The 65,190-nt window shown below is 42.9% G+C and overlaps 2 protein-coding genes and 2 long non-coding RNA genes across 13 annotated transcripts; 2 read left to right on the plus strand and 2 right to left on the minus strand.

The window, feature by feature from the left end:
- Positions 7,484-23,408, minus strand: LOC8068865 (probable LRR receptor-like serine/threonine-protein kinase At1g05700). The gene is made up of 13 exons (XM_021446421.1): positions 23,123-23,408; positions 22,585-23,009; positions 11,463-11,653; positions 10,865-11,385; positions 10,600-10,738; positions 10,414-10,485; positions 10,139-10,210; positions 9,981-10,061; positions 9,602-9,765; positions 9,263-9,498; positions 9,061-9,187; positions 8,627-8,695; positions 7,484-8,390 (listed from the first exon to the last, which is right to left on the minus strand). The coding sequence occupies exons 1-13, from the start codon at positions 23,229-23,231 to the stop codon at positions 7,699-7,701; spliced, it is 2,898 nt and encodes a 965-aa protein (XP_021302096.1). The 5' UTR covers positions 23,232-23,408; the 3' UTR covers positions 7,484-7,698.
- LOC110429799 lies at positions 18,333-20,378 on the plus strand. Of its 6 annotated transcripts, none has more exons than XR_002446955.1 (4): positions 18,337-18,483; positions 18,761-18,843; positions 18,960-19,244; positions 20,035-20,378. It is a non-coding gene; the product is annotated as an uncharacterized LOC110429799 (long non-coding RNA). The 6 variants fall into 6 exon arrangements; XR_002446958.1 differs by having other exon boundaries at positions 18,339-18,483; positions 19,069-19,244; XR_002446954.1 differs by lacking the exon at positions 18,761-18,843 and having other exon boundaries at positions 18,333-18,483; positions 19,069-19,244.
- LOC8068867 (probable LRR receptor-like serine/threonine-protein kinase At1g05700) lies at positions 36,675-42,458 on the plus strand. The gene is made up of 11 exons (XM_021466234.1): positions 36,675-37,460; positions 38,605-39,095; positions 39,360-39,498; positions 39,664-39,735; positions 39,892-39,963; positions 40,039-40,119; positions 40,313-40,479; positions 40,556-40,788; positions 40,863-40,989; positions 41,322-41,390; positions 41,600-42,458. The coding sequence occupies exons 1-11, from the start codon at positions 36,724-36,726 to the stop codon at positions 42,283-42,285; spliced, it is 2,874 nt and encodes a 957-aa protein (XP_021321909.1). The 5' UTR covers positions 36,675-36,723; the 3' UTR covers positions 42,286-42,458.
- On the minus strand, positions 39,064-43,845 carry LOC110437669. Of its 5 annotated transcripts, none has more exons than XR_002455581.1 (8): positions 43,571-43,845; positions 41,285-41,410; positions 40,560-40,631; positions 40,355-40,463; positions 39,841-40,195; positions 39,579-39,733; positions 39,337-39,479; positions 39,064-39,235 (listed from the first exon to the last, which is right to left on the minus strand). It is a non-coding gene; the product is annotated as an uncharacterized LOC110437669 (long non-coding RNA). The 5 variants fall into 5 exon arrangements; XR_002455584.1 differs by lacking the exon at positions 40,560-40,631 and adding an exon at positions 41,144-41,173; XR_002455583.1 differs by lacking the exon at positions 40,560-40,631.

Genomic DNA, 65,190 nt, shown 5'->3' on the forward strand with positions numbered 1-65,190 from the left:
TTGAGAAAGGGGGAGAGGAAGATTGGTGGGCGCCTGCTGGGCCGAAAAGGAGAGAAGGAAAAGAGTTGGGGCCCAAGAGAAGAAGATTTCCTATTTGCTAAAATGATTGGGAGGGAAAGGGAAAAGGAATTCTTTCACTTAGAGAGATTGGGGCGTTGATTAGAGATGAGACCGATTAGGGAGGAGGTTTGAGAAGGGAATTTCGAGAAGAACTCGGAAAGGATCCAAGGAGCTTGAGACGTACTCTAACGAAAAAATTGAGAAGAGATTCGCTTCGCCTTTGAGATAGGCTCAACGGAGATTCGGGAAGACTTTGCTACGGATTTGTGCACTCCAAAAGAAACTCAAAACCCTAAACAAGACTAAACTCCAAACCGACTCACGAACAAAAGCACTCGCCTACAAACAAATCTACATGTATGCCACGATCTGTTAGCGGTAAGGATCGAGTTAAACCTAAAAACTATATGATTCACATAATTACAGGAAAAATTTTAAAAAGTTCGTATTTTTGGTTTTCGTAAAAATCCGGGATGTTACACTAATTTCAACCACACATGGCCAGTGGTCAGAAGTTTCCATGACAAGAGTCTTTACCAGAGTATTTGGGAAATTTGCAGTCCAGGAGCTAGAGGTGAAGAACCAATCTAATCTCTCAAGCAGGGGCTCAAATTGTTTGTTGGACCATGTGTACTTAGATCCATGAAGGGGCAGCTCAGTAAGCCCAAGCCTGTTGATTGCCTCATTGAAGAGGAACATTTCATTAACATCAGCACCTTCTTTGTTTCTATCCTGGGGTCTTCTGATGAGGTTAAAATCTCCCACAATCAGCCAGACAATATCTTGTGCCATTTGAATGTCTCTGAACCAATTTAGGAATAGCCTTTTCCCAGAGTGAGTGCAGGGGGCATAGATAGAAGTGAGGACCCATTTGTGATTGTTCTGCATGGAGGTAAGTTCTATTGAGATGGCAAATTCATTACTGAAACTCAGCTAACCATAGAAGGTAGCACTCTTCCAAGCAACTAAAATTCCTCCCGAAGCACCCACAGAGGGGAGGAACTGAAAAGAATCGAAGGCATAAGGGCAAAATTTTCTTATGAATTGCAAGTCAAAATCTTGTCTCTTGGTCTCTTGGATGCAGATGATGTCACTGCCACTTTCAATAATCTTGTCTCTGACCGAGTTCCATTTTTTATCAGAGTTAATCCCCCTGATGTTCCAGCAAAGAACCTTCCACTGTCTGGTGTTACTCATGATAAAAAACCAAAAAAATCAGGTGCAAAACTGATTGTGAGACAGATCACAACCCAAAACCAAGCAGGAAAAGCAAAAGAAAAAGAAACAGGGAGCAACCACAAATAAGGTAATAAGAAGTTCTGATTAACCAAAGAGGGTTCTGGGGTTTTAGCAAATAACATAAAAGAGATACAAGGCCATATCAGGGCCTGAGGAAAGCAGAAAAAAGGGATGGAGCTCTTCATCTTGGGGTTACTTGCTTCCGTCATCTTCACCATCACTTCCTTCATTGTTGCCTTTTCCTTCATCATTCTTGCTATCCTCTTTATTCTTCTTCTTATGCTTCTTCCCAATAGGCTCAGTTGACTTCTTCTGCAGCAGCACATGTTCCTCAAGGTCCTCAGGGCTAATCTGACAGAAAGATGCTCCGATGCTCTTCAGACTGGCAGGAGAAAGGATAGGGGGTGGAGAAGCACAACCCAGGCAGTTCTTGATCTTGCAGCCATCAGCCTTGAAACCATTGTTAAGGGCTCTGAGCCTGCTACTTCTTCTAACTGCAGATTCAACAATGGGAGTTTCAGCACTGTGCTTTCTGCCTCTCTTCTTGCTAGGAGGAGTTTCTTCAGGAGCCTGCTCAGTGATGCTATCTTCAAGGTTTTTCACATAAGAACTTTCTTCCAATAGGAAGGAGCAGGTGTCAGAGCTAGAGGCTGGCAGGGGAATAGCCTTCAGAGTTTCAGAGCTGCTTTGCACCAGAGAGGAGGGAAAGCTGGATTCAAGTAGCTTTTTGACCCAGGTTTGGTGGGCTGGAGCATTAAGAAGGGCCTGGAAAAAGCCCACCCAGGTCTCAGGGACCTCCAGGAAAGTCTTACAGCCTGGAAGTGGGCTTTTAGGAGGAAGCAGCCCAAAAAGATTCAAATGCATGTCAGGCTGCTGAAAAAAGGTATGAACCATCCCCAGTTGGATATTCTGCTGCACTAGAGCATTTTCAGGGAGGACTTCAACATTTGCATTAAGCTCATCCTAGAACTCAGCCATCTCAGCATCATTCATAAGATCCTCTGCAGTGATTTCAAGGTGCAGAAAGTCATCTTGTGGCAGCAGGATAGGGAGCTGAAGATTTTCAGCCACTGCATCAGCAAACAAATTGGCCATAGGGGGCTCTGGTTGAGGAATAAGCTCAAGGACTTCAGCATCTGCCATGTCAGGACCAGGGTGAGGGTGAATCAGCATTTCTTGGGGGTCAAACACAAGAGGTTCATTGAGGTCTTGGACAGCTTGAGGAGCCTCATTCAGATTCAGCTGCTGACCACCCAGAGGAACTTGAAGTTGATTTGCAGCAGGGAGCTCATCAGGCCAGTTCAGCCACTCTTCTACAGGCTGTTCCTGATTTTCAACAGGCTGGTCATTGTTGACTTGGTTGAGGTCATTCTCTTGCCCTTGCTGCTGAGCATCAATTGCAGCTGGACCAAGGATCTGCTGTCCAAAGCCAAAAAATCAAATTGCGGTGGGCCATCACCTTCAGCTTGTACTGGGATAGGGTCTTCTGGAGGGCCCTCCCCCAGGTGCTCATGCTGCATGATTTCAACCTGAATAGTCCACTTGTCCCCGGCATACCCTTCTGCATCAGTGAATACAATAAAGTGGGGCACCGAAGCCAAGTCCACCACTCTAGCTTTAACAATCAGATACGTGAGCTTGTTTTTATCTCCCCTCCAGGTAACAACTCTGCCGAAAGGGCTCAAAGCTGAATCTACATGTTCCCTTGCCCAATAATCATTAGGAAACCCAAGCAACAGAAGCCAGCAATCCTGGTTAAAGTTCACCCGCCTCCAGTTTCTCCCTTGGTTGTGCCGCACAAAAGTAAAATGGACTCCCTGGTAAGGAATAGGACCCTCAAGGACGACTCTGTCTCTATCTATTTCATGCTCAAACCTTACAAAAGCCTACCCCAAATGACAAGGTTGCACCTCCCTAACAGGAATACCCATATGATCCTCAAGAAGCTCTCTAACAACTTCTTCCACGGTAGGGAAGTGCAGGAGATTACCGGGTAACGGGGAGATGGTGACGATCGCCAAATCCTCATTCCTCTGCCGCTGGCCTCTGCCTGCCATAGCTCGCACCATCAGTGGACGATTAGCCACTTCTTCAAAATGCATACCGTGAGGCCTGAAAGGCCCTGGGTGGGCGCGCTGAAATGCCATTTGGTCGCTCGGATTAACTTGGAGCTCAGAGGGAGGATCACTGGAATGGCCTTCCGGTTGGGGTTTTCTTAGCTCCGAGCAAGGCGCACCGTTTGCCGCGGCGTTGGTGCAGTTAATTCGGGAAGACAAAGCGATCGACTGCCCAAACACAACATTGCCGAGGGAGAGGTCAGTAGCTGGAAAGTGGGCCTGAGAAGAGTTGACCCCACTCGTCAGGGAGTTGGGTTTGATGATCCACTCGATGATCTTGGGTTGCATCTGAGAGGAGCGCCAGCCAGGTGACTGAGAGGAGGCGGCCCAAGCGGAGAAAGACTCGAAGATTGGTGGGCTTGGCCCAACCGTCTTAGCAGGTTCCAAGACATTTCGGCTGGGCTGCTCAAGAATCCCTTTACCATTAAATGGAGCAGTAACACTTGGATTCTTACCAATCACCGAGCTCTGACTCCGGCAGTTGGCAGAGATATGCCCCCCACGCTTGCATGCATAGCATCTAATGGGGGATTTGCAAGCCCATGTGCTGTGGCCTTCCGACAGACATCTTGAGCAAAACCCGGATTTGCGACTCGACCCCGAGGATTGCCCCTCTTCCCTTTGACCTTGATTTGAAAACCGGTCAAAATTCTACGACTTTGACTTTGCCAGCTTGGCGAAATCTGGATGGTCATGAGTGCCATCCGGAGCTTTTTCTTTTCCTTTTGAGACAAATGAATTATATGCAGCCGGAAAAACCATACGATCAAAAACACTTGTTCTTTGGCTTGCATCTCTGATGGGAGTGGCATTAGCCCCAGTAAGAGGATTGGCTTTCACTGCATCGGCAAAGGATCGGTGCTGCTTGATAAACCCTGATGAAGCTCTAGCATTGCTCTGGACCTTTGACCAAGACTGCTCTTCTTCTTCACAAAAAGCTTGCCATTCAGATTTCCAGCGGGGACCTCCATTGCTCCAAAGGTGGAAGAAGACTTGGTAGGAAGCACAGCTAAAGGAGCGAAGCTTGAACACATGAAAGCCAACAGAAAAGCGAAAAACCCTGTCCGAAAGGGGGACAACATCAAAAGAGTCCGCAACTCCGCCAATGGAGGCTTGGAGAAGGAGGGCGACATTGCTCGGGGAGAGCTTGAACTTGCAACGACCAAAAGTGGCAACCAAGAAGAAAGCAGCCGAAGAGGAAACCGGCGAAACGGTGGAGCCAAACTTACGAAAAACAGTTCCTTGCACCCCTTCACCAGGGCGAAAGCTGAGTCCCTGGAGCTCCATGAAGCCGGGAGGCGGAAGAAGGAGAACGGAGGTCTTCAAGGCTTGCAGCTAGGGAGCAAGGAGCACCCATGGTGAGGAGGGGGGGACGGGGACGCAGAGGGCAGGAGGAGGGCGGGAGGGGAGCTCATGGCTTCGGATTACTGATGACTCCCCATCCAGCATCATGATTTCTCTTGTTGACAGTCAGTCAGTGATAGACTAGCTAGGGATTCGTTGTGACGTCACGGTCACCATTTAACAGTATTGGTTTGCACTTTGCAGCTGCAGAAGTGAAGATGGTGTAATGGCTTCTATAGGAAGCATGTTGATATGCCCCCTTAGACCATGTATGTCTTCAAAATTAAAACCAACGAACTTAAATGAAGGCCCCCTGAGGGGGGAAAATGTTATACTAGCAAATGATGAAGGCCTATGGCTGAACTGTTTTATTGAGCTGCTGGAATGAATTTCCTCTGAACACAATTTTTCGATTGAACCACAATTTAGCGATTTGTCAGAAATGTGTGTTTTGCACATATCATAGCAAATCTGTACAGTTAGCAACCTGATCGATCCTGGGGTCCCGTCTAACCAATAAAGCTTGACCAACTAATTTTGTGCACAAACTGCATGCTTGTAGTGTTTTCCTTTTGTCAATGGTGGGGTGTATTCATCAGAAGTTTCTGCAGTGGCTACCTGCCTGATCTGCATTTTTAGTTTAGGTGAATATAACACTATTATGCTATGGAGTATGGACATAGAGGAATTGAAAATTGCTAATGCACAAACTGCATGTTTGCTTCAGGTAGCTGTTGATGAAGTTCCTCATTGACATAGTGTTCAGAATAGTATTCTGTATTACCAATTTCTTTGTACAAGGGCTGTATTAAGACATGGGTTGTGCTCTGTTCCAAATATTTGATAGGATACTTCATACTTGTATGTATTTCTTCTTATCCTTGCTGATTTTTGAGTCCCTTTGTTTTCTTATCTACACCAAACTTTCATGCCCAGTTTGAGCGGCTGTTGATTGAGTTATTGATCCCGGATGATCACTTGGTTGAGCAATGAGCATCAATATGCAAGTCAACACTTGCTGCACTGAGGTCGAGTGTGCTGCTCGGGGCTCAGCTGTAGTAGTCCATTGCATAGGACGCCTACAGCTCCAAGCTCTTCTTGAGCCCAGCCACAATGTCCATCATCATCGGTCGCTCTCTTGATGGCTGTTTCAGACACTTAATTTCCAACTCTGCAACTTTCTAGACAAAGTTTCTCAGCCACAATGGTTGCGATATCGCCCTCCAAGAGCTTCTCACAAACCCAGTGTGGATGCTCTCAGTGTCACTTATGGAAACTGCTGGTGGATGGCTTGTGAGAAGGCAGCGACGGCGATCCCAGATGTGCAGGACCCCGTGCTCTATCACCACGTGCGAGCCATTCTCATCCAGTTGTCCTAAACTAATGATGGAGTTCCTCAGCACGGGGATGTAGTAGATGTCGGTGCTCGCCGGTCTTGGTAGTTAGGGCCATTCTCATCCAGTTGTCCAAGTCGTTGAAGTACTCCCGGCGCCCGGTCATGTGGTGGGTGGCGCCGGTGTCAAGGTACCAGCCATCGATCTTGTCGTTGCTGGACCCGTTGCCAAGGAAGACGTGGGAGTGCTGCTTGTCAAGGTGGAGGAGCATGGCGGTGGCTGGCGCGGGAGAAGAGTGCAGCTCAATATCCGGTTCATCACCCTCTTGCGCTTGCACGATGTGTGCCAGACCGCTGCACTTCGCCTGCCGGCAGTCCTTGGCCTAGTGGTCGGTCCTGCCACAGTTCTTGCAGGTGTCATTGTGAGTAGCCTTGCGCTCGCGTCTGGTGCCATCAGGAGTGCCACCTTGTCTCGCTTGCACGGCCAACACTTGTGGCTGCTCGACGAACCTAAAGCCTTCCCTTCTTCCGCTCCCGCTGGTGGATGAGCCACTACTCCTTGATGAAGACAAGCTCGTCACCGAGACGGTGACCGGCTCTGAGGGTAGCCGCTCACGGTGGTCAACGGCCTTGAGGCGGCCTGTCACCTCCTCGATCGTCAACTCGGAGAAGTTCAGTAGCGTCTCGATCAACAGAGCCAGCTGTGTGTCCTTCTTGGTGACGATGTGTCGATGCCATACCGTACCAACTGCTGCATCACGGTGATGAGACAGAGAGCAAAGTCATCGACGTCCTCACTCGACTTGAAAGCCAGATGTTCCCACTCCTGACGCTGTTGAATATGTTCCAAATTCAGTTGCACATTATAAAGGCCGACTTCTGACGGAGCGAAGCAGAGACAGAAGTGGCCCATTGGTGTCGCCCTCGTTGTCACTCGGAGGGTGCGGGGGCTGGCTCCCCGCAGTACGGTACATATACCCAAATTAGGGTTCCACTGAATATATGATCTTGTAAGCCGTCGCACGGCGTTGTAACCCAACTTTTGATAACAGTGAGTGTTTGCTGGCTGGCGCCCATGGTTTTTCCCCTTCGCATTGGAGGGGTTTTCTACGTTAAATCTTGTGTCTCCGCTGTGTTTTGATCTTGTGTTCTTCGTCGTTTACCGCCGTCATTCACAACAGACGCAACTTCTGCAGCGTGGCTCTGCGGGCGTGATTGCTCCCGGTGCGCGAGTCAATGATGGAGTTCTAGGAATCCTTAGCGGTTGTCTGCAAGGGAGGACCGCATCTTCAGTGGAACCATAGCAAGAAGGGCCTCCAGTGCCCGCTGATCCTCGGTGTAGCCGACGTCCTAATATATAAGGTGTAACCATTTTTTTATTCAAGTCCTATAATATAAGACGTGCTCTCTCTAGAAGTGCGTACATCTATACAGTAGTACTAGTGTTGAGAGACATAATTAAATGTGTTATCGATCTTTGAACTAGAGGTGGTTATGTCTTATATACTATATAAGACAATGGAGTATTTGATAACTAAAAAAATTACAACACCTAATCATGATGCATCCAATACACGGCTTCTTAAAACATGCGAACGGTTGGTTTCATCTTGGTGCAGGACCTATACGAGTTGCTGATTCAACAATATCTACCTGTTGCAACTCTAGGTCAGCTTTTTGCCCCGGATGATCACTTGGTTTTTCATTGCTATGCATATCAACACTTGTTGTGCTGAGATTCATTGTGCTGGTCGAGACTGAACTGTAGTAGCCCATTGCATAGGACACCTCCAGCTCCAAGCTCTCCTTGAGCTCTGCCACAATGTCGGTCATTGCCGGTCTCTCCCTTGATGGTTGTTCTTTGCACTTCAGTGCCAACTCTGCAACTTTCCAGAGAGAGTTGACATCATACATCCCTCCCATCCTTGGGTCAGCAATGCTTGCAATGTCACCCTCGGAGAGCTTCTGGCGCACCCATAGCGCGACATGGATGCTCTCAGTGTCACTTACAGGAACTGCTGGTGGCTGGCCTGTGATAAGCTCCAATAGCACAACACCAAAGCTGTATACATCACTCTTCTCACTGAGCTGGGACGTGTTGTAGTATTCAGGGTCAAGATATCCTAGGGTGCCTGCTGGTTGTGTGGTGACATGGGTCCTGAACTCATCAGAGAATGCTTTCATGAGCCCAAAGTCAGCTATCTTCGCCTCAAGATCAGCTGATAGAAGAATGTTCTTTGTCTTCACATCCCTGTGGATCAGTGGTGGCTGGCATGATTTATGCAGATACTCCAGTCCTGTACCCAAGTGAGGAACCAGTAATTACTTTGCAATTTATCTAGTGTTAGATCTTTTTCGAAAAAAAAATCTAGTGTTAGATGGATTGTTAAGAGCTAGACATGGTAACGAGACCAAAAATTTCTTCAGATCTAGTTAGTATATGAAGCAGAGTAAGATACAGGTTGGTAATTAAACCCTGCAAGAACTATATGATACAGGCTTCTCTTACTACTGTATGTTCAGCCTTACAAACCTTGGGCAGAGTTGAGAGCAATCTTGAGACGTTGATGCCAAGTGAGGGGTGTAGCAGCAGAGGCCTCTCCTGTGATTGATGGTCAGAACAAATTTATTATAGCAACGTTTATGTAAAATGATGAAATACTAGTTGGCTTGTCAAATTAGGTCATAATATTCATGTCATGTCAAAAGTGTATGATGGCACAAAAATCAGGGCCCTTAATTTTGCTATGATTATGTTAGACACAGAAGACAATAAACATCCTGGCACCTTACACTTTAATGTATTCAAACTTTCACCCAACAAATATCCCCATGCTAAGATGAATTTTTCCTGCATCTATGCTGCCAATGTGTTTGACAAAGCTAACATAGAAATGTGAAATTTTGTCATTAGTAGAAAAGTATGTTTTTTTTCCTTTATGAGGGTGCAGGCAGGTGGTAAGTTACCTCTTAGACAGTCCTCTAGGTTCCCCCCCTGCATGTATTCATAGACAAGGGCCATATGTTTCTTGTCCTTGCAATATCCAATCAAGGAAACCAGATTTTTGTGATGAACCCTAGACAAATGCTGAGCCTGAATATGTAATAACAACATTTTCTTTCAGTTTTCAAATGCACATGGAAGATAAAGCACAAAAGAATAGCCTACCTCAGCTAAAAACTCTTTGCCCCCTTGAGAGGATGTTTTTGAACGCATCTTGACGGCAACTGGACTTCCATTCTCCAAATATCCTAGGAAGACAGAACCAAACCCTCCTCGCCCTATTTCTTCTTTGAAGTTAGCTGTCATGAGCTTCAGCTCCTTGTAGGTGAACTTTCTGTTCTCAAATATTGGTGAACTGGATTGAGGGCTAATAAACCTTGAGTTGTTTGGCATCCATGTATCTAGATTGAATCATGCATTGTATGAAAATATTCAATTAATACACATCAAATTATTTCCTCAATAGAATATTTGATTGAAGCAAATTCCTTGAAGAAATGTTACCTTGTCTGTTTCTCATTCTATGAAGGATAAGTAATCCTGCAACAAACAGTAGAGTTGCTACTGCTATTGGAACAACTGTTGCAATGATAAGTGTTCTGTTTCTTTTCTTCTTCTTTGGCTCACATGTAGAAGGACCATCACACAAATTTACGTTGTTATGAATCCTAACATTTAGTCAACATTATCTGGTTAATTAAATATATAAAGAAAAAATGTCGTGATGTACTTGTTTGATTCAAATAGCAGAGTTAAGTTATTATGTGTTTCTAACTTATCCTTGAGTAGTGATTCGTTATGAAAAAAATTCATGGTCCATCTCTAGAGAACCTCAAGGATGAAAATGAACTTTTGAAATATAAATTGGCTACATGATGCAGACCTCAATACCAGTGATCCATTTTGTATCTTTTGTAGCAGAGCTGCAGGTACTGATCCACTGAGCATGTTGCTTGACAAATCACTGCAGAAACTAAGTTCATGTTAAATATGGTGATGCAGGTATTGCAAAATTGATTTTGCGCTAACAGAAGTACTTACAGGAATGACAGTGATGACATTTGTGCCAGAAAATCTGGCACTGGACCAGATAGGCTATTATTTGACAGATCTCTGGAATTACAGAAAGTTCTTGTGAGAAAAATACTAGAATGGTCATCATAACTCTGCTTATTAAAACAATGTTGAATGCTGTGCTACTTCAGGTTTCCGAAAAATTATTAAGTGAATGTTGCACGTATGGAGGTGAGAACAACAAAGAGTTATAAAGTTCACAATGTAATTAAGCACAACATTTTATATGGTGGGTCACTTACAGCCGTTGGAGGGATTTTAGATCTCCAAAAGAGGAGTTAACTGTACCAGTCAACCCACTCGATGATAAGTTCCTGGAGCAGATCATATTGTAGAGTAGGGAAACAAATAAACAATACATTCTTCTTTAGTCATTTACTATCTATGTAAATCTTTAATGGTAGAATGCCTTGAAATGTACTACTTACAGAGCTGTTATCTGTGCAGGACCAGATGATGGATAGCTGCAGTTCAAACCATCCCATGCAAATGCTTTTGGTGCACAAGGATCACCCTTCCAGTTTTTCTTCAGTGCATACCTTTCTCGAATTGCCATCATAGCTTTAGCTGTTCATCATATGGAGAAAAGAAAACAAAAAAAGGTAACTTAAATTTATGCTTTTATATATGACATCCAGACCATTTAGAAATGGACTAGTAAAATGTAAATTCTAACTGAGCTTAAGATGATACCGTCTAAACCATTAGTCGCCATCTCAGTCATTGGCTTGACTGAATATATCTCAAATGCATTCAGGATGGGGGCAAGCGTGGCCGCCGGTGTGGCGACAAGCGAGACGCTATGCTGGCCAGACCCCTGCACCATCCTCTTCACGACCTCCGCGGAGAGGTACTTGGGGGTGAAGCCCTGGCTGCTGCTGCCATCATTCCCTGTAGCGTTGTCGACGAGGATGTCAAACTGTCTCAGCCCATTGCTTGGCACCCTCTGAAGCTCCGCGAAGTAGAGGAACAAAAGGTAAGTTGTTGTTGAGTTATCGTCGTCGTTGTGCTCCAAGGAGGGATCTGAGCTCCATGAGATGTCCATCCGGGTAGTTCCGTTCACCGGAGTGGCGGCGTTCTGCAGTATCCCCGATGGCTTGTCGAAGCTGCTAGTGACATTAGAGACGTCGACTTCTTTGGTGGTGTTTATGTTGGTCCATGCGGCGTTGCCGCCATACCTTTGCCACAGTCGGTCATACGAATCATCGGGGTACCTGTTGTTTTCAGTTTCAGAAACCAATTCCATTTCCATGTGAGACTACTGATAGGGAGCCTTGACGACCACACTCACCTGAATGGCGGAACAGAATAATCTGGATTGAATTGGTATCGATTGAAATCGAATCTGGCTGATGGGCGGGACAGGCTGAGCAAAAACAGAGACTGATTGACAGTAGCCTCCTGGTACATGGTCGCACTGAGCGGCCTGAGCTCTAGCCCAGAGATGAATGGTGTACCCAACCCTATATTGACCAAGCACACCTGCAAATGCAATCGTTATGTTTAGGCCTTGTTTAGATGTGAAAACTTTTTGGATTTTGCTACTGTAGCATTTTTGTTTGTTTGTGGTAAAATATTGTCCAATCATAGACTAACTAGAGTCAAAAGATTCGTCTCGCGATTTACAGGCAAACTGTGTAATTAGTTTTTATTTTTGTCTATATTTAATGTTTCATACATGTCTCGTAAGATTCGATGTGACGGAGAATCTTGAAAACTTTTTGGTTTTCGGAGTGAACTAAACAAGGCCTAGATGCAATTTTTTTTAGATTTTGCTACTGTGCACTTTCGTTTATTTGTGACAAATATTATCCAATCAAAGACTAAAGGCCTGTTTAGATTAAAAAATTTTTGGCCTAAAGAGGAAAAACATTATGGAATTGGGGCCTGGGAACTAAACGGGGCCAAAAAATTTTGGGGCACAAATTTTGGGCTGCAACTGTGCACGCACTCCCATGTAAGCCCACCAATGACAACTGCAAATGCATACAGCCCAAGTTGTGTCAGAAAAAAATTTGTCAAACTAAACACCTAAAATTTTTCGCGTGTTCTGACCACAAAAATTTTTACCACTTTGGCCAAAAAATTTCAAATCTAAACAGGGCCTAACTAGGGTCAAAAGATTCGTCTCGCGATTTACAGACAAACTGTGTAATTAGTTTTTGTTTTCGTCTATATTTAATACTTTATGCATGTGCCGCAAGATTCGATGTGACGGGAAATCTTGAAAACTTTTTGATTTTTGGGGTGAACTAAACAAGGCCTTAATTATATGAAGAATTCATTCATTTAACAAGAAAACAATATGCATATTTTGACGGAAAATGTACTGGGAAATAGAGATTACTTTTGGTAGGAAGTATTAAAGGAGGCAACACAGGGAGACAAGATTGTGAAATCTATGATAAATGATACCATGTATTATGAAAAAATTGCTGATATCATGGTCATGAAAAGAATGTTAAATTGCTGATATCATCATTATGAAAAAAATCATTCATAAATACACTGTTATTACAAAATGATCATGGCACCGAGCTCTGGGCACGTCAGTGCCACATCACTAGCCACGCCAACCCTTATCTCCAACCTCAGCACCATGACCTATGACGCTGAGATGTATTACCTTTGTGTCAAGTCTAGGGTCTAAAGACGGGTTTGTGATGCCCAAATGAATAAATGTGATTTTTGACAGAAAAGGATTAAATTAAATCGAAATAAAAATCAAGTGATGCAACCGACACCTATTCTTACGCTCGTTTCCACTTTTCTCCCCTCTTCTCTCTCTTCTGCATAGGTTTTTTGCGGTTGGTTTTACTATAAAATAAGTTAGGGAGAGTCAGACACCTTTTGCCAAGTTTAAAAACAAAAACATCCTACAAGCGTGGAATTATAACAATGAAATGTTCGTGCTAAGTCTGTTAGGATCTATCCTTGAGTAAAAAGAACTTACTATCTTTGGGATCTGATACTACACCGCTGCTTAATCCCTTAGTGGATCGGCTTTATTACATAAGCGGATTCCAAAATTTTGTCCCATATCATGGTATAATGAAGCAGTTTTTTTAGTTGTATCGACCCAGTCGCTCACTAATTGATCTTTAAGGTGTTTTCTCTATCAATTTCAGCTTTATCCATAGAATAGTAGTATAGGCTCTACTTTCTTCCTATTTTGATTCTCGTGAAGTTTCCTTCCTTCCTACAACTGATAGGGTAAAATCGTTGTTTTGACGATCCCTATGTAGAAAGCCCTCTTTTCTAGTATTCACTAGAAAATTTCCTCCTTTCTTTTTTTTCTTCTTTCTATAGTGGAGATAGTCGCACGTAATGACAGATTACGGCCATATTATTAAAAGCTTGCGGTAAGAAGGGGTTTCGTTCTAGCGCCTCGAAATAATATTCCAAAGCCTTTGTATGCTCTCCATTGCTTGTGCCGGGCCATGCTATTCCATGATATTGGAATAATGGCATCCTAACTATTTATTATCATCGTCTTAAAAGCTGGGCGCCTTTTGAATATGAGTGGGGCTCCTAGTCTAGGCAGCGCCTTCGTGGAGCCAAACCGAAGGAAGAGGATAAAAAGGTGCTGTCATCTATCTCGACCTGTTTCCCGAGGCGTTGGAACGGCCCTATTGTTCCGATGGAGAGAAGAACTTATAATTAGCTTTTCGGTAAATTTCCAAATGAACAATTTCAATGAAATCTTTCAATTTCTTATTTTATTATGTTCAACTTTACGTATTCCTCTGTCCGCCAACGGTTTTGCAATTGAGGTTTGCATTTGACTAATTTGCCGAAAAGCTCAAATTGAGGTATCCAATGGTTTTGCATTTGAGTTTTGCATTTTGGCAAAGTTGGCAAATGAGGGAGGAAACTTAACATTTTTGCCAAACCTCGGACGACTTGGCAAAGGCCGATCGGTCTCTCATCCTGCGCGGTTTCCGGTCTCCCGCGCATCTCTGACTCCTCTTCGCGCCATATAGGGGAAACTTCCATCGCGATATATGGCGACACAAAGTCCCGATCGGCCTCCGACTCCTCTTCACGACACAAAGTCTCACCACGCGCCGCCGTCCGCATCGTGAAAAAACCCCTCCACACGCGCCACCGCCCCAATTGCGACACAAAGTCAGCACGCGCCGCCGTCCGCCTCGTGACAGAAACACCTCCACACACGCCGCCGTCCGTTGCCGTAGTCGGAGAATCGCGCCGCCTGAGGCCATGAGTTCAAGGCCGCCCTCCGTCCCTCCCACGCCGGCGTTCAACGCGAGTTCAAGGCCACCCAACGTCCATCCCACGTCGGCCTCCAATCAGATCGCGCACGAAGAAGACGGCCTGTGGTACTCAGTCTCCCACTTTTTTCCTTGAAGTGAATGCACCAGCGCGAACTGAAGGAGGCGGCGGCACAACACAACGCGCGGGAGAACGCGCAAGACTTCCTGCGCGACGGAGTGGACGGTGTGAAGAGAAAAAGCGCGTGAAAAAATAACGACGGAGTCCACAATTTGGTTTTGCCAACTTAATTTTGCCAAAATCATTGGAGACGCTCAATTTTGTGACTTGGCATATTGATTTAAGACTTGGCAAACTCTTTGTTTTGCAAAATAAAAATTGCAAAACCGTTGGAGATACTCAACATGTGGTTTGTTACCTCATAAAGTACAAAACTGAGTTTATGAAGCATACATATCATAGTTAGACTTGTTATAGCTTTTACATCATTTTTTGAGGGCAAATATATAGCTTTTACATCTTATTTGGTCCATTTACATGTCTAGGTTCCATTTTAGACTCCTAGCATTGACCAACACCTCTGTGTTTTTTACTTTCCAGGTTAGAAGGAAGAACGTGCAGGACAATGATGCTTTGAAAGCCTCTGACGTTTTCTTTTGTTCGTGAGAGTGAAAGTTTGAGTTCGTGACAAAGGAGAGGGAAGAGAACAATTGTATCTGTAGAGAAGCTTGTGCTATGTTTACAATTATAGCGGTCAGGTGGAGCAGGCGACGTCAGCCGTGCCCACAGCTTATCCAAGGGCTTCCCATCCGCAGCATGAGCGATGGGCCGGGGTCTGACGCTTGTCGATCCACTAGAGACTCAGGCCGCGGGCGCCCACCAACTCGTGGCTCCGGCTCTCTACACCTGATGCCGGTGGCTGGCAGAAGGCGCTGGTGTGCGTGCCTTCGAAAGGTTGCGCCGATCCAAGGTTTGCTCCAATATATGTGCCCGGAGCAGCGTTGGCCGTCTAGGCACACTCTGGAGGAATCAGGGAGGAGCCCCGCGACCATGGCTCTCTTCCGCGGCCGATGTTTTTGATGCCTTACGCGAGACCACAAGGTTGCTTATTGTTGGGATCCGCTTAGGCGCTTCCGCTGCAGATGCAGCGGGCACATGCATGGCACAACCACGACAGTCAATGGCGAACCAAGGTCAATCATCGATGTCCTATCCACGAGCGGCTTAGCTTCGTCGAGTTTCGGCAGCCCAGTGGGGCGTCTGAGCCATCTGGGTCGTCCTCTATTGCGACGCTACTGGTGGACTCGAGAGTTGCAATTGCAATGGCCAACACTTTTCTCGAGCCAGACCCATAGGTAGTGGCGATGTGCCCGATCGAGTGCAGGACTACCCGCATGAGTTGGCTCGATTGACCCAATGCTGGATAAGCTTATTGCCTTCCTCACTATGAGCCGGTCAGTGGGACCACAAGCGTCTGGGTGCCTGACTTCTCAGGCGGCCGCCTCCCTAGAGGCTGAGGCATCGATGGTTGCCGACGTTGCAGATGATTCATTGACGGTGGAGCTCATTGCCTCGCTCTTTGTCACCCATACACTTGCCACCCCTAATGCCCCCAAATCGCCAACCTCACCTGGGTGTACCTATGGGTCATTGCATGCGGTTGTGCGGGTGGCTCTAGATACTTCTGGAGCTAATGGCTATGTGAGCACTATGCAGTCCTTCATCGAGCCTTCAAGTGGCCGCTCGAGCAGCCGTTGATTGCGTCCCTGCTCAGGCTACACATTACCAAGGATCTCAAGTATGCTGATGATAACGACTTCGTCCCCAAACAAAGTGCCCATTTGACTGCTAAAAGTAAGTACAGAGAACCAAAGTCGGACACACCCAAGCAAGGAAGGTGCTCATGAAAAAGCTTGGGTTGAAGTAAAGACGAACACTACTGGAAATCTGTACTTTGCCGAGTGCCTGAGACTTTGCCGAGTGCAAAATCTCGGGGCACTCGGCAAAGTAATATTTTGCCGAGTGCCGCGCTCGGCAAAATAAAGCACTCGGCAAAGCTGTCTTTGCCGAGCGCCAAGCACTCGGCAAAGAAAAGCACACGGCAAAATAGAATTTTGCCGAGTGCCAAGCGCCCGGCAAAGAAAAGCGCTCGGCAAATTTTTTCCCCAATTAACGGTGGTGACTTGCCGTCAAATTTTGCCGAGCGTCTAACGTAAAGAACTCGGCAAATTTTTTTTTTTATTTAATTTTTGCCGAGCGCCAACACCAAAACGCTCGGCAAAATATTTTTGTTAAATTTTCCCAAGCAAACTTTGCCGTGTGCCTCCTCAAAAACGCTCGGCAAAATTTATTTTTTGTTTTTTAAAAAATTCTTGGCCGAGCGCCTTTGTAAACACTCGGCAAATTTTTGTAGAAATTAGCTGCACCAACTCTTTGCCGAGTGCCCCAGTGCCAGGCACTCGGCAAAGTATATTTTGCCTAGTGCCTAGCATCGGCACTCGGCAAAGTTTTTTTCTTTTTTTTTTGATTTTGGACCCAATTTTTTTTGTGGTGCCTTGTGTCAGTATTCTAAGCTTTACTGTAGAGTTTGGTGAAATTTTGACTTTATTTGATATATTTGGTTAATTAATTTTGTTTCTTTGGTTTTCTCGGCATATTTCAAATTTGAACTACATCTACATGGAATAATGAAATTTGATCATCCAAAAATTGATATTCATGATGCTTAGCGTATGTTGAGGCCATATACAAAGTGTCACATGAAATCTCAAGCATCTCCTTGACGCAACATGGCGAGGTACAAGCGGAAAAAGTGAATTTAAATTATATAAAATCCAAATAAAGTCTGAAAATCACGAAACTTGATGAGGCGTCATGCTATCGCATGTGGAGGCTGTGGTAAAAAATTGAGATGATTTTGAGTAAGTTGGAACGTCGGATGTCTAAAACCCAGACACATCTTTTGTGATCACAAGTGATCACATGTATAGATGGTTGGGGTTTTAACCATCCGACGTCACAACTTGCTCAAAACCTTATCAAATTTTTACCATAATCTGTACATGTGATAACACGATGCCTCGTCAAGTTTCGTGATTTTCGGACTTTATTTGGATTTTATATAATTTAAATTCAATTTTTCCGCTTGTACCTCGCATTGTTGCGTCAAGGAGATGCTTGAGATTTCATGTGACTCTATCTATATGGGCTAAACAAACACTAAACATCATGAATATCAATTTTTGGATGATCAAATTTCATTATTCCATGCAGTTGTAGTTCAAATTTGAAATATGCCGAGAAAATCAAAGAAACAAAAATAATTAACCAAATATACCAAATAAACTCAAAATTTCACCAAACTCTAGATTAAAGTTTAAAATACTGCCACAAGGCACCACAAAAAAATTAGGTCCAAAATAAAAATATATATATATTTTGCCGAGTGTCATGCTAAGCATTCAGTAAAATATTCTTTGCCGAGTGTCAGTCTTTGAAAACGCTCGGCAAAGTTTTATAAAAAGTAAAATAAAATAAACTTTGCCGAGGGCCGGCCGGCCCAGCGCTCGGCAAAGAGCCGTGGGTGTATTCGGGCCCCTGCTGGCCGGCCCATGCGATCTATACCACTCCAACCCTAGCTCTATCTCCTTCCCAGTCCCCACGCCTCCCCTCCTCGCCGCCGCCCCTGCCTCGCCCGCCGCCCCGCCCGCGGCGCCCGTTGCCGGCCGCGGCCGCGGCCGCACGCTCTGCCCCGCACGAGCCCCCGCCGGTCCGCCCAGCCGCCGGCACGCGCGCGGTGCCCACGCCCCGCCCGCTGCCCCGCCCGCGGCGCCCGCTGCCGGCCGCGGCCGCGGCCGCACGCTCTTCCCCGCACGAGCCCCCGCCGGTCCGCCCCGCCGCCGGCACGCGCGATGCCCACGCCCCGCCCGCGGCGCCCGCCGCCGCCCGCACGCGCCGGTGCCCGTGCCCGTCGCTGGAGCGCGCGCGGCGACCACGCCCCGCCCCTTCCTACATCGGCGTAACCGGCCGCCGTGGTTTCTTCTCCTTCCGACGACAAGCAGTACGGCCGGCACTATGTAGTACGTAATCCATCTCTCCCCAAGCACTTGGATGATTGGATCTGGCCTCCCCTGATTAGCTACCGTATTAGCTTGTTTCATCTGTACTATTGTACGCACTGCTAGTTTGCTAATACCGAATCTTGCCTGAATGCCTACTATACTAGTACTACTGAATGCTAATACTTCTTGAATGTGTGATTGTCTGAATCTTTGAATCCCCATGTCCTTATGCGTTCACATCAGGTACTTGCGTAGTTACCACCTGATTTGCTTGTGTTCTGTGTATTTACAACAGAGGGGGAGGGGGGAATTTCAGTTCAAGGGAGACAATTTGGTGTCGTTTCTCATCGGCGTGCTGCTGCAGCATCTTCTAGTCTAGTAAATTGCATAGATTGCTTGTTTATTTATCTTCTAGTCTAGGGGGTGCACATATGTATGTGTTTCATTTTGGATATCTGGAGTTATTTTCTGAGTCTTTTCGCAATAATTTACAGGTAAATGCTCGCATCCTGTTCGTTGATCCATCAACAAGAGCATCCTGTAAAGTCAGCTTCTGTAGAAACTAGAAGTGCTATTATTTTATTGAGTATTCTTTCATTTCAGGTGGACGAGATATTGTTCAAGCTATTAAAGATGCAGACCTTTTTGTGATAAAATTTGGCAAGCTTTTGCTGTGTTCTTGCCAGTACAAACAATTGGGATTCAGGGTGATCAAGGAACCCACTCCCATGCTGTTGTTTTAAGGCAATCAGCAGTGAGGATGTTATGAACGCAGATTGGTATGTACTAGTGAAGTTTCAACTCTGTTCCACTTTTTCCCCTAGATAACATTAAGTACATTGTACTAATTTCCCCCCTAAATAAGTTTGGTTGCCTGCTGTTGTTAATCTTTCACTCTTTAGAGTCTAGGAACACATAATTATGGTCTTATTCGTTCATGGTCTAATTGATTATAGTTCTAAGTTTCCTCATGAGTCAGTAAATACCTTGATTTCTTTGGTGATCCTTGTTAAGTTCAACCATTTGGTGTTGCCTTAATCTGAGCCATCTTAGTTTTTTACCATCTGCAAAGCTAATGGGTGCCCTTGCGATGGACTTAGGGTCTATTTGGTTTACCTGTGATCCGTGGAAAAGCCGTTGTGAGCTGTGAGATGTAAAAAACTATTGTGATCTATATGCTGTGAAAAAACTGTAAGCTGTTTGGCTAAAAAAAAACTATAAAACATAACCTCTCTCTATTTACACCAATTTTAAAATGTAGAAAGCAGAAAGTAGCAGGGTCCAAGTCTTTCACCTGTTTGGTTGCATAACATTTTTTCAGAACCTCAACCAAACACAGCTTAGCCATCTGTTATGTACTGTGGACCATGTTCTCAGCAGATGGAGAATAGTATTTTTTTTATTGTGGTAAGCCTTACTTTGTGTAGGGCTGCTCCTAGTTATGTGGTCACCTGCAGTTCTGTTAATTAGATAAGTTATATGTTGGCGACTTGCATGCAAATGCTTGAAGCTTCAAACTCAGAATACTTGCAGCAAATTTGGTAACTGCACCTACATATTCCATTGCAGGTACTCACCCAGGATCAAGGAGATCACGGTAATCAGTCACAGGAAAGTGAGGAGAGCAAAGTTGTACTACCTGAAAGATAAGCTTCCCCGCTTTTCAACCTTCAAGTGAAATAAGATATGATGACAGAACAGCTTCTTCCACCACCATTTCGATTTCTCGTAGCGAACCTTTTTTCACTTCCGCTGTAGGGTTGTATGTCGAATTGTAGTAGGGATGTATCTTGAACTTGCATTAGGGATGGATGTTGGACTCTGTGATGTTGAACTTCTAATAGTAAACCTATGATGTTGAACTTTGATGGATTTTTGTTGGATTTATGAAATCTGTGTGTGCTTGTGATATATAATGCATGTTTGTGATATATATGTGATGAGTCATGTGTATATATATAATATATATGTATTTATATTGGCAAAAAAAAGATCAATTGTCTGGTACTTTGCCGAGTGCCTAGAAAAGAGGCACTCAGCAAAGTAAAAATCGAGTATAATGGAAAGAAATCTTTGCCGAGTGCTTCAGTAGAAAACGCTCGGCAAAGTATAAATAAAATAAAATACAAAAATCTTTGCCGAGTGCTTTTGTGGAAAACGCTCGGCAAAGTATATAAAAAAGATACCGAAAAATTCTTTGCCGAGCGTTTGGCTTAAAAACACTCGGCAAAGTTTTTTTTATAAAATAAAAAATAAATCTTTGCCGAGTGTTTGTCTGGGTAGCGCTCGGCACAAAAAATTGGGGAAAATAAAAAATTGAAACTTTGCCGAGCGTTTTAGAAAACACTCGGCAAAATAAAAGTTAACGGTGGGTGACTTAACGGTAGAATTTTTTTGCCGAGCGCCGGAAGAAACACTCGGCAAAAAAATTAATTATTTTGCCGAGCGGGAGGAAAAAAAACGCTCGGCAAAGTCCCTTTGCCGAGCAGAATTTTGCCGAGTGCACTTTGCCGAGCGCCACGTAAAAAAACGCTCGGCAAAGTCTTTGCCGAGTGTTTTTGGCCCTTTGCCGAGTGTAAAAACACTCGGCAAAGTCCCAGTTTCCAGTAGTGGAAGAAGCTTGATGAGGCGTCCTTCGAAGAATTTCAGCAAGCCTTTGCTCCGCCTTTGTTCCCTTCGACGCGGGAAGCCATGCAAGTGCTTTTCTCTGGGAGGCTTAGGCGTTGTCGGCTGGTGACAGACGTCGAGTAGCACAAGCGGTCGAAATGCTTTACCTTATGTTCCATTTTCTACTGTTGTATAGTCCTTTACATATGTGTTGTAGTTGTAGCAGCTAGGCTCTTGCTCTAGCTTGCATGTCGCCATTTTCTATCTGGTCCTGCACGCTAGTGTCTTGCCAGCGGGTGTGAAACAACCAAATTTTGTCAATATTGTGTAAGTTTGAGAACCTTTTCTGGTCTTTCTTTTGGCCTTTCCTCATAATGAAAAACATGTTAATGATCCAATCGTGAAAAAAATGTTTACAATTATAACTCAGGCTGCGTATGAACTATCCTACTTTAGGTAAAGAAGCTCATGTTATTTAAATTAATTTGTATGATACTTAGTAGCATATTTTTTTTAATTAGTGAGCGTAACTGCATGGTGAAAATTTAGTGTTTCTTTCGGTAGCAACCTGTGTCAAGCAACAGTAGAAATCAAGCCATCCGTCTCGTGTCTTTGGCAAGTGGTATGTCCCAAGTGTGGATTTCCAGATGTCGTGGCCAAACCACTACAGGAAACAGGTGCATTGCCGCACTCGGCAAAGACACTATTGCACTCGGCAAAGAGGCTCTTTGCCAAATATCTGATTTTTAGCACTTGGCAAAGCATATGACACTCGGCAAAGTTCTAGTTTGTTTTCTGTAGTGAAAGAAGCCGTTGGATTTGGGTGCTGTCGTGGGTTTGAGTCCAGGCATGGGTTGGGTGCTGGGACAGAGAACACTTGGTCCACACGCTTTATTTAGTTCCAATTTTTTTACGAAATGAATACAGTAGCACTTTCGTTTGTATTTAATAAATATTATCCAATTATGGATTAACTAAACTCAAAAGTTTCGTCTCACAAATTACAGGTAAACTATGTAAATAATTATTTCTTTTATTTATATTTAATACTTCAGTTATATGCCGTAAAATTCGATATGATGAGAAATCTAAAAATTTGGTAACTAAACAAGACCTCAGTCTTTCACCCATTAGCAGGCTAGAATATATAACCAGCTGGTGTGTGTAGGTCTGTATAGGAGTAGGAGTGTGTACGGCGCTGAGTTGCATTGCTCGGTGGGCACGTCACAAGTCTGATCGGGCGCGGCTCTATCATTGTTTAATAAGCGTGTGCTCAATGCGGATCAAACTTTCCAAGACACGCAAGTACTCTTGGCAGGTTTATAATAAACTCGAGAACTTTTAATCAAACTGCACTGAATTGATATTCGATCAATTAATTCAATGCATGTGTCCATGTATAGGATGAGTATACGTTCATATATGAACGTCTGTCTCTCTAACTGGGTCTTGCAAAAAAAAAAAAACAGAAAACTAGAAGGCTAATAAGCTGGTATATGGAAAAGGACCTACCTGCATGAAGTCGACCGGCGACACGGCCACCGCCTCAAAGAGGTAGATGCCATCGGCGGAGGTGACGTTGACGGTGGCCCAGCGATTGACGCCGAGGTGGAGGTCGAAGGCCGGGAGCCCGTTCTGGCCGTCGTAGTTGCCGTAGTAGAAGCTGGCCCGGACGAGGTTCCTGCTTCCCTGGGTCACCGGCCGGAGCGTGTAGCAGCTGCGCGTCGTCGCGCCGCCGCCGCCGCTAGTGACCATGGGGAAGTAGCGGACGTTGCGGTACCGGTCGGCCAGACCAGTATCGACGTACGGTGGCCGCACGACGCCGTTGAGCCCCTCGCCGGCGTCGACGAAGCCGGCGTCGGAGACGTAGGTGAGCCTGGACACCGAGTCCTGGTAGCGTGAGCCCTCGGCATAGCCGCAGTCGATGCTGATGAAACCTGCAGCACAGATGCATGATCAACCCAAGCATAATCTGAGAGAGGAAACTTCTTGGGAGGGTCGTAGAGGAGACGACGGAGAAGATGGTAGCGTGAGAAATAGCTTGTTTTGCCTGGAGGATCGAGCTGGCCATGGACGGGAGGGAGCTCTAGTGATGCTAATACCAAGCACACCGCGAGGTCGACGGCCAAGAAGATGGCAGCAGTTGATGATGGCGCCATTAGTATGGAATTCTGGATAGCTAAAGCTGGCTACTACTATAGCTAGCAGACGATATGTACCGGATGGTACAGTCGACCGATGGCCGATTCGATTGTTGGCCGGCCGGCAAAGCAAACCAATGAACGCGCGGCACACGTCAACACTTATCTCTCCGTTTGCTTTCGGAGGAGTCAAGCACTTCTAGGTTTAACTAAATATATAATTATATATAATAAGATATTACTTACAACTGCTATTCTACACTTTAGACATCGAACTGTTATACTAAACAAAATTCAAAATTCAGTATCACATTCAGTATTTGTGTTTTAGTACTATTTAGTATTTCGTGATTCTAGATGTAGTACTGCTCAGTTTTGTCTTACGGTGTAGAATGTAAGGTGTAGAATAGCATCGCCGTTACTTATATTATATAATTAATATCATTAGGTATATAGTTGATTTTTTTATAATAATTTATCTGAAGATATAAAATGTTGCTAATGTTTTCTACAAACTTAGTTAAACTTAATAAAATATGATTTTTACGAAACTCATTCCAACACTTATTTTGGCACGCAGGAAGCATGTATGTGTGCATATACGACAGGTCAACGTCGTTTAGCGTAAGCATTGGAATTGTTGATAGTACGGATCGATTGATCGAAAAGGTCAGCAGAAGATGGATCGAAGTCAGCGAGCTAAGCTAGATAAATCTGTTTAATTTGAAGTTGATCACATGAACATGACATGCCGTGAGTTGCCAACCTCGCGAGGATTAAACAACCGCAGGAGATGCAATTAACAATGGTGGACGTCCTTATCCTTGCAGGCCATAGACGCGACTCCCTGTGCGCGTTCACCGGGTATGATGATGATGAGAGAGAGAAAGGTAAGACAGCTGAGATTGTCTATCTGTTGAGTGGGGACTGTGATGTTGCAGCTCCTATATATTATTTCTCTGTTTAGAGCTATAGTTTGTTTTAGCTCATTTGTCATGTACGTAACTCATTGCTTATACATGTGGCAGGGTAATTAGACTCACTAAAAATGGTCATTATACCATAACATATCGAGAGATGAGGAGCATACGGTGGGGGCCATGGTGTGATAACAGAGGAGCAGCGGAATGATCAAATTTAGCAAACTGAGATTTCTCACAAACATATCATCGAGTACCTTGTATGCATGGACTAAAACAGCCCCTGAAAATAAATCCGTCAAACCATAGGCTGTCTAAACCTTCCAACAACAATACACTTGCATCAATTAGGTCACTAATACAACAGCCCCATCATCTTCAACTTCAACTCAACATATCAAAGAACACACAAATCCCAATTCATGGCAACTCATCCATACAAGCAACCACTTCACGTATGAACCAATAGCAAGCAAGATGGTGACTTAATCAACGCATATGAAAAATGAAATACCGAATCAAGAGAGGACACCAAGATTTACGTGAAACTCCTTCCGGGTTAAAACCATGGGCGACAGTAAGGTAGGTTCCACTATGAGATGAAGCAAATACAAGAGGTATGGTGAGAGCTAACAAATGAGGGGAGGCTATCTCCCATGAATATCTCTTTTAGTAGTGGATTTGGTGGATCAAAGCCATCTCTCTCTCAATTTCCCTAATACCAAGCTCTCTCTATTTCTCTATTTCTCTCAAGAACAAAATAGAGCACGCACCTAGTTCTATACGCTAGGGAAGAAGGGGAGCACGACTGCTACTTTGGTTGGTGTTGGTCATTTTGCTAAAGAGTGGTTGGGAATGAAGGATATTACAAGCAGGTCGAACATGCAATTATTGGAGCTGAACATCACAATTCTCCACCTTAGCAACAATTGAGCCATATATCAAATACATCAAGCTTTCTTGATAACAAATGCCCAATCTTCAAATGCTTCAATATTGAGTGGACAAATCAACAAGTAACAAACTCGCCACCACCGAAGCTTCACATGGAGCTAGCTTGGGTCAGAACGAATACCAACCAAGTTCAAGCAATGCTCAAACTTGGCCTTCGGGACCATCTTGGTTAACATATCAGTTGGGTTGTTTTCTATGCCAATTTTCTCAACATATAAATCCTCCTTCTTCACATGAAATAGAATAAAGAAATTGCACAAATCAATGTGTTTGGTTCTTTCATGAAACTTTTTATGTTTTGCAAAGTAAATCGCAATTTGATTATCACAAAAGACAACACGATCAACTTGCTCAATGCCCAAATCACCAAGAAAACCATGTAACCAAATAGCCTCCTTCATTGCCTCTGTTAAAGACATAAACTCAACTTTAGTGGTTGACAAAGCAACTGTCTGTTGCAAGGCCGGTTGCCCTCCAGCTAACACAAGATCCACAAAGCTAAAACACATAACCGCCTTTCATCAAGATCCCCAGCAAAATTAGAATCAAAATAACCAACAACTGGCCCCGGACTTATTGCCCTTTGATCAAACATCAAACCATTATTTGCTTGTGCCTTAAAGATGCCTAAGGATCCACTATACTGCCTTCCAATGTTCTTTGCCTAGTTTTGACATAAAATGGCTCACAACACTAATTGCATGTGCAATATCTAGATGTGTGCAAACCATAGCATACATCAAACTGCTAACAGCACACGCATAGGGAATCCTTGACATGTACCTTTTGTCCTCTACATCCAATGTCCCTGATAAAGCAGACAACTTAAAATGTGTTGCTAATGGTGTAGAAATAGGCTTTCCTTGTGACATGTGGAACTGATGCAAAACCTTTTCAACATACTGACTTTGAAAGTGCCAAAGTTTGCCTTTTGACCTATAACAGTGAATATCCATACCCAACAACCTCTTGGCTGCACCCAAATCCTTCATCTCTAACTCACTTTTGAGCATGGCCTTTGTTTCATCAATAACAGACTTGCTCTTTCTGCAATAAGGATGTCATCAACATAAAGCAACATGAACACCCTTGAACCATCCGCAAGTACTTGCTAAAACACACAAGCATCATATGAAATTCTTTCAAATCCACAGCTAGTAACATAAGAATAGAAACAATAGTACCATTGCCTTGGAGACTGCTTCAAGGTATATAATGACTTCTTTAGCAAACACACGTTATTTTCTTTGCCTCCAATCCCATAGCCTTCTGGTTGTGATAATATATCTTCTCCTCCAACTCACCATGAAGAAAATTTGTGTTCACATCCATTTGCTCTAATTCCAAATCAAATAGTGCAACCAAAGCTAGGAATGCCCAAATGAAAGTATGCTTCATAACTGGTGAAAATACCTAATGGTAATCAATTCCCTCTTTCTAACTAAAGTCATTCACCACCAATCTAGCTTTGTACCTTGGAGCAACATCTAGAGAAGCATCTTCGAGCTTAAACTACCATTTACAACCAATAATCTTGCACCCTTTCGCCAACAGCACCAAGTCCTAAGTGTCATTCATATGCAATGATTCCATTTCTTCTATCATAGCGTGGACCCAACTAGCTTCCTAAGGACTACTGGCCTCTTTGTAAGCAAGATGGTGACTTAATCAACACATATGGTAAAGGAAATTTTGAATCAAGAGAGGACACCAAGATTTACGTGAAAACCCCTTGTGGGGAAAAACCACGGGCGACGATGAGGGAGATTTCGTTATGAGATGAAGCAAACAAAAGGGGTGGGAGCTAACAAATGAGGAGAGACTCCAAATCTCTCTTTTAGTAGTGGATTTGGTGGAGCAAAGCCCTCTCTCTCTCTCTCAATCTCGTGAACCCTATATCTCTCTATTTCTTTGTTTCTCTCAAGAACAGAACAAAGCACACACCTTGTTCTATATGCTGGGGAAGAAGGGGAGCATGATTGTTCCTTTGGGATGGTGTTGGTCATTTTTCTAAAGAGTGCTTGGGGATGAAGGATATTACCAGTGGTGTACCTAGCTAGAGACTTTCTAGAGCCCAGGCGAATTATAATATGGTCATTGATAAATGATAACATGTTTGTGTAAACATATTTCTACAAAGAGAAAAGATAGCACAACAACTTATTAGTGCAATGGCTGCCAGTTTATGAGTTGGACTACCTCATGCACGTACCTAATGATTTGTTGCAACTTTGTGTTTCGCCATGCAAACCTACATGTTTCTTTGCCTGGCTAATACTCTTATATGCTTAGCATGACAACATATACAACTAATCATAGCGTGGTAGCCTGGGCAGGTGCTCGGGGTCACTGGGCCCTTGGTCCACCTATGGATATTACAAATAGGTCCAACTTGCAATTATTGGAGTTGGATATCACACATAGAATAACTTATTCTATAGCCTATCAAGATCTGGGAGATTTTTTAGAAGACAATCTAAGAGATGAGCCCAGAAGAAAGGAGAGGAGACACCCATAGCCCAAGAGAATGAAGACTCAAGAAAGCTAACATGAAGTACTATGGGCCAGAATTGCACATTGCTTAGATAGGCCTAGCCACCCAGTTGCATCCAGCGTGCTGTCGTTGCCTTCTAGCCAACTGTAATGCTTAAAAGAGAGCTAACTCTAGGAGGAGAACTCCAATTTGGATGCTCCTAGTTGTTTGTGGCGAGCTACCTCTCAAGATCGCCAACAACGTACTTTTCCATTGCTACAATAATATAGTATCAATAGAGTGCTAATTTACCATAATGTTTGTACTAATTTATGATAAAGTGAATGCATATTTACAATACATGTATTGCTATAACTCATGATGATATATACCACAATGTTAGAGGCGAAGGACCTAATACGGCAAGGTATGGAAAGGGTCATACCCCTGCAAATCCAAAACAAAGTGCATGCGGACCGATAAACCTTTTATATCCAAAACAGAGTGCCGCCTGAGCTAAGGAGGGAGGCCGGTTCATGAGATGGTGCACGTCTAATTCCCCAATCCACGGTGAGCAATGAGGTTGTATTGCATATGTTTGGTCCTCTTTGTTAACAGAGTTGAAGCAAGGCTCATTGTGTTGTACACAACATGGAATGGCACCTCGTGGGACAAAAAGGGGCTTAGTTTCTAACTTTATACTAATTAAACATGCTATATCTAGTTAGTTTGTATTATAAACCATACTTTAAAGGTAGGTTGAAGCTATTCCACGATATGGCTTCCCTAGCAAGAGTGATGATAAACACTTGTGTGTATTTCTTAATATCAAACGTACCTTGCAAAAGAAGATAAGATCTTAATTAGTCTAATAACATGAACACCTAACCCCACTTTTAACACTTAATCACACTTAAGTACTGACATGTGGCAATGGTGTTGTATATATACGTGCAAAGTTGAGCATGTCACTGGGGCTAGGCATCTGACGACGGGGTGGAATGATTTCCAAGGATAAATGGAAGATTAGAACAACCCTTGACTCCATAGGGTTGTCGCCTTGGCATGGCTCCGTCAGACTAATGCAGATAAGGGACTCCTGCAATGGCAACTACTAGAAAAAATGTTTTGTGTGTGTGTTGTTTGCCTTGGAATGGTATGTATACGTACTTGTAATGTTATCTCTGGTTAAGCATGAGTTATTTATTTTTTATCTCTTGGTCATATTGTGGAATTAGAACTTAGTGCCCCTTTATGTTATATATCTATGGTATGTGCTTTGTTTGTTCTCTTGTCAAAGAGGCTGCTTAGAAAGATTTTCACAAAGAGTTATTGTGTGGTTTACAATCATATTGTCGTATATTTGACATTGATTGGGACACTGTTTTTAGTAGTGGGTATGTGCGGCTTAGGAAGAAACTATGGAAGCTATTGGGAATTTGTGCAAGAAATGTGTGAAGTTAGCTATTACGAGGTTACTAGGTTAATGGACATTTGGATCCTTCTTCAGTGGTGTCAGCACTTTGAGATGAGGATATCATTTGGTAACTTTGTTGCTTCCTCATGTTCGTGTGAACCCATGGGAAAGCAAATCCTATCTACGCAGACGTACGGCTCGCATTGAATAAGAAATAGATAAATTTACAATAACAACAACGTAACTGTGCCGGCCACGCCAATTCAAAATACAATCCTGTATCCTATTTATAAATTCGACCCCATTTCAAAACATTGGAACAAAAATATATAACTGGTGATGCCACGCATTCGTGGCCACCTAACTACCAAAAGACCATGTCGCTCAATACATTATAGCTAAATGCTTAATCCTGTTGTGAAACAAAAAGGTGATGTATGTAGTACGTAATATTCTCACCAGTTAAATATTAGTTACATCTGTATAAATGAAAATGACTACATGTGTCGCCAAAATGTGACAAGCACATCCATCACCAACAAACGACCCATCCATGGATGCATGAACCAAATAAATAATGAATGTATCATGTACACATTGTTAAGGCATGAAGAATCTCAAGAATATTCAAATTTATTTATCCTTACTGCTTGCTTCTTATTACACTACGAGCAGCAACATGTAAAATCTACTCCCTGTATCTTTAAATAAATTAGAGTTATCATAAGTCAAACATTTATTATAAGTTTGACCAATTTTTATAGAAAAGAATATTAACACATGATACCACGTAAGTACAATATGTGGAATCCCAAAATAGTACACTACGAGAAAATAGAGTTTATATTTTAAGTCATAAAAGTTTAACTTAAAATAACTCTAAGGGCATGTTTGATTTCCCTTGCTAAATTTTAGCTAACTAAAATTATTTTAGCTATTTTTGGGTGACTAATGGAACTAAACTATTTTAGCTCTTTTTAGTCAATATATTTAGAACTTTAGCTACTAAAGTGACTAAAATTTAGCTAGCTAAAATTTAGTTGGTGGAACCAAACAGGGCCTAACTTTGATTGATTTAAGAGCGAGCCATAAAAAGGAAAAAAAAAGGAACTATACATCATACACGACATACTCCGTTCGCTTGTCTTATAAGCCGTACTTTTTCTGCTAGTCAGAAGTCTGTTTGCTGGTCTGAAAAATAATGGCTAAAAATATTATTCACTAATTTATTAAGAAAGAAAAACACTCGCTGACAGTTTATAAGACAAGAGAAGGGAGCCATATGACACGTCAGTACGTAGCAAGTAGGTCAAATACAAGTAGGTCGATCGTCGCGCACCATCGTATGCATGTGTGCTCTATGGCACGTCAGTAGCAACGGCACTGTAGCATCCGCCAGCACAGCAGCTCGCCCTTGCCACAACCAAGTAAACCAGCAGCATCGCAGCCGCGCCGCACCAGCTCGCGAGCGCGGCCACGGCGATCTCCCGGCTCGCGGCGGAGTCCCAGACCTCGGCGCACGCGAGGCCGTAGAGGACCAGCGCCATGGCCAGAGCCATGCGCTTCCCACGGGCCGGCGCCCTCTCGGCATCAACACCGCCTCCGTCGCCGCCGCCCGACGACGACCCGGCGGCGTCCATGGCCTGCGCGGCGTAGTACACCATCAAGTACATCGCCGTGAAAGCCGCGCACGCCAGCGCCAGGTCGTCGGGGCGGCTCAGGAGCTGACCGTACGCCACGGCGAGGGACGCCGCCCCCGCCACTATCGTTACCGCGGCCGGCATATATTCCTGCCGGCCCGGCACTACTGGTTCTGGTTGCTCCGACGAACTCTAGTCAGAAGGATATGGGGCAGAATGTGTGCAACTACAGCCAAGACATCTACAAGCGGTATATATATATATAAGCAAGTATATATATAGTGTATAGAACAAAATTAGCATCCCTGATACGGTGGTTTAAAAGGTTCTTTCTTGGCAGCTAGTGTGTGTGACAGAGACTGAAGAGATCGAAAGGGATTCTGACTAGAGGCCCGGCCAGATATATGGTTGCAGCTTACAGTTACAGTAATCTTTAATTTGTCGAGTCGTTAGCTAGGTCGCGTTGGCTGAAGGTAGCTACAGGATTTCTCACTGCAAATGGATAGGCAAGGGTGCCTGTAACTGCCACGTCGAATATGGATATATGGTTGGACAAAATGTTAGTTTACGAAGCAACAAGCGCGCCTTCGTCAGTGTGGAAAGTGGCTTACAAGTTTAATATGAAGCCGGCCTCTAACTAAACATTCTATGTGCTGCCATACAAATTGCACACAACCAAGGTAAGCCCCTTCAACTTTATAAAACACTATAACGGGATATGTCAACATTTTGTAGTGGTTTTATTATTAGAAAACATGGAAATTCTCAATTAGTTATGCATAGACACATAAAATTAAGGAAATTTCATAAACATAAATACTTAAATACTCACGGCATGTCTCAAGGTCAATTATTTAGTCACTTAATCAATCAATATATAAACTCACGGCAAACTGATCATAGGTCAGTTGGTTGGATTCTTGTAGTGGAACTTGTCTACCTAGGATCAAGTCCTCGGCTTGGCACGAGTGCTTGCATTTTCTTAGATTTATTTCAGGATTTAATGACATCATACTTTCAGTGATAGGCGATGTCACCGTGGACAGATCTGTTGGCTCAATTTTTTAGAAGTGCTCATAGAGGTAAAGTTTCAATATTACGTCTATGTTGTACTGTGTAATTTTTTTTAGAAAAAATATAAACTCACGGCTATATATATTCCACGTAAACAAACCAACAACAACTCAGATAGTTACTCTAGCAATCTAGAACCACAATATAGCTCCATTATGGAGTCATTATTTTTTCTTTTTTCCCTTGTTTTTTTCTTTTTTTTTCTAGTGCTATATTTGGTTTGCAAATATTTCACTAGTACAAAGGCATACTGTACAGGCGGCTGGAAACCTATTTCTACTGGCGTTTTTCAGCACCGCCTGCGCTGAAGGCTAGTAGAAATGGACCAATTCTACATGCGGTAACTAAGAACCGCCTGTAGAAATGAATTTCTACGGACGGTTCAGTCTGCCTGTAGAAATGTATTTACAGAAAATACAAAATCGACTTTTAAAAACAGAAAAAAAATTAATTATAGGAAACGCCCATTGCCACAGTCGGTCATACGAATCATCGGGGTACCTGTTGTTTTCAGTTTCAGAAACCGATTCCATTTCCACGTGAGACTAAGGTACCAACTGATAGGGAGCCTTGACGACCACACTCACCTGAATGGCGGAACAGAATAATCTGGATTGAACTGGTATCGATTGAAATCGAATCTGGCTGATGGGCGGGACAGGCTGAGCAAAAACAGAGACTGATTGACAGTAGCCTCCTGGTACATGGTCGCACTGAGCGGCCTGAGCTCTAGCCCAGAGATGAATGGGGTACCCAACCCTATATTGACCAAGCACACCTGCAAATGCTCACGTCACTTAATTATGATGGATTCATTCATTTAACAAGAAAAGAATTAATATGCATGTTTTGACGGAAAATGTACTGCGAAATTAGATTACTTTTGGTAGGAAGTATTAAAGGAGGCAACACCCTTGGGGAGACAAGATTATTGTGAAATCTATGATACATGATACTATGTATTATGAACAAATTGTTGATGTCATGGTCATGAAAAGAATGCTTTTATTAAATACATTGTCATTACAAAAATTGCTGATATCATCATTATGAAAAAAATGCTTTAGCAAATACATTGTTATTACAAAATGATCATGGCACCGAGCTCTGGGCACGTCAGTGCCACGTCACTAGCCACGTCAACCCTTATCTCCAACCTCAGCTCCATGACCTATGACGCCGAGACGTATTACCTTCATGCCAAGTCCAGGGTCTAAAGATGGGTTTGTGACGCCCAGATGTATAAATGTGATTTTCGACAAAAAGGGATAAATTGAAAAAAAAAATCAAGTGATGCCACTAACACCCATTCTTACGCTCGTTTCCACTTTTCTCCCCTCTTCTCTCTCTTCTGCATAGGGTTTTTGCTAGGTTGGTTTGACTATAAAACAAGTTAGGGAGAGTCAGACAGCTTTTGCTAAGTTTAGAAACAAAAACGTCCTACGAGTGTGGAATTACAACAATGAAATGCTGGTGCTAAGTCTGTTAGGATCTATCCTTGTATCTAAAGTAACATGTGGTTTGTTTTCTCATAGAGTACAAAACTGAGTTTATGAAGCATACATATCATAGTTTATCATAGTTAGACTTGTTATAGCTTTTACATCATTTTTTTGAGGGCAAATAGCTTTTACATCTTATTTGGTCCATTTACTTGTCTAGGTTCCATTTTAGACTCCTAAGCATACATGTCGCGCTTTTTTTCGCGTAAAATCGCGTGCTTCGCGGCCGGTGGGATTCGAACCTGAGACCTTGCCTTTGCGCGTAGCCTACTCTACCACTCCACCTAACACTCACTTGTGTCTATATTAGAGTTTAGTTCCCACATATTATCCCAAACCGAGCATATATTGATTATTTGAGGCCCTAAACGGATTCCAATAGAAAAGTTGTCAACTACAAAGTTTCATAACTTTTTAAGATCTACAACTTTTATATTGGAAGTTTTTCCATCCGAAGTCATTTACAAAATTTGAATTTCAAATTTATAAAATTCAAACGTAGTTTTCGACGACAAGATGATGTCAAATGAAAAAATTATCAACTACAAAGTTTCATAACTTTTCGAGATCTACAACTTTTATTTCGACAGTTTTTTCAAAGAAGATCATTTGAAAAACTCAAAAAAATTAATTTCAAATTATTTCTACAGGTGGCTTTCTTAAGGAACCGTCTGTAGAAATATGATTTTTACAGGCAGTTTCTTAGTAGAACCGCCTGTAGAAATACATGATTTCTACATGCGGTTTAGTTAGAAAAACCGCCTGTACAAATATGATTTTTAGTGGCGGTTCCTTAGGACAACCGCCTTTAAAAATGCATCTTCACAGACGGTTCGTAGTTCTGACACCGCCCTTTTTACATCACAGGCGCGTGATAACTACAACCGCCTGTAGTATAAAAATGAGGCGTCGGCGTTGTACTCTTTTCTACTAGTGTTTTACTCAACAACATTCCTCCATCTATTTTAATTTTGTCCTCCAAAAAGGCTAAGAAGCTAGGTTCATTCGTTCTATGTTATTAGCACATTTTTTAGGTTAAGTTCCCACATCCACCGGTATATGATGGTCTTAGAGGTTAGTTCACTCGGTTTGGTAACAAAAGGTGTCATGTTTAGGGATGAAAATGGTACGGATATTTTCCGACCGTATTCGAGACCGAATTCGTTTAGAAGGGTTAACATCTGTCCGTATTCGAGTCCTAATATTCAACATCCGATACCGTATCCGTATCCGAATACTTAAATCGTATATTTATGATGTCGACATCCAATCATATCTTATCCGACATGATTGACATTATCCGTATTCGAATCCAAATTCGACCAGAAATATGAAAACAAATATGATATCGATGATATCCGTCCGTATTCGATCCGTTTTCATCCCTAGTCATGTTCCATGCATTTGTGCCGCCCATTTTTTAGGTTTGGGATTGGAAGTCACAGATTCGAACCATGCAAATCCCACAAATTTTTATGTTTTTTCTTGGCTTTCCAACATGGAGCTATATAGCTAACAGACATGCGTAATGACTCCATAATGTGCACATCTGTTTGCTTAAAACTAGATTGTAGAATAACTTTCTTAAGTACAGAAAGGCCTACCAGCTAGCTTGTGGTGTGGTTAATGCATTTATTTACTCTAATGATTTCTTGGTTACTAGCAGCTTGGTTGCTATAGTCTGCAAGTATTTTTTTTTCTGTAATAACATGACAGGTGAAATGTTCCGGTATTTTTGGCCTCCGATGAAATGTTCAGTTCATAGTTAATAAAATGTTTCTGATGAATCTGTATGGTATTTTGCATTCTAAAAGTAATTTTGGGCTAGGAAAAAGAATATTCATCATCTATCTATCGGAATATGGAGTAAAAACTACTGTCACTTTTTATATCAATCTAATTTAGCATATATGTACTGAACTTTTAGAGCCTATCTACTGAAGGAGATTTTGACAGGCCTCTGAATTTTCTTATAGGAGCAAGTGCAGCAAAATAGATTCCCTATCACCTCGTGCTCAAACATATCAGAAGAAATGTGCTAGTGTTGTAGGAGAACATTTGGGAGCTGGAACTTGTTTTGGTGCCTGCAACCTATATTAAAATCATTTTGTATTTGTGTTTTTGTTGTGTTTTTTATATGCAAATATGGCTGGAACATGTATTCTAGAACATGTGATTTTGTATGGGCTTGAACATTATTTATAGCTAAAAAATTATTTATATATTTTGTTATATGGATTGATTATTATAATTATACAATTGCTTATGTAGTTTATAATCTATGATTATTTTTTATTAGGTTGGCCCATAACATGGGCTTGAATTATAATGTTGGGTTATAATGAATAAAACACCACAACAGAACTGGGCCAAAAACATATGGGCCAATTGGATTTATTATAACTAAAAATAAAAATGAAAAGGGCATATGCTACATGGGCCGAATGTGATTTGCCATGTCATTTTGTCACCCATTTGCCATGTCATATGCGCTACATCATCATACATGCGGTGTTATTTTGTTCAATTTGTGATGACGACGATTTAGTCTCGTCATTTGCATCAATGACATGAGAACTATTGTCACTGTATCATTGATGAAGTCCTCTGATGGGCACAGAAGGTGGTTAGTGACCCATCTTCTATGACGATAGCCACTTCGTCGACACTGCAGGCAGGTAATGACAGAAAATATGTTGTTATCGTCATAATCTAATCGTCACAGAAGCTCCGAATTCCTGTAGTGGATATTATACATTCATACATGATTATGATAGCTCTAAACCCGTACCAAGCACGGACATCCAAGCTAGGCCCACAAGTAAAATGTGCAGGTCCATTGGGTCTAAGGCCTTGTTTAGATGCGGAACTTTTTTGGTTTTCGCCTTTCGTTTGTTTGTGACAAATATTATCCAATTATAGACTAACTAGAATCAAAAGATTCGTCTCCTAATTTCCAGCTAAACTGTGTAATTAATTTTTGTTTTCGTCTATATTTAATACTTTATGTATGTGACGTAAGATTCGATGTGACGGAGAATCTTGAAAACTTTTTGGTTTTTGGGGTGAACTAAACAAGGCCTAAACTGATGTGTGTCCCCTAAGTCCTAAGGGCAGCCTGTCATCTGTCTGTTGCAGTTTCATGATGAACGAAAGTAGCTGCTACGCTGCAGATTGCATGATTGATACGATGAAGCAAATGTATTTATTTAATTTGGTTAATCAATCGATTAAAATTTGGTTAAAAAGGGTATATATATCCAGAGTGATTCGTATTCGCTCGACGATCCGTTTGTTAATTGCGCCGATAATGCCGCCGGTTGCCGGCCTCGGCTTAGCTGTTAATTTCACGCTAAGCTCGTGTAGACACGTACGCATCATGCCATGTTCTCACTCTTTCGTTATTCTTCCCTCCCTGCTCGTTGACTTGTGATGATAACAAACTTCTCCATCATCCCATATATCTATACGATCACGACCAGACGTTGACACGCTGCTTGCCTGTCATCAGGTCGGTGACAAACCAGCTCATGCACGTTGCCATGGAGGTGCCGGCGGCGGCGGCCCTCCTCGCCGTGCTGTGCCTCGCCGTCATCGTCTCTCCCGGCGGGCTCGTCGTCGTCGTCGTCCACGGCCAGCTCGACACGCTGGGCTTCATCAGCATCGACTGCGGCGTCGCGGAGGGCACGGCGTACGCCGACCAGTCCACGCGCGGCCTGCGCTACGTCTCCGACGCCGGGTTCGCCGACGCGGGGGCGGGGCACAACGCCGCCGTCAACCCGCCCTACAACGTCAAGGGCATCGCCGACCGCTACCTCACCGCCCGCTACTTCCCGGACGCCGGCGCCGGCGGCGGCAGCGCACGCAGCTGCTACACGCTCCGGCCGGTGACTCCCGGCGGCAGGTACCTGGTGAGGGCCACCTTCTACTACGGCAACTACGACGCGCTCAACAGGCTCCCCGTCTTCGACCTCCACCTCGGCGTCAACCGCTGGGTCACCGTCAACGTCACCGCCCCCGGCGCCATGTACATCTTCGAGGCGGTGGTGGTGTCGCCGGCGGACTTCTTTCAGGTGTGCCTGGTGAACCGAGGCCTGGGCACGCCGTTCATCTCCGGGCTTGATCTGAGGCCGCTCCAGGACGACATGTACCCGGAGGCCACCGTGAACCAGTCGCTGGCGCTGCTCAACTTCCGCCGCCCGACGGCGGCGTACAGCTTCAACCGGTACCACTTCTGGCGGCCAGCTAGCACATACCCTGTGTTCAGGTGAGAGTATGATCCATCCGTGATGTAGCTTTTAATTAGTTTGCCGCTAGTCAAGTTTGAGCGTCAAAATGGTCTTACCAACACCAACCTGAGCTGATTTTCAATCCATGGAGCAGATTTGTGTTCACTTGTTTGTTGTCATACCATCCATCTTCGATCTAATTTCTCGTTTGACTAGACATATACCAAAAAAAAATGATAGGGAAAATGTATGAATAGTTAACCTTAATAAAGTTACACTTAGTTCAAATCTGGAATGGCATCTTTTTTCTTTTTTTTTATAGAGATAACCGAATATAGGGAAAATGTATCATCAAATTCCTCCCACTACAAACGTATTTTGTCGATCATGTCACGTCTTAGACTTAAAACATAAAAAAATTATGCACACAAGTTAAATACGTGAAGGAGCTCTGTGAAATGGAAATTGATTCATAGCTGGCTATTGACAAAGATAAGGCTGGTCTCCTTTTAATAAAATACGTGCACCAGCTATGCACTATCACATAGGGATCACGAGAAATAGGAAACATATGTATGAACAGGAAAACGGCAAGGCGCCTAAAGCACACAATAGTCAAAAGTTTCATTCAGATATATAAAAGAACACGTAAGATTTAAATGGTACATGGGTTAGGCAGAGACAGACAGAAGCGAAAAGGAGAAACGTTGCTTTCAAACAACTCCGAAGAAATTTCAGGATCAGCTTAGACTAGCATCACCTTTGCCCTATAAATAGTGTGTGTGATAAGAAACTTTTCCACATAATTTCTTTAAGTCAACTTCCTCCAAGCCGGTTGTTAGGATGCTTTTCCATTTATTTCGATAGGGCTTCTTCAGCATTCTTCCGTTTTCTCAGCACTTCCCAAAAGGGCCCTAAATTATGGTTTGATTCTGATGCTTAAATCCCAGTCACCAAAACTTTCTGAAAAAGAAAAACTCATCAAATCTTCTTGAAGCACTATGGCTCTGACTGATGACTGAAAACTCGTTCCTCTTCCAATGTCAAACAAGCTACAATTCTGCATTCAGATCTCTAGTGTTCTGCAGCTGCTGCGCCCTAGTACTTTTTGTTATGGTCTTCTGCACAAATTCCAGCACCATTTCGTCAATTCTTTTCATCATGGTCTTCTGCAAACAACAGGTACCCATTTGATCCATACGACCGGCTCTGGCAGGCATATGGCGACATGGATGCATGGACCAACATAACAAGCTCAACACCCATCGACGTCTCCAACATCAGCAGCTTCCACACGTCATCCAAGATACTTTGGAGTGCCACCACTCCAGTGAATGGAACCCAGATCAACTTCGCATGGAGCTCAGATTCCTCCATAAACAATGACAACACATCATACCTCCTGTTGCTGTACTTCGTAGAGGTGCAGAGGTTGCCAAGCAATGCAGTGAGGCGGTTTGATATCCTTGTTGACAACTCTACATGGAACGGCAGCCGGCACTACAGCCCGAAGTACCTTTCTGCCGAGCTTGTGAAGAGGATGGTGCTGGGGTCAAGGCAACACACTGTCTCGCTGGTTGCCACACCAGATGCGACTCTTCCACCAATCCTGAATGCATTCGAGATATATTCAGTGCTGCCAATGACTGAGCTCGCGACAAATGATGCAGATGGTATCAGTTTTGACACTTTAAATTTGCCCAAAATGTTTTCAGTCCACCTGCATCCACCAGCATTATGTTGTCTTCGAAGAGTCATTGGATCGCAAATTTTGATTGCAAGCAAATAGGGTGCATAACTTCTTCGCATTGACCTGTTCATTTGATATTTTGTCAACATATCTTTATCTCAACTAAAATTTAAAATCTCAATTTTCAATGATCTGCACGCTACGAAGCAGGACTTCAGAATTACCATCTTTTTTTCCATATGAACAGCCAAGGCCATGATGGCAATTCGCACGAAATATGCATTGAAGAAAAATTGGATGGGTGATCCTTGTGCACCGAAAGAATTTGCTTGGGATGGACTGAAGTGCAGTTATTTTTCATCTGGGCCTACATGGATCACAACTCTGTAAGTATGATCCCTAAAGACATTATCATATTTTTTTTAAAAAAAAAAGGCATTCTACCACAAAGCATAGGTAGACTTACATGGATGCTAGATAACTGAAGAAAATGAATAATTTAATATTGTTTTCATTCCCTGACATTCAATTAACTATTGCACTTGCTGCAGACGCTTGTCATCTAGTGGGTTGAGCGGTGCAATTGATGCTTCATTCGGAGATCTAAAATTTCTCCAATACCTGTAAGGAAACATGATTAAACAAAATGTAGTGCTTGGTGCAACATGAATATAATAATTTAGTTCTTAGTTACAAAAATTCAAATTAGCATAATGCTCAAGTTTTACCTTTGTGCTCTAATGTCTACCCCAGTACTTTTGACAAGAATATAATTGCAGGGACCTGTCCAATAACAGTTTATCTGGCCCAGTGCCTGATTTTCTAGCACAAATGCCATCACTCACATTCCTGTAAGTACTCTATATATCTGACAGAAAACCACTTTATCCAAAATTCAATCAACATATCAAGCTGGGTTTCTGCAGTGATTTATCAAGCAACAAACTCAGTGGACCGGTTCCAGCTGTTCTACTACAAAAACATCAAAATGGATCTCTTGTCTTAAGGTTTGCATCACGAAGCTGACTTCAAGAGTTCATTTAGTCCAAAGAAGTTCTTTTTTGAGGGATTATGCAGTTCCTCCTAGATGTTCCATGGACAAGAAAATTGTTAAAGAAACAACTACCACTACTTGATTCGAATAAGTACAATCACTACTTTCTTTCCATTTAACCAACTCAAGTGTTGTGCTGATGCTAGGATTGGTAACAATTCAAATATGTGTGATAATGGTGCTTCTACCTGTGAACCGAAGAACAAGAATGGCAAGAGAATACTTGTCATCGCAATAGTTGTCCCAATGGCAGTAGCGACACTAATATTTGTGGCAGCACTTCTTATCCTTCATAGACTGAAACATAAACAAGGTAACATTCCATAAACGAAACCACAAATCTGTATATTCAGAGAAGATTATTCATATAAGATGTGGTTTGGCTCTAGTTACATGGACAGCAAACAACTCAAGGCTTCCTAGCCCTCAAGAAAAGTCGACTGTGTTTGGAAACAGACAGTTCACCTACAAAGAGTTAAAGGTCATGACAGCTAACTTCAAAGAAGAAATAGGGCGAGGAGGATTTGGTGCTGTATTCCTAGGATATTTGGAGAATGGAAGTCCAGTTGCTATCAAGATGTGTTCAAAAACATCTCAAGGAGATAAAGAATTTTCAGCTGAGGTAAGACATTCAGTTAAACTTATCTTCTGTGTGCACTTGAAAACTGAAATAAATGACCTTATTACATGTTTCAGGCTCAACACTTGACTAGAGTTCATCACAGGAACCTTGTTTCCTTGATTGGATATTGCAAAGACAAGAAACATCTAGCCCTTGTCTATGAATATATGCAAGGTGGAAACCTAGAGAACCATCTAAGAGGTACGGTAGCACCTCTTCAACTCATAACTGAGTTTCAGATAGTTTTGTCAAACACACTTCCAGACTTTCAGAACATATGCCAAAAATTTTGTGGGGATATTTTGTTGGGTATGGTTTCAAACACACTCAATTTCAATGAGACAAGATTACTTACATGATGGTGTAATTAGGGGCTCTAGTTCTTCTGCAAAGGCACATTATGAGTTTGTCATGGGAATAAAAATCGAGTAACTTACACTATTGTCCAATTTCACCAGTGAACCGCATGCTATTATTATCATGAATTTGCACAAACCTTTCTATAACCAATTTGTTATGATCATACATCGCAGGCCAGGTCTCTCCTGTTACACCCCTCACTTGGCATCAACGTCTGAAGATTGCTCTAGACTCTGCCCATGGTTTGTAAGCCTGTACACACCTGAAGTATTAACATAGGAAATTAGTAATAAGAAATATATCCTGTATCATGGTAGATTGAACTTAAATATATGTACTATCCAGTTAATTATCCCAATTAAATATGCGATGCTTCAATAACAAATTAAACTAGCTTCTTCAAATTCACCAAATGCTTAACCAATTGCAACCTAATTACTGGCTAATGCAGGATTGGAGTATCTACATAAAGCCTGCCAACCACCACTGATCCATAGGGATGTGAAGACGACAAATATTCTGCTATCTGCTGATCTAGAGGCAAAGATATCAGACTTTGGGCTCACAAAGGTGTTTGCCAATGATTTCGATACCCACATCACAACCCAACCAGCAGGTACCCTAGGGTATCTGGACCCTGAATACTATAACACATCCCAGCTCAGTGAGAAGAGTGACGTGTACAGCTTTGGAGTTGTGCTACTTGAGCTCATCACTGGCCAGCCACCAGCAGTCCCTATCACTAGCACAGATAGCATCCACATTGCACTTTGGGTGCGTCAGAAGCTCTCAATGGGTAACGTCGAGAGCATTGTTGACCCAAGGATGGGAGGAGAGTATGATGTCAACTCAGTCTGGAAAGTTGCAGAATTGGCTCTGCAGTGCTTTGAGCGGCCATCGCGGGAACGCCCAACAATGACTCATGTTGTGATGGAGCTCAAGGAGACCTTAGAGCTGGATGCCCTGCATGGAATGGGATATTACAGCTCAGAACCGAGCAGCACAGTCAATCTCAGTGCAACTAGCGTTGACTTGCAGAGTGATGCACAAGGAAGTGAAGCAAGACAGGAAACTATGCTTGAGTTGGAACAGGTCGGCAATATATCAGAAACTCAAATAGGTCCTGCGCCACGATGAGACCAATCTTTTGAATTGTATGGTTAAGGTTCAGGAATTCAAAGAATAAGTCAGATGCATCAGGATATTGTATTCATCATATGTTATTGAGTTGTTAAATCAAGTGACTAATTGCACAAAATCTCCATATATGGATGTTGGATGCTTACAATAGAAATGAAACATGTTAATTCTGGAATGGAGTTTTTTCATTATCTAAAAAAAATCAGTAGTGGAGCTAAATCTGCAGAAAACTTTTTGCTGATAGCTCCAAAATTGAGGCAAACAGTTTAACGGAGATAGGGAAGACAATCAAGACTCAAAACATCTCTCCTGATTGCTATGATTCTTGGGTACACAAACATATTCTGATGTGAACAAGTTTAATTCGTGTTCTCTCCTGATGGGTACACACACATCTCTCCTAAATGCTGCTATTTCCAGTTACCAGAAGATATACATGAAATCCATGCCACAAATTGGAGATCCCTTTATACAAGATTGATAAGTAAACAGTACTAATAAACAGAGGGTTCATTATCTAATGACTTCGTTATTCCACTATTTCTATAGCACATACTAGTCTCAGAAGTTATTTTTCATCATAGTTTCAGAATTAACCTGTACACCGAGTGAACAGAATCTGCTATTTCAAAGAAGATTAATCAATGATAGCACTATACAAGCATATTTCTATACTATTGGTCAGTTCTAATAACCACAGAGTTGAACCAGGATGCAAAGAATGCAGAATTTTTACAAAACTGAGTTGTTCCCATCAGAGAGAGGTATCAGATTACCATACAAGTCAGAATTCTAGTCTCTGTACTTGTGCGTCAAAAAAGTTTCTATAATTATATGATTGTTTGTACAGAACACGGATTAAATTGACAAAGTATATAACTGAAGTGAACACTATACAGAGTAGTTCAACCATGTTGGTTCCTGTTCACATACTGCACCTTTATTTTCTAAATAAAGGTGAATAACAGAATAACTACTGCAGAAGGCAATCAAGGCACTGCACCATACCATGCAGCAGAAAAAACACCAAAATTATCAATAGCTAGCATATACCAAACAGCTGATGATACGTATAGTACTAGCCATTTTCACAGATGAAGATATACCTAGCCATTAACCAAAGCATCTAAAACAATAAGCCTCCACTGAGCCCATATATAGTGATGCATAAAAGATAACTCAATTATCAAAGCTGAGATTCCTAAAAAAACAATCAAATTGATAACGCGGGAATGACATGCCCAAAGGATGAGTGTGCCAGAGGGAAAACGATTCAACGCACCAGCGAATCATCTTGCTCGCATCACAGCACCGTATGACGCAACAGTTGGTAACTAGGAAGCTTTTTCCCCGCATATTTAAGCCGCGACGAGGTCCTGGATATCTCTGAGTTGGCTCAGAGCTCACCAGCGGAAGTGGAGATGGAGGGCGGAGGCGGCACGAGATCGAAGGGCCGCAACCGGGGAGACCGACCCCCAGCACCCACGGAACGGAAGTGCGGGGGTTGCCGGCGCCGCCGCGCCGGCGACGAGCCTGAACAAGTGGTCTGGCCGTTTGGGTCGGGCTGGGCAAGGCCGTGGGCATTACCATTTTTTACCGGCTTTTACTAGAGGCCTTGTTCAGTTTGCAAAAATTTTGGATTTTCGACACCGTAGCACTTTCGTTTTTATTTGACAAACATTGTTCAATCACGGAGTAATTAGGCTTAAAAGATTCATCTCGCGATTTACAAATGAACTGTGCAATTAGTTTCTGTTTTATGTATATTTAGTGCACCATACATGTGCCGCAATATTCGATATGATGGGGAATCTTGAAAATTTTTATAAACTAAACAAGGCCTAAACAAGGCCAGAGATCACGTGGCCCGAAAGGCCCACGGCATGATCTTGGTATGGAATGCGAGATCATACGTGCTATAGAAAGTGTTGAAGGTAGACGTTTAGCATATATAATTGTAGTATAAGCAAAGAGTAATTAATTAGAGATTAACTTTTTATTTTTATCTTTATTAAATAGTAGTGTGCTGCTATCTAAACAACAAACTATCATAGCTCAATTGGCTGCTTCGCGCGCTGGCACTGCTGCTCTTTGCTTTGCCGCTGGCCAGCACGCGGCGAGCGCGATCACAGGCGAGTGAGCCATCAGTGGACCACCAAGAACGACAGAGGAAGATGAAGATAAACTTTCACAATTGCATGGAGGGATTAAGAAGGAGGCTACGCACATGTGCTTAGCTTTGAATGCGGGACAACGACCGATGAATGCATGCATACATTAATGCTGGGTCGAAGCTAAAGAGCCAGGGGCAAATAAATCCGATTTTCATCTCCAACACTCAGAACGTCAGCTAATATAAAATTAACATCAAGACCTAAAAGTTAACGTCTACCTTCATGATACGGAGGGAGTACTTGATATTTTTTTTGCGCACTTCATTTTTTTTTGCTTTTTAAATCACAAATGAATAAATGTTTAGAAACGAGTCTTCTGACCATGTATGATCTTTCGGAGCTGGCGTGGCCATTTAAGGCCTTATTTGTGTGTAGCAATGTTTTTGCTTTGTAACGGCATTTATGTAGCAATGTTTTTGCTTTGTACTTTTTATCAACCTTTTTGTTACCCCACCTTTCACCATTTTGCATTTATCTTCTTTTCTTTTTTCACTTAATTCATGTTTAGCTTGTATGTTGTGTTCATGGGCTGCGTACAAGCTAAACATGAATTTTTCACTTAATTACCCCACCTTTTCACTTAATTACCCCACCCGTTCGCAAAAAAAAAGTTGTTGATACCCAGCTTTGGTCAACTTCTTGTGACCCCTAAAGCAATAAATGAAGTTACATTCTTAAAAACTAGGGGATCAAATACCCAACTATTTTGTGCTCAGCGATTTTAGAAACTAGAGTCAAAAACTGGTTTTCAAAATCTGAAACGGATCCATTTCCACTAGCCCCTAGCACTGGCGGTTCTAATCAATTTCCACTAGCTCCTAGCACTGGCGGTTCTAATCCATTTCCACTAGCCCCTAGCACTGGCGGTTCTAAAAAATGTCTGTACAAATAGGTTACGAACCGTCTGTACAGAGCTTCTATGTACTAGTGAAGACAACTTCTTGTTTGGCTCTGGAAGCAAAAGATGTTTGGATATACGGTAGCAGCTTTACCTGGACTTTATCACTCACTTGGAAATGCCTTTTAGAGCGGTGTTTAACAGCTTGAGATTTCATATGCTATTGCACCCTGAGGAGTTGTTGTTGAAGAAGGGCAGTAACAGTCTAGCGATCCTTTAACCAAGACTCTAGATCAACAACTTGATAGTCTTGATCAAGATTAATAGAAAAGTGCCTTGGAGCATGACCATACATAATTTTAAAAGGAGAAGACTTCAGGGATGAGTGAAAGTTGGTGTTATACCAAAATTCTGCTAGATGAAGCCAGTTAGACCACTGAGTAGGACAAGAATGAACAAAACATTTGAGATAACCTTCCAAACACTAGTTAACCGGCTCAGTTTGGCCATCACTTTGAGGATGATAGGCTGAGCTCATACATAGGTCCACTCCAGAAGGTCTAAAAATTCTCCCCATAGTTCACTAGTGAAAATTATACCTGTGAGTAACAATTGCATTAGGCATGCCATGTAGTTTGTAGACATGTTCCATGTATAATTTAGCAACTTTTAATGCAGGAAAGAGGTGAGCCAACTTGGAAAAATGTGAGTACTTGGAAAAGTTGTCTTCTACCACCAAAATGCAATTGTAATAAGAGGGAGGGGGAAGACCACGCATGTTATCTATTAAGTCGTCTTAAGATTATGTGGCACTATATAAGACCGACAGCGCCAATATACTTACTCTAAGAAATAAACATCATAGCATGCAGGGTAACGGACTTGCCAGGCATATACAATGACTTTGTCATATGTGCAAGAGACAAGCCTAGCTTTGGCAAGACAAGTGGATATGGCCCAGACCAAACGAGGAGTGACAACCCTACTAGGAATATATAAGTCCATGTTGACTTCTCTAACTATTGTGTTTGTCCTCAACTAGAAAACCAGATTTCTAGCAGCCTTCTCCAACCTTTCGAACCATCTGATTTACATCCATGAGTGGTTTTGAAAGTAGTAAGCTGACGTGACAATCGTGCTGACAACATGTTTTGTGTAAATGTAAATGGATATACTATGAATGACAAATGAACCAGAGAGATTTCATTGATCTATGATGTAAATATTTATACATGCGTAAGGCCAGTCTCAATGCATGTTTCATGAGAGTGTCATGCACATTAAATAGGGTGCCACATAAGCAAAATTGCTGACTTGGCAGGGTTATTAAATGAAGGAATTTCATCAGATGAGAGAGGAGTTTCATCCCCATGAAACTCATCTGGCTCGGTTACCTAATTTATAGTCTTGGTAACGTGCCATGAAACTATGTATTGAGACTGGCCTAAGAACGTCACAGGAACGTGCTTGTAGGCAAGTGTCCATGACACCAGATGGTTCGCACGATAGTGGGGAAAGGAAAGCCTGAGCGGTTCCATCACGGAGCATTCCCAGATGAGAGGCACGAGAGAGGGATCGGAGATAAGCCTGTCCGCTTATCCGATTTGTTCAGGTCGGGTAATTCGGGTAATAAAAATTGTTATCTGATATTAGTTCTGAAAAAACACTATCCGTAATTTCGGGTACCCGATACTTCGTGTTCAGATTCGGGTATTCCCGATTTACCGGAATTTTCAGAAAATAACACACTACACAAAAATTCAATAGCAATTTATATATAATTTCATCAACAATTTGTATATAATTTTAATAGCATTTTGTAGAGAATAATATATTACTAGCACTTGTTCAAACAAAGAGAATTATGTTCTATTAAATTGATAAGTTCTAATATGTAACTAACAACACATGATAAATACAAAGATATAGACAAATATTTAGGTAATTCGGGTAGTTCGGGTACCGAGAGATATTACCCGAATTACCCAAACTAACTTTGGTAATCAAAATCGCTATCCGAATTTAGGATTGGGTACCTCGGGTTCGGATAATGGGTATCGGGTAAATTTGCGCAGACTTAATCGGAGATGCACACGGGTCACGGGGGATTCGCTCACGTGGCACGGGTAGCGAGTGCTGCGGATCGAAAATATGGCGATCGATAATGACCGGATAGAGACGACGCCACGACGGGGTCGCGATTTTTCTTTTTTGGGGGGGGGGAGGGGGTTGGGGGGGGGGGTTGGCACGAGCTCGGTAAACCGGCCTTCACGGAGGTTAGACCGAGTCCGTAGGAGATGCTAATCATCTCACTGTAATTTATTTATCACTCGTTTATTTATCTCAAGATTCAGATCTCATGCACGCATGCGCTGGAGCCTCCAACTACAACGGCGGCATGGACGATTCAGCAGCCCCCCTTCACCCGGCAAAGCACCCCACCCCTCATCGGCAGTGTCTGCGCTCTCTACATCATCGACATCATCTCCTCCGGTGACCTCCACCTGTGGAGCGGCGGCGGCGGCTGTGATCGTAAAATGGCGCGGTGGTATCCACATATGGACGCCAATGTCCAAGACCAGCAGCCACCGTCGTCGGTAGTCAGAACTCAGATCCAGGCGCATCGCAGGTGCCGCGCCGGCAGTCCACAATCAGTTCGGTTCACATCAATGGATCACCAGGTTTGAGATCTCCGATCCACAGCTGTGCAGTTCTAGTAGCTAGGTTATCATGTTTTCTCTTCTTTCCATATCCAATCTCGAATCATATACATATGCATTCAATTTTGGGCAGCGGTACACTCATATGCGTTCCTCACCAACAAGGCACCACCAAAACGTACGCCGGATCTGTTGGGCACTAATAGCATGCATTTCACCTATATATATCCATTTTGGCAGATTACAGCTTTTTCATAGATGAGTTGCAGTCACGTGTTAGAATTTTAGTGCAATGCTTTGACGTACGCATTTGTAATTTCAATCTCCATGCAACATATAGGTGGATGATCTATCCCTCCCAGATGACAATCTTAATTTTGCTAGACAATTTGAGGCGTCCACCCTGCTGTACGTGTCTCCGCTCCATCTAGTGGTAAATGGTATGTTCCTCTTCGTCCACGGTGATATGCTAGCGCAACTAATTCTTTTTTCTCATTCATTCTAATGCATATATTCCTCTTCGTCCTATCCGTCGATCTGTGCTGCCCGTGTTGCTAGAAATCTGAATCTCAATTTTAACATGGTGAGATTACTCACTTCTTTTCCCATTTCGATCCTACTATAACTAGTATTTTTCTTGATTCTCTATATGCTTTTTGTCAGCGGAAGCCACCAAAGGCCGAACTATGGATCGAGATGATGTAGGATGCACAGTAGAACTGCAGAAGGTGAGTTCATGTTTTTCCTATTAGAAGGTACTGTGTTCTGATCCATTTGAGTACCGCGTGTAATACAATTATACATTTTATTCACCTTGTGTAGAAGCCGTGGCGGAACTAGCAAAATGTTAGGGGGAGCTACGTGACAAATATGAGAACTAGCAAACAGAATCAATTGTTAAACGGGTCATTATTTCCTATCTGAATTAGCATAAACATACAATGATACAACCTGAATTCAAAATTTGCACAGATCATCATTGCAGACAATTGAAAAAACTAAAGATCCTATCATGTAAATTATATACTTTGCCTGTGCATGTGTGCGTGTAGTGTATGGCTCTCTTGCTTCTTGCACCTGCAACCTAGGTTGTGCTGTTGAACGCGGTTTTTATGCCCTTAGAGCATCTTCAACGGTACTACCTATTTTCTATTTTCGTAGCTAGCCATTTTTATACTACCTATATTTTGCTCCCAACTCCAGCAGTACTACCTAAAACATAGCTCCTAAATTCATTCCAACAGTCCATGACATGTGGGACCCACGTGTCATCCTCGCTATTGATGAACTCGGCCATCAATAGCTTCCCGCCAGGGGGGAGAGTTGTTGGAATGAGGTTTGGCCGACGAGGAGAGTTGCTGGAGCGCCGCTAGAGTGCTGTGCCTGGTCGAGGGGCCGCACCAGCGAATCCCTAGGCCCGCGGCACATGGTAACCGTCGGGAGCGCCGCCTGGAAGAAAGCCCGAGATCGAGACGGAGGGCTCGCGTCTGGGGGAGGGGCTCCATGGCGGACGAAGCTCGCGGGGGAGGGATGCCACTGGTGGGGAGGAGCGCCACTAGGGGCACCACTGCACCACGCGAGAGCCAGTGGGGAGCAGGGGATTAGGGCATCGATGGGGAGCGGGGAGCCACGCCAGAAAGGAAGGCTCGCCCGCCGCCTGTCGTGCTAGGAAGGTACTCCACCAGGGGGGCATCGCAAGGGGCATCGCATGCGCAGGCGAGTCGAAGACGCGAGCGCCGTTGAGCGATTCTGAGCGTGGGGAGGAAAGAGACAAAGGGAAAAATCGGTAGGCACTTTTGTTGGCCCAACAGATCTAGTTGGGTCAACAAATTTAGGTAGCCTATTTGAGTGCAGTTTTTGACCTCTACTATAGATAGTCTGTTTAGGTAATTTGCTGGAGATGCTCTTAGGGACACATGATTGCACTCTCCCACCCATTAAATTCACATTGAGAAGTGTCATACCCAATTTTAAGGATGAAATTGAATGCATAAACTCATGTGTGCCCAGAAAACAATCACACACATAAGTTACAAATTACATATCATCATTGCAATGTTTACACAAACATAGTCGTAACATCACATAGTCTAATACAGCAGCAGAAACAAATATAGATAACTCTCTCTAAGCCAACACACAGGGAAGACTGACTCGTGAAGCACAATCCTAAAAGTCCTAAGGATAGTCCATCTGTTACTCATTCGGGATTTTTATCCAAAAAAAATATAACAAGTGTGAGTACATTTCGTACTCCACAAGCATAACATGGGGATTCATGAGGCTCAAAAGTTTAGACTCAGTTTACTGCATTATCATTTTAGTAAGTCAACATTTTAGCATTAATTAATGTTAAGATATGCTTAGGCTCCTAATAACCCATAAGATCAGTTGTCAGAACCATAAAGAATCTTTGTACCAACATTATAACATCATCATTAATCATCACATATAACATTCATTAAAAGTAACCAGTTATTTTATGAGTTTTCCAAACTGCTCATGACTGTGAACACGGCTGTTATAACAATTTTGCACTCTGCAGAGGTGATGCACTTTCACCGAGAGTCGTGTTGCTCATATGCCCGAGGTCCGTCAACCCCTAAACACTTCCTAGTTGAGTGGGCAGAGTACACTATGAAGCCTTCCATAGGCCTATTCTAACCAGTTAGGGCCGCGAGGTTTCCTCGATAGGCAGATGTAGAAAACTCTCCTTTTCTATGGCACAAATCCATCACGACTATACTCATAAAAACAGGGGCAACACTACACCCAAAGTGGCAAGCGCCTCTTGCACCCTTTTGGGTAACCTCTAACGAGTTAGAAAAGATCCTATTACTGAGCCAAAGTCAGAGCCATGTGACTCTCTTGGTTGCACTGTCAATCCTAGCTTTTGCCGACAGATCTAGGACAACATGACTAGAAGTCATTTGCACCATAGCCCTAGGTTCCATTTGTTGTCATCAAGTTATATCAGTTATACCATGGTTCTGTAACTAAAGTATAGATCATATATAAAGTTAGAGCGCTAGCATTTCTACCCATATGCAATTAAAACTCTTAGGAGTCAAGGTGTTATGTCATCAACAACTAGGATGTCCTTATAGTTGACCAAATTAGACACATGCAATATGAGATGTTTAAAGTGAGTAGGACATCAAGGTAAGCCCATGCTATACTTGCCTTGGTTCACAAAGTCTTGCTGGTCCTACTAATCTTCGAAGAACTCTAGGTTCCCGTAGTACTCCTCACTGTCTGAACCCGATCAACATGTCACAACAACACGTATTCCGATGACAAAAATGCAAGCAAACATTCCTAAAGTTAGAACAGTACACCAGTAGTAAATAAATGTAAATATAAGGTTTACCAAAAACATCTACATATTACTATGATCACGTCAACATGAATTTCACGAAAAACGGAGCTAAAACGCGAAAGTTACGTATTAAACTAGCCCTCTAAAGTGACCTACAGACTTGTAATTTTCTAGGGAATCTAACAGTGTCAAACTTATACAACAGTGGTACCAACGCGAAGCTTACAAAATTACAAAACTAATGCAAGTTGAATGGATCAAATCGAAACTAAAACGATGATTTAATAAGTGAAACATTTTAGTGGCAATTTTGTAAATATTGCAAAGATTAAACATTTAAAATAATTAAGAAATTCCTAGAAATTAGTTTGGCCAAGGATTGTGGGCATAAAACCATAAGAACCCAGGGGCTCTTTAGCAAGATGACCCACGAAAGGGGTATCCGACGCCTAGAGCCATTGGATCAGAGATGGGCGGCCAAGATCAGAAGAAAGGGGGAAGAGGGAGGCTGGCCGGCCGAAGTTGGGAGGGGTGGCAACGGCGGCCATTGCCGACGCGATGGAGGTCGTCGGAGTTGCTCATGCGGGTGCTACAGTGCATGGTTTTCCAAGGCGAGTGCATAGGGAGAGAGAGAGAGAGAGAGAGGAAGCAATGTGAGTTCGCCTAGACCCTTTGCGCGGCCCAAGAGGGGCTCGTGCGGTCCGCGCTATGGCCGGCGGCCATGGTGCTCCTTAGCATGCGTGGCTAGGGCTCTAGAGGACACCATTTCGCACGAGAGAAGGTTGGGAAGAATGAGGGAGCTACAATGATGAATGCATCAATATGTTTCTAACCTTCTATTAAATTTTAATTTCCTAAAATTTATTATTTTCCTATATTTCAATGCTCACAAAATTAATTCAATAAATCAAATTTAACTATTTTGAGAAAAGACATTTTTATGGTGTTACAATTCTACCCCTTCTAAAAAGAATCTCATCCTCAACATTGGGTGATGGCTTACTCAAACAGTTGCGGATACGACATTCTCAAATCCTCTTCTCTTTTCTAGGTAGCTTCATCCTCGTTATAACGGTTCCACTGTGCTTTGCACATCTTTATAGTCTACTCCTCATAACTCTTTCTGTAGTTTTCAAGATCTTTATCGAATACTCTTCATATGTGAGATTTTCCTTAACTGTCGGCTCTTCTATAGGAATTTGCTCTTCTGGCACCCACAACACTTTTTCAACTAGGAAACATGAAACACATCGTGCACACATGACAAACTTTCTAGGAGTTCTAACTAATAAGCCACTTCTCCACGTCTCATGAGAATTTTGAAAGGTCCAACATACCTTGGTGCTAGCTTACCCTTCATATTAAATCTCTTCACACTCCTCATCGGTGACACTTTCAAATACACATAATCACCCACTTTGAAGCTCAACTCTCTTCTCCAGGTGTTGGCATAACTTTTTTGTCGAGACTGCCACTCTTAAGTTATCCCTAATCATTCTCACTTGTTCCTCAACGTTGCTTAGGACATCTGGTACAAACACTTGAGTCTCATCGATTTGATTCCAGAATAAAGGTGTTCTACACTTGCGCCCATATAAGGCTTCGAATGGTGCCATCTTGAGACTTTTTCTGGTGATTGTTGTTATATGAAAACTCAGCATACGACTGACTCTTATCCCAACTAGTACCATACTACAAAGCACAAGCTCTCAACATGTCCTCCAAGATCTAATTGGTTCTTTCTGTTTATTCATCAGTTTGAGGATGATAAGTGGAACTAAAATTCAGCTTGGTGCCCAAAGCTCATGTACCTTGTGTCAAAAGTGTGATGTAAACTAAGTACCTCGATCAGAGACGATCTTCTTTCGAACACCATGTAGGCACACTATACGTTCCATGTACAACTCTGCTAACCTTGCTCCATTGTAAGTAGTCTTGACTGGTAGAAAATGTGCAACCTTAGTGAGTTGATCTACTATTTACCCAAATCGAATCATATCCACGTTGAGTATGTGGAAATCTGGTAATAAAGTCCATACCAACCTCTTCCTACTTCCACTCAGGTATCTACATGCAGGTCTCTGGCACTCAGCTTTTACCCTCTGACAAGTATCACACAAAGCCACATACTCTGCCACATCTCTCTTCAACATCATACTACCAATATCTCTCCTTCAGATCCAAATACATCTTGGTGCTTCTAGGGTGTGATGAATAGGCAGAGTCATGTGCCTCATGTAGAATTGTGTCACGGATAGTTTTCACTGTAGGTAAACATATCCTTTTCCTAAACCACAACATACCATTCTCCTCTATCCTAAACCCTGGTGCTTTTCCAAGCACCACATTCTCTGCTATCTCCTTTAATCTTCATCCTCCAATTGACCCTTATGTATTTTTTGCTCTAACATAGGCTCTATCTCCAAAACCATTGCATGATTGACAAAGCCCAAGTTGAGGTGTTCTTTTCAGCATGCAACTTGGCTGAAATAAATGTCAACTGCAGTCTGTTGGCATATCTCTTCCTACTTGTTATAGATAAAATATCTAGGTGATCTCATATCCTCGGATTCTCTCCCCAGAGATCTATCCTAACAGCTTGAGGACCGAGACTTCTTCCATGACCCCATACGTGCTCGTGAAGACCGGTTCCCCCTTTGAGGCTCCCCCCATGACTCATCATGGGCATCATGATTACTTGGGGGGAGAGTTTCCCCTTCCTTCTCGACTTGTATAAATACCGATCGATGGAATAAAGAAATACACACCGAGTTTATTTACTTCCTCTCTGTTCACTCATACTTTACATTTCACTCGTAACACGTTATCAGCACGACGCTCTTCCCTGCCCCAAGGGGAATAGCTCGGTTGGTACGAACATCGTTGAGGGACCGACCTTCACCCCGAGGTAAAACATGTCGTTGCCTCGCCGTAATTCCACCTTGATGGCTTCTCTCATCCTACAAATCATTTGGATGGCGATGAATCATGCTCGTACTTTGGGCATACACTTCAGAAACAACCGCCTTCAGGCGGAACTACTGCAGGACATCCGGAAACTCCTCGGATAGCCTCGCGGCTATCGCCTTCGGGGCGAACGCCATGACCTTGATAGGAATCTCGGACGTTTCCTTTTCAGGACGTTGTTTTAGGGGACACCGACATGCAAACGTTGTTCCTCTGTTTCGATGTTCGGTGGTGTTGTCTGCGGCTCCGCCCGCGGCACCACCGTCGAGGCACCGACTCCACCGGCAGCTCCAACACCAGTCCTCGCCTTGCCGGCTCCACTCCGGCCAAGGTACCCGCTCCACGGTGACGGCCTGTGCCCACCACTGCCACAATCCATGGACGAGGATGCTCCAACCAAGGATGCTTCAACCAAGGTGGACAACCGTTTGAAGCACTTCAATGATCTGGCACTCCCAGGATGTTCCAACCCCACCCAGTGGCACCGAGCAACACAATGACGCCTCCTCCACCTGATGGCATGACAAATGACCAGCAACAACATGGTCATTGAATACACTTTTGATGATCTGTTCAACAACTTCAGCTAGATTGATAGTCATTTGAGATTTTACTTTCATCATTCGCTTTTGGGATTGTAATAATTAACAATTTGTTTTTGCTGCACACCTTTTGATATTCATTGACTTATGCACAATTTAATATCAATATATGTTTATATTCCATATATATTCATGTTGAGAATTTCATTCTCTATTATATTCTCTATTTTTCATAGATTGTACGGGAGTCAATCCGATGGATGAGGAAATGTGCCTAGTGGACAGTGGCACCACTAACTCTATGCTTAGGGAAATAAAATATTTCCAAACTCTCACAAAGAGCAAAAGAAATGTTTTAACAATTGTTGGATGCTATGACGTAATAGTTGGCTCTGGATGAGCCACTATTACGCTCCCTATGGGTACAACGATCACAATCAGGAATGCACTCCTATATCCCGATTCAACTCGTATCTTATTGAGTTATAGAGATATCCGCAAGAGTGGGTATCATATCGAATCCCATCCTCCTCGTTACAAAGGATAACATATATGGTAGAGATACTCTTAAAAGAAGTCCCTCAACTTCGTCTGGATTGTACTATTCATACATAAAACTCATACAACATGTTGCGTACAAAGTAATTTTTTAGAATGTCAATGCATTCCAAACTTGGCATGATTGCCTTGGTCACCCTAGCATAGGGATGATGAGAAAAGTTACTAGCAATTTTGTTGGTCACTCGATAATCAATGCAAAATTTCTCTAATCCTCATTTATACTTGCACCGCATGTGCAACTGGGAAATTAATTTTGAGGCCTTCTTCCCTCAAAATAAAAGTTGAACCATTCAACTTCCTTGAACGCATTCAAGGGGACATATGTGGTCCGATAAATCCTTTATCCGGATCATTCAGGTACTTCATGGTTCTAATAGATGCGTCCACATGATGGTCCCATGTGTCTCTTCTATCGACACAGAACCATGCCTTTGCTAAAACTATTGTGCAAGTTATCAAACTCAAAGTGCAACATCCTGAACACCAAATAAAATCCATTAGGATGGATAACGCTGAATTTTCCTCTTGTGCCTTCAATGACTATTACATGGCCTTAGAAATACAAGTACAACATTCCATCTCATATGTCCACACAAAATGGGTTAGCCGAGTCTCTCATCAAGAGAATCAAGCTCATTGCTAGACCGCTATTGCAGAATTACAATCTACCAACCTCATGTTGGGGTCATGTAGTCTTACAAACTGCTAAACTGATCCAATTGTGACCAACTGCATACCATGCAACGTCCCCATTGCAACTAGTACATGGAAATCTCCCAAACATTTCCCATCTACGAAAGTTCGGTTGCGCTACATACGTACCGATCTCACCACCAAAGCGTACAACAATGAACCCCCATAGAAAACTAGGGATCTATGTGGGATACAAATCTCCGTCAATTATAAAGTATCTGGAGTCCACCATAAGGGACCTCTTTACGGCCTAGTATGCTGATTGTATCTTCAATGAAGATCATTTCCTGGCATTAGGGGAGACTTATCACATCACAAACAAGGCTAGGAAATCAACTTGGATGCCCCAAACATCTCCAACTCAGATCCACGTACTTTAGAGTCTCAACTCCAAGTTCAGAAAATCATCAATTTGCAACACATTGCAAACAACATGCCAGGTGCATTTACTGATTATAAGGGTGTTACAAAATCCTATAATCCAGCGAGAAATTTACCGAAAAGAGTAGAGGTACCAAACAAAACTACTCAACTCACAAGTAAGAGGGGGAGAAGTACAGCTATCTCCACGGATGCAGCTTCTAGCAAGCAAAGGAAATGAAAGTCCAAATCTTCTAACCCAGTAAATGCAACTGAACCTCATGTTGAGGAACACCTAGTGGAGGTCCAACCTTCACATCCCACATTAACAGTGCACTCAATTCCTCATGCTGGGACATCAGAATACCCTAATGCAACCATCTTGGGAAATGATAATGCATCAGAAAGGGTCCATGAAATTTCCATCAACTATGCAGAAACTAGAGAGTCATTTGATAGAAAGAGCTATAATTGTCGACTCATATTTCTCCACAATGATTGTCGAAATCCTTGAAAATGATCTAGATCCAAAGACCATGGTAGAGTGCAAAATGCGCTCAGAGTGGAACCAATGGAAGGTTGCAATCCAAGAAGAAATATCCTCGCTCACAAAAAGACAGGTATTCTCACAAGTAATGCCTACACCTCTAAAAGTATTCCCTATGGGATTCAAGTGGGTTTTCGTCTGAAAGCGGAACGAGAACATTGAGGTGGTGAGATACAAAGATAGGCTTGTAGCACAAGGGTTCACACAGAGACCCGGCATTGACTTCAATGAAACATACTCTCCAGCCATGGGTGGAATAATATTCTGATACTTAATCTCTGTGGCCGTACAAAATCATCTATCTATGCAGTTGATGGACGTAGTGACTGCATATCTCTATGGCTCACTCGATTCAGACATATACATGAAGGTTCCTAACGGAATTCCAATACTGAATCAAAACGCAAACCGCAGCATGTATTGTGTAAAGCTACAGAAATCACTCTATGGCTTAAAGCAATCAGTGAGTACCTTCTGCAGAAGGGCTACTCTAATAGTGATGATTGCCCATGTGTCTTCATCAAGAAATCCCAAATGGGATTATGCATCATATTGGTGTATGTTGATCATCTAATATCATCGGCCACAAACAAGATATTGATGAGACATGCAAACATCTTAAGACAGAGTTCGAGTTGAAAGATTTGGGTAAAACCAAATTCTGCTTAGGCCTACAGCTTCAACATCTTTCAACTAGAATCTTTGTACATCAATCTATATATGTCTAGAAAGTATTGGAGAGATTCAATATGGACAAAGCATATCCTTCCAAAACCCCTATGGTCATTCGGTCTTTAGGTCTAAACACTGATTCATTCAGACCACAAGATGAGGGGGAGGAAATCCTAGGACCTCATGTCCCATACCTTAGTGTCGCTGGAGCACTGATGTACCTTGCCAATAGCACCAGGCCTGACATCGCTTTCGCAGTGAATTTGCTAGCAAGGCAGAGTGCCACTCCTACCAAGAGACATTGGACAAGAGTAAAACAAATTCTCAGATATGTTAATGGCACAAGGGATCTCGAATTGTTCTTCCAAAGAGGAACATGTTCTCAGATGATAGGATACACTGATGCTGGATATCAATCAGATCCCCATAATGGCAGATCACAAATTGGTTTCGTATTCTTACAAAATAGAACCGCCATATCATGGACAACATCCAAGCAAATCTTGGCAACAACATCCATGAATCATTCTAAAATAGTCACACTATACGAGGCATCACATGAATGTGTTTGGCTTCGCAGAATGATCAACCACGTACAACAATCGTGTGGTCTTAAAGCTGTCACAGCTCCAACCATTATCTAAGAAGATAATGCGGCTTGTGTTACACAGATGGAGACAGGCTATATCAAGAGCATATCAACAAACACATCGCTCCAAAGTTGTTCTATCCTCATGAATTATAACAAATGGAGAGATTGATATCTTGAAAATTAAATCATGCGACAATCTCGTTAATCTATTCACTAAGTTCCTACCAACTTCCTCATTTGAAAGATGTGTCAAAGGAATTGGTATGCGACGACTTAGGGATTTGCAAGGTTCAGGGGGAGAAATCCCCTAGACATTAGCCTGTCTACACCATCATATTACACTCTTTTCTCTTTATGAGTTTTCTCTCACAAGGTTTCTCCTAAGGAGTTTTTAATGAGATAATATTAACACAAGAGTGTCATATTCCTTGTTTTCCCCACAGGGGTTTTTAAAGGAGTATCAAAGACACATATTGTCCTCTAAACTACAACATGAGTTTTCTCCCGTAAAGGTTTTCTCATATTAGTTTACAATGAGGCAATCATTAAGTGTTATAAGTTTCTCCTTCTTTTCCCAAGCGGTTTTAAGGAGTTTTACTATAGCACATATACATACGTATTTTTCCTCATTTGTATCCTATAGGATTTTTGGAGGAGCAATATGATCCATTGATCTCAACAAAGCGATTCAATCAAGGGGGAGTGTTACAGATAAAATATCCGTGTGATCTCATCTCCTCAGATTCTCTCCCCAGAGATCTATCCTAATAGCTCGAGGACTAAGACTTCTCCCACGACCCATACGTGCATGTGAAGACCGGTTTCCCCTCCGAGACTTCCCCCATGACTCATCGTGGGCGTCGTGATTACTTGGAGGAAGAGGTTCCCCTCCCCCTCGACTTGTATAAATACCAATCAATGGAATAAAGAAAGACACACCAAGTTCATTTACTTCCTCTGTATTCACTCATACTTTATATTCCACTCGTAACACTACTAAGTGCATCAACAACGGCATTTGCCTTCTCGGGGTGATAATGTACCTCCAAGTCATAGTCATTGATTAACTCTAACCAATGATGTTGCCTTAGGTTCATATCTGACGATGTGAAGATATATTTTAATCTCTTGTGATCCGTATAGATGTCACACTTGTGCCCAATCAAGTAGTGTCTCTAGATCTTAAGAGGATGGACTACTGCTGTCAGCTCTAGATCATGAGTAGGATAGTTCAATTCATGTTTTCTCAATTGCCTGGATGCATATGCCACTACTCTTCCTTCTTGCATAACCACACACCCTAGGCCTAAGCGGGATGCATCACAATACATAGAGAAGCTCTTGCTTAAGTCTGGTAAGGTCAACTCTAGGGTTGTTGTCAACCTCTTCTTTAGTTCTTCAAAGTTAGCTTGGCATTTGTCTCACTAGATAAACTTAGCACTCTTCTCTAACAAAGCTATCATAGGCTTAGCAAGTTTAGATAATCCTTCAATGAACCTTCTATAGTACCCGGATCTCACTTGCATTGGTTGAGGGTTTCCAGTTAAATACATCTTGCACCTTACTAGGATCTACGGCTATTCCCCCATTAGATACAATGTGTCCCAAAAAGGAGACCTCCTTCAACCAATATTCACACTTACTCCTTTTGGCATATAACTTATGTTCTCTGAGCTTTTGCAAGATTAGCCTCAGATGCTCAACATGTTCCTCTTTAGAACTCGATGAACATCTTGTTCATTAGAGCAACTCCAACAGTTTTGTAAATTTTGTTTGACAAATGTTGTTATTTGCCAACTCCCAAAATGATATGGGGAGGGAACAAAAAGGACATCTCCAAGTGTTTGGCAATTTTGACTTGGAAAAAACAAAATTCTACTGGTTCTAAAGATCAACGAAGAAGCATCAGGTGGTCAGCTTGCTATAAAAGCACACGCATGCAGAATGCCAAGCCTATTCTAGGTGTGCATAAATGCCAAGAAAGGAGGAGAATTTGCCAACTTGCTATAAATGTCAAACCCAATAGCCAAACTGTTGGATAGGAGATTTTGAGAGTTTTGGCAAAAAACAAGAATGCCAAACCTATTTGCCAAACTGTTGGAGTTGCTCTTAGGTACATGAAGTATGCAGGTGCATTGGTCAACCCAAAAGACATAACCATATACTCATACAGGCCATATGTGGTAGTGAAGGTTGTCTTTGGTACATCCAATGCACGAATTTTCAGTTGATGGTAATCGGAATGGAGGTAAATTTTTAGAACACATAAGGACCTTTTAACTGATCAAACAAATCATCAATTCTAGGCAATGGGTACTTGTTTTTTATGGTTTCTTCATTAAGCGACCGGTAATCCACACACATCCTCCTAGTACCATCTTTCTTGTCAACAAAGATAAGCGATGCTCCCCAAGGTGAAGAACTAGGACGAATGAAACCTTTTTCTAACAACTCCTCCTCTAGTTCATTTACCCCTGTTCTATATGATATCTTAGCTATGGGTGCAGTTCTAGGTAAAAGGATCAATAAAGAATTCGATGTCACGATCTGGTGGCATACCTAGCAATTCATCAGGGAACACGTCCGGAAATTCATTCACCACTTGATCCTCCTTGTTGACCTTGTCAGTCATCTGGTTCATGGTAGCAGTTGGTGGTGCTTGCATTGCCACCTCCACACAAATTCTATCTTCTTTTGGTGATGTCACCACAACTGACTTCTCCTGGCACTGTATCACTGCCGGATGCTGCTTCATCCAATCCATCCCTAGAATGAGCTCAATTCTAGATGTTCTTAGCATAGTAGGGCTCAATTTGAACTCTACCCCCTTAGCAAGCATGCTACCTCTAGATGAATTTACTAGCATAGAGTTTTTCATGGCATAGAGCTATGCTATGTACACTAAAAAAAGCTTGCGAGATGAAAGAATGTGAAGCTCCAGAATCAAAAAGTACAGTAGCAGGGATGAAGTTGATAATGAACATACCCAACATAACCTTGGGTGCCTCTTGGGCTGTATCGGATGACACATGATTCACCCTACCGGTGTGTGGCGGTCGAGCACTGGGCCTCTGCAGAGCTGGCAGGTTATGCTTCTTTGGGCATTGATGGGCATAGTGGCCCACCTCTCCATAGCGGTAGCAAGCGTTGGGATTATTGGTCGTGGCATTCTTCACTAGAACATTATTGGGCCCAACCTGGCATGGTGCCTGAGGGTTAGCCTGTTGTTGGGGTCGCTGGTTGCCGTACTGCTGCTAGTACTGAGGGCGCTGCTGGTTCTGGTTCTGATTGCACTGAGGGTACTGAATCTGGTTCCACTGATTAGGGGCCTCTAATTCCTTTGGAGAAAACCCTACTGAGGAAAAGCACGTAGGCGAGTGTTGCTAACAGATGTCTGCCCCTAAAGCTTCCTCTTCTTGGCATCCATTTCCTTACACTTATTGTCGATCACAATAGCATGGTTCACTAGTTCCTGAAAACTAGGGTAGACATTGGACATCAACTACAATTGTAGGCCATTATACAAACCCTTCAAAAAATGACGCTGGTTGTCAGAATCCTTCACCACCTTATGAGGAGCATAACGTGACAACTGAGCAAACTTGTCACGGTACCCAACCACTGTCATAGAGCCTTGCTTGAGAGCTCGGAACTCCTCTTGCTTGAGCTCGATGAGCCCCTCAGGAATATGGTAAGATCAAAAACTGTCAGTGAACTCTCTCTAGGTGACGGGTGGTGCATTTTTTGGGCGTTCATATTGGTAGGACTCCCACCATTTTTGTGCAGCCCCTTGTAGTTGACTGGAAGCGTATAACACTTTCTTAACATCATTGCACTGGGGAATGTTTAGCTGTTTTTCCAGGGCTCTTAACCAGTCATCTGCCTCCAACGGGTCAGAAGCATGTGTAAACACTAGGGGACGTCCCTTCATGAACTCTCCCTGCTTATCTCGAACCTAAACATGGGGTGGTACGACAGTAGGCTGGTTATCAAGGCGGTCCATCATCGCTTGCATCAACTGTGCCTGCATCCCAATAAGCTGCTCTACCGTCATCAGCTGTATGGGTGGTGGTGGATCCATAGGTACGCCACGACCATGTCCACAGCCACATACACAACCACGGCCTCTTCCTCTTTCGTCAGCCATCTGTTTTCAACAAAGAACTGCAAGCTTTTTAGAGACTTTCCAATATTTATAAACCGGTTACAACAATAAATAGCATTGCTGATTTTTTTCTGGACGGGTTGCAAAAACAGCAGTGCAGTATTTAGTTCATAACTCGAGTCTTACAGACCCAATAGGGGCATGCAATACAATGTTGGAAAGCTTATGAAATCTGTTACAACTTTTATTTAGAACATTTTTACAGATTCTGAAACTAACTTATTCAGAAACAGAGTTAAAGAGAATCTGTTCTGAGTTCCAGTCTGTGCAGAAGTCTCAGATTGTAACAGGTATATCTCCCAGATCCTAGCAGATATTGACATGGTTCCAGTGGAAAATGAAAGATACACATATCTAGTGTCCTCCACAAAAAATTCAGAACTTTTGGACGAACGCCTTTAGAGATATGAGACAAAAATCACAGGCTGCTCCAGAAAACAGTACAGCAACAGCAGGATAGAACGAACCCGAACTAAACTTTCATTAATTAAAACTCAAAGTCTAAGATAATAGAAGTTTGTGGACATGTCCACTGTAAAAAGTAATGGGTGAACGGGATGACCTTTCCTGGTTCCCGGTTATGTGTTTATATAGTGGAGGGAAGAGCCCCCTCCGTGGCTTTACATAGAGATAGGTACAATATTGACTTGACTTGATCTACATTCTATGCATGTATGCATGGTAAACAATGGTGAACACAACACCACGTGTTTTACTTCTAACACCCCTACTCAATCTCAACCGGCCACTAGGTTGAGGTTGTTTCTGAAGGCTTCTACCTTGGTTGCAATTAGAGGTTTTGTGAAACCATCCGCTACTTGATCTGCAGAGTTTATGAACCGGATATCTAGGAGCTTCTGTGCAACTCTTTCTCGGACGAAGTGGAAATCTATTTCTATATGTTTAGTGCGAGCATGGAACACTGGATTTGCAGAAAGATATTTTGCACCAATGTTGTCACACCATAATCGAGCTGCCCGAGGATGAAGAATGCCAAGTTCATCAAGTAATTTTTGAATCCACAGTACCTCTACCGTGGCATTAGCTAATGCTTTATATTCTGCTTCAGTGCTTGATTGTGAGACTGTGGCTTGTTTCTTGGCACACCATGAAATGAGGTTGGGCCCAAGAAAAACTGCAAAGCCACATGTGGATCTTCGATCATCAGGGCATCCTGCCCAATCTGCATCACTAAAAGCACTTACCATCATAGAATGAGAGGCCTGGAATCAGAGTCCCAATTTTATAGTCCCCTGCACATAGCGAAGAATTCTTTTAACTGCACTCCAGTGCACCGTAGTGGGTGCATGCAAGAACTGACACACCTTGTTGACAGAAAAGGAGATATCTGGCCTTGTCAAAGTTAAGTATTGTAACGCCCCTACTATACTCCTGTAGCGGGGCTTAACTTGTCACCATCTGTAACACTGAGTCTTTCTGAGCTGGCAAGTGGTGTGCTTACTGCTTTGCACTTGGCCATACCGGCTCGATATACAACATCTGTGGCATATTGCTCTTGTGACAGAACTAAACCCTCTCTTGATCTCTTGACTTCTATACCCAAGAAGTAATGAAGATCACCCAAATCTTTGAGTGCAAATGCATGTTCTAGATTCTTGAGTAGTGCATTTGTAGCTTCTGTCGATGAACTGGCGACAATAATGTCGTCGACGTAGACTAAGACAAATATGGTGTATCGGCCGTTATGGTAGAAGAATAGTGATGTGTCTCCTTTGGATGGAATGAAGCCTAAGGACTCAAGTTTCCCACAGAGCCTTGCATACCAGGCACGGGGTGCTTGCTTGAGGCCACATAGGGCTTTATCAAGTTTGCACACCCATAATGGCCTATTTTTGTCAACATAGCCCGGAGGTTGATGCATGTACACTTCTTCTTCAAGGATGCCATGGAGAAATGCATTTTGAACATCTAGTTGTCTGAGAGACCACCCTCTAGATACTGCAATAGATAGAATGAGTCGAATTGTGGTTGCTTTAACAACTGGACTAAAGGTGTCTTCATAATCAATTCCATAGTTTTGTTTAAAACCCTTAGCAACAAGTCTAGCTTTATGTCTATCAATTGAGCCATCAGATTTGCGTTTTACCTTGTAGACCCACTTGCAATCTATGATGTTTTTAACTTTGGGTGGAGGAACAAGATGCCACGTTCGATTGCGATGCAAGGCTTGCATCTCTTGATTCATAGCCGTGAGCCAATTTGAGTCATTGAGAGCTTCACGGACGGATGCTGGTTCTTCAGAGACCGTTGCTGACATTCCCCAAGGTATTGTGCCATCGGTGCGACGTTTGGGACACTTGATTCCTTGTGACAGGCGAGTTACTGGTCGACTCGACACAGGGGCAGCAGCAGGATCTAGAACCGCAGAGGATCTCGGGAGGGAGATCTCAACAGGAGCATGCGCCGGCAGCCGCAAATCTGTGGGATCCGCTGGAGAAGCCACATCCAGGGCCGCAGGGTTGGTGTGAGTGGCCGCAGAGTTGTTTGGCGTAGAGGATCCGTCGTTGATCGGAGCGGTTGGGGAAGCCGCGTCCGTTGGTACAGATGTCGCAGCAGGAGAAGGGCTCGGTGCCGAGGGCGACGCAGCACCGTGCGGATGCATCAGTCCCGATTAGGATCTATGCTGGGCAGTCTGACGCGCTCCAGATGGATCTGAATCGAGGTTCGTGCCGCCATTGTCGTTGTTCCCTCCAGAGAAACACATGAAATAACGAGGATGAGCCGCTGTTGGTGCAGCGTTTGACGCCGTTTCTTCATCAAAATTGGATCGATTTGTTCCTGCATCTTCAAG

Source organism: Sorghum bicolor, chromosome 8 (assembly GCF_000003195.3).
Source record: "Sorghum bicolor cultivar BTx623 chromosome 8, Sorghum_bicolor_NCBIv3, whole genome shotgun sequence".
Lineage (NCBI taxonomy): Eukaryota > Viridiplantae > Streptophyta > Magnoliopsida > Poales > Poaceae > Sorghum > Sorghum bicolor.

What these genes read in the sequence shown, in the direction of transcription:
- LOC8068865 (XM_021446421.1), bottom strand. Translation starts at nt 23,231, where the DNA reads ATGGCGCCATCATCAACTGCTGCCATCTTCTTGGCCGTCGACCTCGCG. An exon ending in GGCGACTAATGGTTTAGACG is followed by an intron (nt 10,739 to 10,864) that starts GTATCATCTTAA and finishes TATGATGAACAG; the next exon opens with CTAAAGCTATGATGGCAATT. An exon ending in CTAAAATCCCTCCAACGGCT is followed by an intron (nt 10,211 to 10,413) that starts GTAAGTGACCCA and finishes CTGTAATTCCAG; the next exon opens with AGATCTGTCAAATAATAGCC.
- LOC8068867 (XM_021466234.1), top strand. Translation starts at nt 36,724, where the DNA reads ATGCACGTTGCCATGGAGGTGCCGGCGGCGGCGGCCCTCCTCGCCGTG. An exon ending in CGCGACAAATGATGCAGATG is followed by an intron (nt 39,096 to 39,359) that starts GTATCAGTTTTG and finishes CCATATGAACAG; the next exon opens with CCAAGGCCATGATGGCAATT. An exon ending in ATGCCATCACTCACATTCCT is followed by an intron (nt 39,964 to 40,038) that starts GTAAGTACTCTA and finishes GGGTTTCTGCAG; the next exon opens with TGATTTATCAAGCAACAAAC.